This window comes from Brassica napus, chromosome C4 (genome assembly GCF_020379485.1).
Source record: "Brassica napus cultivar Da-Ae chromosome C4, Da-Ae, whole genome shotgun sequence".
Classification (NCBI taxonomy): domain Eukaryota; kingdom Viridiplantae; phylum Streptophyta; class Magnoliopsida; order Brassicales; family Brassicaceae; genus Brassica; species Brassica napus.
Window position 1 is genome coordinate 32,353,361 of NC_063447.1, and position 71,342 is coordinate 32,424,702.

General features: G+C 37.2%; 5 protein-coding genes, 1 long non-coding RNA gene and 2 other non-coding genes across 10 annotated transcripts; 6 read left to right on the forward strand and 2 right to left on the reverse strand.

Annotated features, from left to right (window-relative positions):
- The first annotated feature begins 10,311 nt into the window (after window positions 1–10,311).
- LOC106395907 (MATH domain and coiled-coil domain-containing protein At3g58360-like) lies at window positions 10,312–12,002 on the forward strand. Its single transcript, XM_013836230.3, has 4 exons — window positions 10,312–10,423; window positions 10,497–10,654; window positions 11,088–11,314; window positions 11,497–12,002. The coding sequence occupies exons 1-4, from the start codon at window positions 10,317–10,319 to the stop codon at window positions 11,899–11,901; spliced, it is 897 nt and encodes a 298-aa protein (XP_013691684.1). The 5' UTR covers window positions 10,312–10,316; the 3' UTR covers window positions 11,902–12,002.
- A 244-nt stretch (window positions 12,003–12,246) lies between these two features.
- LOC106395783 (MATH domain and coiled-coil domain-containing protein At3g58360) lies at window positions 12,247–14,138 on the forward strand. Its single transcript, XM_013836145.3, has 4 exons — window positions 12,247–12,579; window positions 12,674–12,831; window positions 13,308–13,534; window positions 13,607–14,138. The coding sequence occupies exons 1-4, from the start codon at window positions 12,473–12,475 to the stop codon at window positions 14,009–14,011; spliced, it is 897 nt and encodes a 298-aa protein (XP_013691599.1). The 5' UTR covers window positions 12,247–12,472; the 3' UTR covers window positions 14,012–14,138.
- A 6,986-nt stretch (window positions 14,139–21,124) lies between these two features.
- On the forward strand, window positions 21,125–23,374 carry LOC111205902 (MATH domain and coiled-coil domain-containing protein At3g58280-like). Its single transcript, XM_022702305.2, has 2 exons — window positions 21,125–22,444; window positions 22,560–23,374. Exons 1-2 carry the CDS (start codon window positions 22,304–22,306, stop codon window positions 22,962–22,964), a joined length of 546 nt encoding a protein of 181 aa, XP_022558026.1. The 5' UTR covers window positions 21,125–22,303; the 3' UTR covers window positions 22,965–23,374.
- A 3,311-nt stretch (window positions 23,375–26,685) lies between these two features.
- LOC106394953 lies at window positions 26,686–30,880 on the forward strand. Of its 2 annotated transcripts, XR_002657450.2 has the most exons (7): window positions 26,690–29,127; window positions 29,206–29,326; window positions 29,419–29,461; window positions 29,815–29,879; window positions 30,006–30,090; window positions 30,191–30,452; window positions 30,534–30,880. It is a non-coding gene; the product is annotated as an uncharacterized LOC106394953 (long non-coding RNA). The 2 variants fall into 2 exon arrangements; XR_002657449.2 differs by having other exon boundaries at window positions 26,686–29,127; window positions 30,191–30,880.
- Window positions 30,881–39,450: 8,570 nt separating this feature from the next.
- On the forward strand, window positions 39,451–41,673 carry LOC106395485 (MATH domain and coiled-coil domain-containing protein At3g58260-like). 2 transcript variants are annotated; one of them, XM_013835930.3, is made up of 4 exons: window positions 39,451–40,549; window positions 40,634–40,785; window positions 40,952–41,106; window positions 41,189–41,673. In XM_013835930.3, the coding sequence occupies exons 1-4, from the start codon at window positions 40,443–40,445 to the stop codon at window positions 41,600–41,602; spliced, it is 828 nt and encodes a 275-aa protein (XP_013691384.1). In that variant the 5' UTR covers window positions 39,451–40,442; the 3' UTR covers window positions 41,603–41,673. The 2 variants fall into 2 exon arrangements, with proteins under 2 accessions (XP_013691384.1, XP_048609683.1); XM_048753726.1 differs by having other exon boundaries at window positions 39,451–40,785.
- Window positions 41,674–42,083: 410 nt separating this feature from the next.
- LOC106395484 (MATH domain and coiled-coil domain-containing protein At2g42465-like) lies at window positions 42,084–43,410 on the forward strand. Its single transcript, XM_013835929.3, has 2 exons — window positions 42,084–42,204; window positions 42,275–43,410. The coding sequence occupies exons 1-2, from the start codon at window positions 42,148–42,150 to the stop codon at window positions 42,677–42,679; spliced, it is 462 nt and encodes a 153-aa protein (XP_013691383.1). The 5' UTR covers window positions 42,084–42,147; the 3' UTR covers window positions 42,680–43,410.
- A 582-nt stretch (window positions 43,411–43,992) lies between these two features.
- Window positions 43,993–44,081, reverse strand: LOC125586784. The gene has a single exon (XR_007323313.1). It is a non-coding gene; the product is annotated as a small nucleolar RNA Z102/R77 (small nucleolar RNA).
- Window positions 44,082–44,140: 59 nt separating this feature from the next.
- Window positions 44,141–44,231, reverse strand: LOC125586783. The gene has a single exon (XR_007323312.1). It is a non-coding gene; the product is annotated as a small nucleolar RNA Z102/R77 (small nucleolar RNA).
- Window positions 44,232–71,342: the final 27,111 nt, after the last annotated feature.

The following is a 71,342-nucleotide window of genomic DNA, read 5'->3' on the forward strand; positions in this document are numbered from 1 at the left end:
ATGTTGTTAATGTGGTGGAGAATGATAATGCCATGGAGTTATGGCATAAGAGACTCGGTCACATGAGTGAGAAGGGAATGGATGTGTTGTCTAAGAATGAGGTGATTCCAGGAATCTCTGGTTTGCACCTACAGAAGTGTTCGCATTGCTTTGCGGAAAAACAACACAGGGTATCTTTCAAGTCTTCCGCACCTTCTAGGAAACCCGAGGTACTGGATTTGGTACACTCAGATGTGTGTGGTCCAATGAAGACAAGATCTCTTGGCGGCGCATCATATTTTGTAACTTTCATTGATGATCATTCAAGGAAGTCGTGGGTATTTCCTATGAGGACGAAGGATCAGGTGCTGGGATATTTCAAGCATTTTGTGGCATTGGTTGAGAGACAAACGGGAAAGAAGCTGAAGTGTATCCGCAGTGATAATGGTGGAGAGTATCTTGGACCATTTGATGCTTATTGCAAAGAGCATGGAATAAGGCATCAGTTCACGCCACCTCATACTCCACAATTGAATGGGTTGGCTGAAAGGATGAATCAGACGATTGTCGAGAGGATGAGATGTTTGATCTCACAGTCAGGCTTATCGATGACTTTCTGGGCAGAAGCTTTGAACACGGTGGTTCATGTGCTGAATTTGTCACCAAGTGCTCCATTGGATGGTGATGTTCCAGAGAGGGTTTGGACTGGTAAGGATGTTTCTTACAGTCATTTGAGGGTCTTTGGGTGTAAGGCATTTGTTCATATTCCGAAGGTTGATAGATCGAAGCTTGAGATGAAGTCGCGGCAGTGTGTGTTCATCGGTTATGGTCATGATGAGTTCGGGTACAGATTTTATGATCCCGTTGAGAGGAAGCTCGTAAGGAGCAGAGATGTTGTGTTTATGGAAGATCAAACGATTAAGGACATTGACAAGTCCAAAAAGCCAACTCAGATTTTTGAGGGTTTGATCGATACAGAGGCTACTCCTTCTACATCAGTTCACGGTGAGGTTGAGGTTGAAGTTCAGGATAATACACCCAGTACAGATGCTCCCACACATGAAGATGGTAGTGGTGATCATGGTGACGATCATGGTGACGATCATGGTGAGACACCAGCTGTTGAGAACCAACCTACTATTGTTAGAAGATCCGAGAGAGGTCTTAAACCGTCGATAAGGTATGATCCTAGTGAGTATGTATTACTTACTGATGGGGGAGAGCCTGAAAGCTATGATGAAGCTTTGGAGGATGAACACAAGGATAAGTGGTTTGGAGCCATGGATGAGGAGATGGATTCTTTTGAGGAGAACCATACTTTTGAGTTGGTGGAATTGCCTAAGGGCAAGAAGGCTCTGCTTAATAAGTGGGTGTACAGAATTAAGCATGAGGATGATAATTTGCCACCTCGACACAAGGCTAGATTGGTTGTGAAAGGCTACAGCCAAAAGAAGGGAATTGATTATGATGAAATCTTTTCTCCTGTTGTGAAGATGTCATCCATTCGGGTTGTACTTGGATTGGCAGCGAGCCTTGATCTAGAGGTTGAGCAAATGGACGTGAAGACTGCTTTCCTTCATGGTAATTTGGAGGAAGAGATCTACATGGAACAACCGGAAGGCTATGTGCAAAAGGGCAAAGAAAATTTGGTTTGCCGCTTGAAGAAAAGCCTTTATGGATTGAAGCAAGCACCAAGGCAGTGGTACATGAAGTTCAAGTCTGTTATGGGGGAGCATGGTTATGCAGAGACTGATTCAGACCATTGTGTATTTGTGAAGGTGTTCGGTGAGGATGATTTTATCATCTTGTTGCTGTATGTCGATGATATGTTGATTGTGGGCAGGAACATGGACAGAATTAAGGAGTTGAAAGAGCAGCTCAGTGAGTCTTTTGCCATGAAAGATATGGGTCCAGCGAAACAGATTCTTGGTATGAGAATTATTCGGGATAGAGGTGAGAAGCTGATTCACTTATCTCAGGAGAAGTACATTGAAAAAGTACTTAAGCGGTTTCACATGGACAAGTCTAAAGTGTTGAGTACTCCTCTTGCTCCACACTTAAGACTGAGCAGTCAACAAAGTCCGAAGACATATGCGGAGAAGGAAGATATGGCGAAGGTTCCGTATGCTTCTGCAGTGGGTAGTTTGATGTATGCCATGGTCTGTACAAGACCGGATTTAGCCTACGCCGTTGGAGTTGTCAGCAGGTTTCTCTCCAATCCGGGAAGAGAACATTGGAATGCTGTGAAGTGGATTTTGAGATATCTCAGAGGGACTTCTAATTTGAAGATTACATTTGGAGGTAAAAATTCATTGCTTGTCAGTTACACTGATTCTGACATGTCGGGAGATGCTGATTCTAGCAAATCTACTTCGGGTTACTTGGTAACATTTACGGGTGGAGCTGTGGCATGGCAGTCAAGGTTGCAAAAGTGTGTTGCACTATCTACCACTGAGGCAGAGTTCATTGCTGCAGTTGAAGCTTGTAAAGAGCTGTTGTGGATGAAGAACTTCTGTGAAGAGATCGGTTTCAAGCAAGAAAAGTATGTGTTGCTTTGTGATAGTCAAAGCACTATTTGTCTCGGGAAGAATTCTACATTTCATTCGAAGTCAAAACACATTCAGAGGAGGTATCATTGGATACGTGATGTGGTTGCTTTTAAGGAAGTGGAACTTGAGAAAGTTCATACGGATGATAATGGAGCTGATATGATGACAAAGTCATTACCGAGGGGGAAGCTTGAGGTATGCCGAGAGATAGCCGGAATGGCTGTTTCTTCCATCTAGTCGGAGGGGGAGTTTGTTGGGTCCCTCCTAGATGGAGAGAGCCAAGTGGGCATGAGACATAATAATTCTCATGACCTTAAGTAATTAGTGATGTTCCCCTTTGCACTGTAGACTCACAATAATAGAGTTTAGAGAGAGAGACAAAAGAGAGAAAGAAGAGAGAAGGAGGAGAAAACTCGTCAGGCTAATTTAAGATTTGTTTTGGAGGATCAAACGGAACTTGATCGGGCTGATATTTTGTGAGAAGTGTTTTCAGTCAGTGGGTTAGATATTTACTGAAGGGATTTGGATTTCAACGGTTGGATCTTCTGTTGTCTGGTTTTTAGTGAAGCTGGTCGTCACAGTTCTTCAGCGGGACATTCTTGGGTGTTTGGTAAATCCGACGGTGAGATCTTCTCTTCTTGAGCTGAAATTTGGCGGAGGTATTGTTGACTTGTTTATCTTGGACTTGTACGGTTAGATTAGTCTCTGGATTCCGGAATCCTTGTGAGCTGAGGTCGTTTGGTTGCTGCCGGTTTTAAAGCTTTGTGTTGCTCTCTTGTTGTTGTTGTTTGTGTTGGAGATAGCTCTTTGAAGCTAGTGTCTCTGTTCTGTTCTGGTTGTTGAACAGGGAGGACGTGGTTGTACTCACAAACATTTATATAGTAGATTGTTGAGTGGACTACGGTCCCGTGGTTTTTCCTTCTCACATCGAGGAGGTTTTTCACGTAAAAAGTGATTGTCTCATTTACGTTTCCGCTTATACTATATTATGCCATCGTCGAAGTATTTTCTTCACAGGTTCACACAAGGTCAGGGGAACACGACCATTAGTATTTCCGCTGCGCCGTGTGCCTTTCCCCAACAGTACAGTTATTAGCATGAAGCTGGTGGTCTTAGTTCTTAAATTTTTGCTGAGGAATGAAAAAGGCTTTCGCCGCTAGAGTTCCTCTCTCGTTTAGCGATGTTATCAGCTGATTAATATGAGACTGAATATGGAGAAGAACTGGTCTGACTAAGACTAACAGAATGTTCTGCTTTCGTTAGTGTTTAAACTATGCTCTCTTCTTTGTTTTTGTCTTATTAAAATGACAATCAAATTCCAAGGCTCTATCTCATATCTCGGGATGTATAAAAACTTTTCAACTTGTTTGATTACAATCACGAGTACTCCATTCACCAAGAACCCACCATCCTCTGCATGAAGTTCAGTAAGGGGTATCATGGATTCAAAGAGTAGAAATCCCTTCAAACCAGTGGCTGGTTTCTGTAACATCACGAAACGAAATTCATACAATTACTTCATGTACACTAGGTGAAGCACTTCATGAACTATGCACCTAAAGATTAAATCCAACCTAAAACACCCTTTACAAAACAAAGAGTTGAATAACTTTTGCAATCATTCAATATAATGAATCAAGCATTGATCAGATGGATAAACATTTACCTTCACTTACTGAGAGTTTTTTAGAAAGTTGATTTACTATTCTTATGTTGAAATAAGTGTATCTTTTCCATAGATGAGGCAATGATTCAAAATCAGCAAGATCCTCCAGAAACAAAGGACAAGTACTCACCGTCATTTTTTTTTTTTTTTTGAATATAATGTTAAATTTATTCAAAGAAAAAGCTTTTGTACATCATGTGTAAGTTTGTGTTCTAAACTGATATAGATAAACTTTTCCTAAAACATGTTATCCTTGAGAAACAAACCAGAGCTGTAGAAGAGCTTCGAGTCTGTTGTTTCCCATAGCGTCCATGGATAGACATTTGTTCTTTATTTAGCGATCAACAAATCTGACCAGCAGTGCAGTAGGCATGGGGTTTGAACCATGATGTCTTTCATTCCTTTCCCTCCAGAGAGAGTGAATGGTTGCTTGAAAAACAAAACGCGCCAGAAATCTGACCCTGCAATCGAGAGTGTTGCTGACTAGCAAAAGAATCAAACTATCCCAATCAGCACTGAAGTGTGATCCAAGAAGTCCGTGTGTTAGCTTGGTCCAATTGCTGCCATAGTATATGCGTACTCACCGTCATTTCCCTTGGGATAAGCTACAAGTTTCCTGCAAGAAGAAAACAAAGTAAAGAAGCCGAATAGTGTTAGGAAATACGCGGTCAAATTTTGCGGAAAACCAGAATTTGCGGAATTTATGGGAGCGGGAAAACACACACAAAATTGTTAACGGAGTTCGGCCAACTTTTGCCTACGTCTCCGGACCTGCTACAGATCTTTTTATTATCACCCCGGGAAATTTTACAAACTCTCAACTCACACCCGATCCCAAATACACTCAAGAAATTATTCGTAATTTCTTAAAGAGAAAGATATTCTCACAAGAAAGTTTTTTTTTTCTCTCTTGCACTCTCTCTTCTTCTCTTCTCTTGTTCTCTCTTACTTTGTTTTTCTTGTTTGGGATGAATTTCCCCTTCTCCTTCATGCATGTATTTATAGGAGGGGGATTTGTGAGTTGGTGGTGAGTTGGTGTAACAACCAAACTTACCAACCAAAAACCAAAAAAACGTGTTCTTTTTTGATCAACAAGCTCCCACTTGAAGACTGATTTCAATCTGTCTTCACACTTTGATCGATGTAGCAGGTCTTCTCAGCTTGCTACTCTGACAAGCCAACTGAGGTTACACACAACCTCAGCTTATCATACGGTACGACCTTCGTTAGCATGTCTGCCGGATTCTTGCTTCCTGGGATCTTCTCAAGCACCAACATTTCATCTTCCAACGCTGATCTGATGAAATGATATCGACGATGTATGTGCTTCGTCCGAGCATGGTAAACTGGATTCTTTGCCAAGTCGATGGCACTCTTACTATCACAGTACAACACACTTTTCTCTTGGCCATGGCCTAGCTCCTCTAGAAAAGACTGTAGCCATATCATCTCTTTTGTTGCCTCCGTTACCGCAACATACTCAGCTTCACAGCTTGATAGAGATACAATTTTCTGCAACTTTGAAACCCAACAAATTGCAGTACCGCCAAAGGTGTAGACATACCCGGTTGTGCTCTTCGTGCTGTCAATGTCACCTCCATTGTCAGCATCAACATATCCCTGCAATCCCGTCTTAGACTTCGTGAAACGTAGCGATAAACTTGGATTTCCTTTTAGATATCTGAAAATCCACTTAACGGCTTCCCAATGTTCCTTCCCTGGATTGCTCATAAATCTGCTAACGACTCCCACTGCATGTGCAATGTCTGGCCTTGTACATATCATCGCGTACATCAGGCTTCCTATAGCAGAAGCATATGGAACTTTATCCATACATGCCATCTCATCTTCCGTCTTTGGAGACTGTTCTCTGGATAACCGAAAGTGACTTGCCAGGGGAGTACTAACTGGCTTCGCGTCATCCATGTTAAACCTCTTGAGGACTTTCTTCACATACTCCTCTTGTGATAGCTTAAGACCTTCCTTGCTCCTACTGATTCTCATCCCTAGAATCTGTCTTGCTTCTCCAAGGTCTTTCATCGCAAACTCTTCTGAGAGTTTCGTCTTCAAGCTATTGATCTCGTGCAAGTCTGCTCCTACTATCAGCATGTCATCGACATATAGGAGCAATATCAAGTAGGACTCTTCAAGCGTCTTGAAGTAACAACAGTGGTCAGCTTCACACCTCAAGAAACCAACGCCTTTAATAAAGTTGTCGAACCGTTTATACCACTGTCTTGGAGCTTGTTTTAAGCCGTACAAACTCCTTTTCAGCTTGCAAACAAGGCTTTCCTTCCCTTTGATCTCAAAGCCTTCGGGTTGCTTCATATAAATTTCCTCATCCAAATCACCGTGAAGAAATGCCGTCTTCACATCCATCTGTTGAAGATGCAGATCTTCTTGTGCTACCAGCCCAAGAACCGTTCTAATGGTCACCATCTTGACTACAGGAGAGAAGATTTCGGTGTAGTCAACGCCTTCTTTTTGTTGGAATCCCTTCACAACAAGCCTCGCTTTATAGCGCTTATTCCCATCAGGTTCTTCTTTTATTCGGTAGACCCACTTGTTATGCAATGCCTTTTTCTCCTTAGGCAAATCTGCTAACTCCCACGTGTGATTGGATAACAACGAGTCCATCTCGTCGTTCATTGCAAGCTCCCACTTGATCGACTCATCAACTTGCATAGCTTCCTCATAACATTCAGGCTCGCCTCTGTCTGTGAGCAGAATGTAGTTGAGCGATGGAGAGAATTTTACTGGCTTTCTAATGATTCTGCTTGACCGTCGTAACTCTGTGACTGGTGTATATGGGACCACTTCAGAATCATCTTCTTCGTTGAACACAACATTCTTGCTGCGGATGATCTTCCGATTTTCATCATCCCAAAACCGGTAACCAAACTCCGCGTTACCATAACCGATAAAGTAACACTTCTTAGACTTCGAGTCAAGTTTACTTCTTGCAACATCATCAATATGAACATAAGCTAAGCATCCGAACACCTTTAGATAAGAAAGATTTACTTTCTTTCCGCTCCAAACTTCTTCAGGGATCTTAAATCCCAACGGTACAGACGGTCCTCTGTTTTTTAAGAAGGCTGCGGTATTGATTGCATCTGCCCAAAACGTCTTTGGCAATCCACAGTGCAATCTCATGCTCCTTGCACGCTCATTCAAGGTTCGGTTCATCCTTTCCGCTATTCCATTCTGTTGAGGCGTTCCAGGAATAGTCTTCTCCATCTTGATCCCATTATCAGCGCAATATCTCTTGAACTCGCCGCTGATGTACTCACCACCATTATCAGACCTTAGACACTTCAACTTGAGATTCGTCTCAATCTCAACCATGGCTTTCCAAATTTTGAAAACCGAAAACACTTCATGCTTGTTCTTCATGAAGTAAACCCACACTTTTCTTGTGGAGTCATCAATAAAGGTCACATAGTAGTATGAACCTCCCAGCGATGCAACAGGAGCGGGTCCCCACACGTCAGTGTGCACCAGCTCTAACTTCTCAGATTTTGGCTCTCTTCCTCCTTTAGAGAAACTAACTCGTTTCTGTTTCCCAAGGATGCAACTTTCACACATCTGATGATCCACCGTCTTCAGATCCGGAAGAGCACCATTTTCCACCATGAGTTTCATCCCTTTCTCACTCATGTGTCCCAACCTACAATGCCACAACTTGGTATGTTTGGCATTCTCGACAACAGCAACAGTGTCTTGATAACTCGTCGTCATATAAAGAGTGCCTCTTTTATGACCTCTAGCCACCACCATGGAACCTTTCTTGACTCTCCAGGCTCCACCACCAAAATTAACATCGTGCCCCATATCATCAAGTTGACCTACTGAAATCAGATTTCGCATCAACTTTGGCACATGTCTGACCTTGGTAATCTTCCACACACGTCCGTCTGACATTTTCAGGTTGATATCTCCAATACCAACTATGTCCAAAGGTAATCCATCAGCAAGATATACCTTTCCGTAATTTCCCGCAACATAATTTTCCATGATGTTATGGTGCGGTGTGGTGTGGAACGACGCTCCTGAGTCAAGCACCCATGAATCAACTGGGCTATCGACATAGGAGATTGACGCTTTGGTGGTATTTGCAGTTGCATCACGAGCTTCAATTTTCCTCGGGGAATCAACAGACACTACCAATGCATCATCGATTTCACGTGTCACTGCATTGGCTCCGCCTCTAGTGTTGTCTTCCTTCTTCGGTGGTGCTCGGCAATTCTTCTTGATGTGACCTGTCTTTCCACAATTCCAGCACTCTGCAGGCTGTCTGAATTTGGACTGGCCCCATCCATTCCTTGACTTCGATCTGCCATTACTCCGGTTATTTCTATCTGGGTTTCTCCCTCTGTTTTCCACGTTGAAAGCAGAGCTCGTTGATGCCTCTCCAGAGTCTTTCCTTCGAACTTCCTCACCAAGGATACGATCTCTAACATCATTGAATTTGAGCTTTTGAATACCCACAGAATTACTAACCGCTGCCCTCATCGGCTCCCAACTATTTGGCAGAGATGCCAACAAAATCAGTGCTCGCACTTCATCATCAAACTCGATTTCAACCGATGACAGTTGGTTGACAATCGTGTTGAACTCGTTCACATGTGCGGCAACCAGGTCACCTTCTTCCATCTTCAAATGAAAGAGTTTCTTCATGAGAAATACCTTATTGTTTGCCGAAGGTTTCTCATACATATCAGAGAGAACTTTCATGAGCCCTTCTGTGGTCTTCTCCTTCGCAACGTTGTGAGCAACGTTTTTCGACAGTGTTAACCTTATAGCACCCAGAACTTGTCTGTCAAGGAGCTCCCACTCATCCTGATCCATCTTCTCAGGCTTCTTGCTCAGCGGTTGATGAAGCTTCTTTCCGTACAGATAATCTTCAATTTGCATTCTCCAAAATGCATAATCTGTACTGTCAAATTTCCCGATACTGTGCGTCAAACCGTCTTCGCCTCCCATCGTTTCTGGAACCACCGTGTATTAGAACACCTTCATCGACAAACCGATGTTACCGAGAAAAATCACTATTCACGAAGTACTGTTCACGTGAATAGTAACCCCGCAAAAAATTTGACCGATCACCGTAACTCAGGCTCTGATACCAGTTGTTAGGAAATACGCGGTCAAATTTTGCGGAAAACCAGAATTTGCGGAATTTATGGGAGCGGGAAAACACACACAAAATTGTTAACGGAGTTCGGCCAACTTTTGCCTACGTCTCCGGACCTGCTACAGATCTTTTTATTATCAACCCGGGAAATTTTACAAACTCTCAACTCACACTCGATCCCAAATACACTCAAGAAATTATTCGTAATTTCTTAAAGAGAAAGATATTCTCACAAGAAAGTTTTTTTTTTTTTTTCTCTCTTGCACTCTCTCTTCTTCTCTTTTCTTGTTCTCTCTTACTTTGTTTTTCTTGTTTGGGATGAATTTCCCCTTCTCCTTCATGCATGTATTTATAGGAGGGGGATTTGTGAGTTGGTGGTGAGTTGGTGTAACAACCAAACTTACCAACCAAAAACCAAAAAAACTTGTTCTTTTTTGATCAACAAATAGTTACTTTCAAATTCCGCCATGGTCCGACTCATCTTCTATGCTCTCTACGTCATGTTCTCTGTTCAGCTAATTAATAAATTTAAAGTGTTAAGAAGGTTGTTGATTAAATCTATTTAATTTTTTTAACAAAATCCAAAACTATGTTTGATTTGTAATCGTAACCTAAATATTTTATGAAATATTTTACAAATATTGGTTTCCGCTTTTTTAGAACGAAATCAACTTTTTAAATATCTTAAATCAGAGAGGTTACCCAGGACCTCGTAGTCCAGTGGTATCCTCCTTGGGGAGGGGAGGTGACCGGTTCGACTCGCGGGGAGGGGGAGGCGTGTCCAGGGCCCGTAAAAAGGTACAGACAAAGGCTGGCGCCGGGCCTAGGTGGTGGGCCGCAAGGTCAACAAAAAAAAAAAATCAGAGAGGCACATGCACCAAGACTGTACGTAAGCCCTAAGATTAAAAACTGTTGACTGCTTGTTACTCTAGAGTTTAGGGTTTTTCTAACACTTATGTTCTGCTAGTTTGATTGCAGACCAATCATGGGGGAGCACTCAATGAAGAAGATCACTTGGACGATCAAGAACTTTTCATCTTTGCAACGTGAGAAACTTTGTTCTGATCCATTCGTGGTCGGTCGTTGCGAATGGTAACGCTTTCAAGTGCTTTTGTCCATAAAGATTCAGGTGATATCGCCCACACAGTAGACTTGTTTGCTGCAGGCGTCTTTGTGCATATCCCAAGGGAAACAACGTTGACTACTTGTTTCTATTTCTTGAAGTCGCCGATCATGAATCACTGCCTTGTGGATGGAGAAGAAACGTTCGATTTTCCCTAAGTATAGTAAACCAAAACACCATAAAACGTTCCAGACAAAATGGTGATTATTTCTTCACCACTGCTCGCTTTTGCAAGAGTTCCTTATCTAAATTGTTTTCATTGACAGTATCATAATCACATAGAGAGGATTATTCTTATGTTTGGTTTGCGAGTTCTTATATAGGCTGGTCTTGGTACTAGCATGCTCGGTCCTGTGCATAGGCAAAGTAATCGGTTGCTTAGTGCATACAGTAGTGTTCTATGTTTATCAAGGGTGTTTTTGTGTTAGGGTGGTTTAGATTAGTTTTGAAGCTTTGTGCCACGTTGTGAACATTGTTTTTCATTCCACATGATAGTATTTCTTGCAATGTTTTATTCTTTTTCTTTTTTGCTCAATACCAGGCCGTAATCCCACAGACCCGAAACCACAACATGTAAGCTTTACTCAATGTCACTAGACTGATTATGTGACTTCTGATTTGTGTATTTTATAGATGAGCAAAAGTGGTTTGGTGAGGAGTCTCCTCGTTGGGGTCGTGTATCCATGTTTCCCCTGAATGAGATCCATGCCAAAGAGAGTGGATATTTGGTAAACGGAGAATTCAAGATTGTTGCTGAGATTGCGGTCATTGCAGCAATTGGCAAGTTAGATATAGCAGAGGAAACTTCAACAATAATAGAAACCATGGATGTTAATGGCTTTCAACTTTTTCCTTCACAGGTTAGAAATCTCTAAGAACATGTTACGTGTTCTATTAATATGGTGCCTTGCCTTTTGTATTGTCCCCTAAAACTGCTCTCTGAAAAATGTTATGTCTTCTATAGTATGGTGCCTTTTGTGTTGTCTCCTGAAACTGCTCTCTGAATATGGATTCTACATGATGTTTTCTTTTTCATTCTCAGATGGAACTTGTGAGCCGTTTGTTAGAAAGACACCCAGAGATTGCATCGGATATCCGTACTAAGAACCCAAATCTTAGGATGGGTTACATGAGCTTGCTACTTAGTCTGATTGAGACTCTGCGTCAGTCACCTCACAAGCTCTCCAAGACTGATCTGGCCGAGGCAGATGCTGCTTTGGGATCCTTGACCAATGCTGAATTTAAATTGGATTGGTTGGAGAAGAAACTCGATGAGATGGCCGAGAAGAAGGAGAAAGAGGAGGCAGGTGAGGCTCGAGTGCGGGAAATCGAGGAAGACTTGAAGGATTTAAACCAGAAGTGCTCAGACCTGGAAGCTCAGCTGGAGAAGCAAAAACTAGAGTTGTCGGCTGCAAAAGCTCCTATCTCATTTGATGATGTTTTTTAATGTTCTTGAATTCTTAGGCTGGAGGTTCTTGTTTTAGGTGAACATGGTTTCTAGTACTACATAACGGAGTACATTGGTTTTAAGTGAAGAAATGGTTTTAAGCCATTTTACTTGAGGACAAAGTAATAACTCTAGGTCTGAACATAGTATGTTGAATTTGACATCCCTTTATTTAGAATCCTGGAAGTGGAGAATGTTATTTGACTTCACATCGTAGTGTACGTTGCTTTCAATGTTTTTTCCTAAGTCAATTTTTTTTCTGTAAGAAAACATTCATATAAAACTTAAAAGTTAAAACAATATTTTATTTGTTTTGTTCCAAATCCTGTATACAATTATCAATAAATAGAAATCTCAACAACCTTATCTATCAGAAATATTTGTTAGCAAAATCTTAAATTATATTTGCTTTTTAAATCGTAAATTATTTTGCTATAAACACTTTTTACAAAGAGAGGCACATGTACCAAGAGTGTAAACCCTAATATTAAAACTGTTGGATGTGTGTTATTCTGAATTTAGGGTTTTTTTTTATATATTTATGTTCTGCTAGTTAGATCGCAGAACAATTATGGAGAAGCAATCAAGAAAGAAGATCACTTGGACGATTAAGAACTTCTCATCTTTACAATGCCAGAAACTTTGTTCTGATCCCTTCGTTGTCGCTCGTTGTAAATGGTAAAGGCTTTCAAGTTATTTCGTCCATGTAGATTTAGGTCACATCCTCGCACACACTAGTGTTTTTTTATTCTTTGTTTCGTTTTTGATGCAGGCGCCTTTGTACCTATCCCAAGGGAAAGAACGTTGATTACTTGTTTCTGTTTCTTGAAGTCGCCGATCATGATTCACTGCCTTGTGGATGGAGAAGAAACGTCCGATATTCCCTAAGTATAATCAATCAAAACTCCGTAAAACGCTCCAGGCAAAACGGTGATTATTTATTTCTTCACCACTGCTCACTTTTTCAAGAGTTACTTTGTGCAAATTGTTTACATTGACAGTATCATAATCACTCAGAGGATCACTTCTTATGTTTGGTTTTCAAGTTCTTATATAGGCTTGTCCTGGTACTAACAGATTCGGTCCAGAGCATAGACAAATAAACGGCAACACAATTTTATACTACAATTTTAGTTGTATGTATGACATTATGAAAAAAATATATATATGAAAAATAAGGAAATAAACTTTTACTTGAGTAGGACATTATGAAAAAGTTTAAAATGTCAGACTGTAGTGTTCTATTTTCTCAAGTGTGTTTTTATATTAGGATGGTTTTAGATTTAGTTTTGAAGTTTTGTGCAAGTTGTGAACATTGTTATTCAACCACATGAGAGAGTATATCTTGCAATGCTTTATTCAATGTAAATTGACTGATTATGTGAACTTCTGATATGTATTTACAGATGAACAAAAGTGGTTTGATGAGAAAACTCCCCGTAGGGGTCGTGTATCCATGTTTCCCCTTAATGAAATCCATGCCAAAGAGAGTGGATATTTGGTAAACGGAGAACTCAAGATTGTTGCTGAGATTGAGGTTATTGAAGTTCTTGGCAAGTTTGATGTAACAGAGGAAACTTCAACAATAACAGAAACCATGGATGTTAATGGCTTTCAACTTCTTCCTTCACAGGTTAGAAACTAAAACTATGTGTTCTGAATAAGAATTCTTCTTTATGTTTTTGTTTTTTGATTTCATCCTCAGATGGAACTTGTGAGCCGTTTGTTAGAAAGACACCCAGATATTGCATCTGAGTTTAGTACAAAGAACCCAAATCTTAGGACGGGTTACATGAGCTTGCTACTTAGTATTATTGAAACTCTGCGTCACTCGCCTCACGAGCTCTCCAACACTGATCTGGCCGAGGCAGATGCTGCTTTGGGATCCATGGCAAACGCTGGATTTAAATTGGATTGGTTGGAGAATAAACTTGATGAGATGGCTGAGAAGAAGGAGAAAGAGGAGGGTGGTGAGATTCGAGTGCGAGAAATCGAGGAAGAGCTGAAGGATTTGAAGCAGAAGTGCTTAGACTTGGAAGTTCAGCTGGAGAAGGAAAAACTAGAGTTGTCGGCTGCAAAAGCTCCTATCTCATTCGATGATGTTATGTAATGTTTTTGAGTTATTAGGTACTTGGAGGTTTTTATTTGGTGTTCTTATTCATTTTCAATCTTGGTTCTGTGATATTGTTTGGATAATGAAGTCATCAGTGACTTAAGTCAAAGCTCTGCTTCTTACATCTGCTGCGTTTTATCCCATAGTTTTTGCGAATAAACGGTTTAAGCTAGGTTACTTGATGACAAAGTAATTGCTATGTGTCTAAGCACATGTTGTGACTAGGCCTGGGAATATGAGTTTTTACCCGCGGGGTCCGGCCCGTTTGACCCGCCGCGGGGCGGGTGCGGGTCGAACAATTTAGAAAAATCGATTTGCGGGTGCGGGTGCGGGTTATGAGCATTTTATGCGGGGCGGGTGCGGGTTGGTGGATTTTGAAACGCGGGTACCCGCCAACCCGCAATTTTTTTTTTTTTACATTTAAAAAAAAAAAAAAAATTTTTGTAAAAATGTATATTTTGTAAAGAAAATATGGGAATTTTAAAAAATAATAATCAAAATATTTTAAAATATTTAAAATTTTAATTATAAATATATTATTTATATTATATTTTACAAAAATTAAATTAAATAAATATTTTTTAAAATAAAAATATAACCCGCGGGTCCCGCGGGTTATCCGCAAAATTAAGCGGGGCGGGTGCGGGTACAAATTTATTTGTTCGCGGGTTATGCGGGTCAGATTTTTTGACAAAAAAAAACTTTGTAACCCGCGGGTTGGCGGATCGGCGGGGCGGGTTTGACCCGCAACCCAGCCCTAGTTGTGACTGGCTAGAACCGACACGAAAATCAGGATATCGAACCCGGTCGAATCCTGCCTAAATATCCGAAAAGATCTTTTTTGAAATCCCAAAAACTAAAACGAACCCGATCCGCACCGAGAATCGAAAGAGCATTATCCAACATATCCAAACATATAAATATATATAAGATTATTTATAATTATACTTTTACTAATATTAACACCTAAAATTAAATTATAAAGTGAATATATAGTTATTTTGGTTATTTACAAATATAAATTGATGTTTTGGATACAAAATACTCAAATGAAATTGTATCCATGGTTACTTTCAGACAAAAAATAACCAATTCGAACCATATATATTGAGTATCTTTAAGTTTTTGGTTATTTAAATAGTTTAGATATAAAATACTGAATATAATGGAGGAGTTTGGTTATTTGGGTTAAAACTCAAACCCATTCAGATTCGAGAGGATCCAGCTCGAATCCGATTCAGTCTTTTGTAATATCCGAATGAGACTATTTTTCAAAATTTGAAAAAACTGATACCCGAATACCCAAACGTTGTCGGGTGGGCACATGCAATTACTCCCTACTCGTCGTGTACTCGGTATTTGGTCGGTACTTGATCTATTTAAATTACATTTAAGTATTAAACAAATTGATTGCTACGTGTAACAGTGTGGTGGATAAGAAACGTATATGTTATTGCCTGTTTTATATTTTTCATGCATTCGATTTTCACTATTACCAATTTTGAAAAGAGGAAGGAATGAGAATGATTCAATATATGTTTCATCTTGTATATTTATAGAATATCGTTGGATACATGCAAGAGAATAAACTTGACAGGATTTAGATCATTAATATTACAAAAAGCTCTCAGCCCCGTTTCTCCAGGCAGTTAAACTACCACCACCGCTAGACTCCCACGGTTTCACCTTTCTTGTTTTTTTACCTTTTTTAGCTTTCTCTCTATACATTGACCTAACCTGCAAGTCTCACCTACCCGGTTCTTTACCTTATTTAGTAAGTTTTTTCAAAATTCAAAACCGCTTGAAGAAAATCTCCCCGGGTTCAGCCCCCGACTCCTTGTCGGCGGTCCGTCTGCATCACCGGAACATCACCGACAACTGGCGCCTCCATCATGACTCAACGGACCACATCTTCAACACCAAGAACAACTACCTCTGTAACAGAAGTGCCATAAGTTCAAGCTCTGCCCCCCCCCCCCCCCCAACGACGAAAAATAACCTCTTCAATTCGCCTACTTTCAAAGAAGAACTCACCTTTCACTCACAACAATGAAGCGACGTTTCTCATACGAGGAGAAAGGGAAGAGCATCGACACAGAACCAACCAAGGCCCCTCTGCTTCGTATCAGAGCCCCAGAGATAGACACCACCCAGGCCATCCGAGACAATGAACTGACGCTCATTGGTAGACTCACCAACTCAAAGGAACAAAAAATCTGGAGGCTCAGTCCGTTCTTATCCAGAAGGTGGAGCGCCAAAGGAGCAGTAACGTGTTCTGACATAGGCCAGGACTGCTTCCAAGTTCGATTTGAAAGTAAGGAGGACATGGACTATGTTTTAGCCCACAGACCCTACCTCAATGGATGGTCATTATCCAACAGTGGGAGCCAGTCATAGCCCCTGACTACCCTTCTCAGATACCTTTTTTGATAAACTTGAAGGGGCTTCCTCGTCACTACTGGAATAAAGATATGCTAGAAAGGATTGGAAGAGGACTCGGCAGATTTGATGGTATGGAACTGACTCGTACCGCAGTACGCATCAGAGTCACAATCGATGGTCTGAAACCACTGATAAAAGAGACTATTGTTGAATTTGATCGGGCAAAGAAACGATAGTCACTTTAGAGTATGAGAAGCCGGCAAACCACTGTCAACTCTGCTACAGTCTCCTACATGATGAAAACCAATGCCAGAATCAGAGCGACCAAGAATCACACCACCAAGACCCAGCGATCACACACAAATACCAGAGAGGAACTCACCAACAACAACTCCCCCCGCTGAATCCAGTAGAACATCGTCAACCTGGAAACCGCCACTAACAATCAGAGTTGATCCAGCACAAGGAATCAAGGTATCAAAGACAATTCGGTCAATGCTTTGACAGATATGGAAGACCGTTTGGAATCAGAGGTGACAACAGCCCCAATTTATCGGAGGAAGTCCCCTATAGCTACAAGAGACTACAAAGCAAAGGAACCGCTCCAACTTGAGAAAGCGAGATCTCCAAATGACTCCCACTCATACCGAAGAGGTGATACGACATTCTCTCTAAGACAGAAGAGCATAAATGTCAATGAGCAGCAGACAACCCAACTCCGTGATGAATCACGTCGACGCTCTTTGTCCTTCAGAGCTTAAACAGAAGGCACTAACCTGAACAAGAAAGACAAGAAGTGCTCAAGCGAAGAGGAACAAGTCAACACAACTTTCACTACCCCAATCCAAAGGACAGAAATTGCACCAAAGGAAGTTCAACGACTCCACGAGAACATCATGATTGAACTACCTGAGGACACTCTCAATTATATTAACGTATTAGACCCGGTGGAAAGCGCAGCAAGAAGACAAAGGGTTCTTGAAGGAGAGACTTGTGGACTAATGGCGGAGACAGCAGCTAAGCTACTAGCTAGTGCTCTCAACAAGGACAACCTAGCAGCGAGCAACCAAGCAGCGAGCAACCGAGTTAATTTCTATGAAGCTTTGGAGGCAAATAAAGAGCCCACACCAACCAAAGAGGTACAAGAAACTGCCCCGGTGCAACTGGAGCCATCCCAGTCGAGCCAACCAAAGAAAGGAGGAATGCCTCCAGGGAAACGCACTACCACGGCCAAACAAAATGTATTACAAGGTGCTGGCTCAAAGAAGAGGAACGTGCAACAAATCCAAAACTCTCCTCGGGTCAGGAAATCATACTCATCACAAAGCATCTCAAAGCGACATAAAGGTGGTAACCAGACTACTCAAAGGAGGAAACCAAACATTCCAAAACCGCAAGTCCCAACATGCCCTGCAATAGGAGACACGACAGGAACCCCCAAACAAGGGAAGCGGGGGTTGGAAAGAGGCCAATCTTCAGCTGCACCAGTAAAACCGGCGGATTTTCACGAACCGCCCCACTCTCTTCCTTAAAGATACTGAGCTGGAACTGTTGTGGGTTGGGGAACCCCATGACAGTCCAAAGACTGCGGGAACTCGAGAGAGATTTTGATCCCGACATCTTATTTCTTATGGAGACGAAAAAATCCCCCGGAGTTTGTGAATGATAAGTTAGCTGTTTTAAACTTTGAATCACACATTCATGTACCACCTAACAGTCCCGGTGGAGGTGGTTTAACTCTGTATTGGAATTTATCTATAAAACTTCATGTTCTCTACTCTTGTGATAACTATATCGATACTGAGATCGAGTACAAGAACAAGAATTTTTTCTCAACCTTCACTTACGGAGCACTGGAGAAAGCACAAAGAAGACAAGTCTTACAGCGATTATCGGAGCTATCTCTTAACCGAACCGGACCCTGGTTCCTAACCGGCGACCTCAATGACATTTTAGACAACTCTGAGAAAGAAGGGGGACCTACAAGAGCGGAAGTAACGTTCATGGAATTCAAAACTTTTATGTCCCAAAATGACCTTTACGATCTCCGGCATTCTGGCAATTCACTCTCTTGGAGAGGCGTCCGTCATACACACACCGTCCACTGTAGACTCGACAGAGCTCTATTAAACAGTCTATGGGCAGAGATATTCCCATCGGAAAGATGCTCTTATCTCAACTACGGAGGATCAGACCACAGGCCTATTATCACCTTCCTAGAACCTGACACAAGAAAGAAGAAGGGTTTTTTCCGATATGATAGGAAATTGTGCAAGAACGAGGAGGTAAGAAAGCTAATTGCAAAAGCCTGGCTCGAGAATGGAGACTCGGTGTAGAGAAAAATTACGCCTTGTAGAACTGCCATATCAAGATGGAATCGAGCTCACCACATCAAAAGCCAACTGCAAATTAACCAGGAGAAACTGCGCCTTGAGGAAGCTATGGCGAGTTCTGAACCTAACGAAAGGTTAATTTGTGAAATCAACGTTTGCCTGAAGAAAGTTTATAGAGAAGAAGATGAATATTGGAGGCAAAGGAGTCGAACTCTCTGGCTGGCTTTGGGAGATAGGAACTCCGGGTTTTTTCATGCCACAACAAGACAGCGGCGTGCTATCAACAAGTTTTCGGTAATTGAAAACAATGAAGGAACGGCGGTCTCGAAGAGATGGAGATCATGCAAGTAATCACGAAGTACTTTGATAACTTATTCCTATCAAACAACTCGGTGGAGACAACAGTAGTTGAAGAGGCGATATCACCTTCAATAACCGAGGAAATAAATCAAGGAATGTCGGCAGTACCTACTGACGCTGAGATAAAAGTAGCCATCTTCTCGATCCATCCGGATAAGGCCCCGGGCCCGAACGGGTTTTCCGCAGGTTTCTTCAGAACCAATTGGAGCACAGTAAGACCGGCAGTCTCGCAAGAGATCAAGCACTTCTTCAACTCAGGAGTACTCCCTAACAACATCAACCATACCCACCTACGGCTAATACCGAAGATTCGATCTCCTCGAGTGGTGGCGGACTACCGTCCGATCGCATTAACGAGTGTGTATTACAAAATCATATTGAAGATCATCACCAAGCGCCTTCAGCAAGTCTTGGACTCCATTATCTCAGAAAACCAGTCCGCATTTGTACCGGGACGAGCAATAGCTGATAACATGATGATTACACACGAGACACTCCACTACTTAAAAAGGTCTGGAGCAGTCAAACATTGCTCAATGGCGGTGAAAACGGACATGAGCAAGGCTTACGACCGGCTTGAGTGGAGCTTTATCGAAGCAGTGCTGCGACGATTTGGTTTCAACGAAACATTCTGCCAAAGGATCATGAGCTGCATCACTTATGTCACTTATTCCATTCTGTTCAATGGTGAAGCTCAAGGCCTTATTACTCAAACAAAGGAATAAGACAAGGCGATCCGCTTTCCCCGTATATATTCATCATGTGCAGTCAAGTTCTGTCCGGTCTATGCACAGCAGCTCAAGTACGAGGCACACTAGCGGGAGTTAAAGTGGCGCGCGGCAGCCCTCGAATCAACCATCTTATATTCGCTGACGACACGATGTTTTTCGTTAAAACATCACAGAGAAGTGTGGACGCTCTCAAAGAAATTTTGGGGAAGTACGAAGTGGCTTCAGGCCAGATGATCAGTACCCCAAAGTCATCCATCACATTTTCAAAGAAGACAACACCGGAAGTGAAACGGCGAGTTCAGACCAGTCTTGGAATCACAAAAGAAGGGGGATTCGGTAAGTATTTAGGGCTCCAGAAACACTTCGGAAGGAGAAAGAAGGACATCTTTACTTCTATTGTTGATAACATCAAACAGAGAGCGGAGAATTGGAGCACAAAGAAGCTGTCAAGTGCCGGTAAACTGGTCATGCTCAAGTCGGTCCTGTCGGTTAAACCGTCATACGACATGACCTGTTTCAAACTACCCCTTAGTCTCGTCAAGCGTATCCAGTCGGCCTTAACACGCTTCTGGTGGGACGCAAACCCAGATCAACGGAAGATCTGTTGGGTAGCCTGGTCTGAGTTAGCTAAAGCAATGGGAGACGGTGGGTTAGGTCTTCGTGACATCGAAGGTTTCAACATAGCGCTGTTAGCCAAACAGAGCTGGAGAACTGCTACCAAGCCTGACTGTCTACTTGCAAGAGTCTTGCTTGGAAAGTATTGCAAAGATAAACCGTTCCTCCATGTTTCAGCCTCAAATTCAATATCCCACGGCTGGAGAAGTATTTTATGTGGGCGTGACTTACTTCTGGAGAACAGTGGTAAGGCGATAGGTAATGGTAGAGATACCATGCTATGGGATGAACCTTGGCTTTCCTCTGAAACCCCATTGCGACCAATGGGTCCAGCTCCAGCGGACTCAAAAGACTGGCGAGTTGCGGACCTGATTTAGGAGTCTACAGGTGAATGGAACAGAGAGCTTCTTCACAGGACACTGCCTACTATGATGACAGAGATACTCGCGATTAAACCAAGCAAACAAGGAAAATCTGACTCTCTGATATGGCTCCCAACAGCAAACGGTGAGTACAGCACAAAAACAGGATACTACACATATATAGCTAGGAAGGACGCACACCTTGATCAGCATGTTCATTCCTATCTGTGTGATTGGAATAAAGACATTTGGCGAGGCCAGTTCTCCCCAAAAGTGCTTGTATTCCTCTGGAAGATCGTCAAAGGAGCTCTACCGCTGGGCGAGAACTTGGAAAAGAGAGGCTTTGGAACTAATGTGAAGTGTATCCATTGCGGCTCACGCGAAACTGCATCCCATCTCTTTCTACACTGTCGTTTTGCAAAGAGTATGCGGGAGCTAGCACCAGTAACCCCTCCAGAAATAATTTCATCTGCGTTGAGCTTCGAGGCAGGCCTGAAAGCGTCAACAAAGTTAACAAACCTTCCACCATCAGGCCTAGCTAACGGCCCTCTGTTTCCTTGGATTTGCTGGACCATTTGGACTACAAGGAACCAGCAAATATTTGAAAACAGAGTGATCACGGTGGAGGAAACATTGTCTAAAGCCATATGCCTAGCAAAAGAATGACAAGAAGCTCAGGTACCACTACAACAGCAGGATCAAGCCAGCTCAGCACGTGAGAGAGTCACTCCACCCAGATCAGTGACGACAAAAAACCCTGAAGGGATCGTTATTCATACCGATGCGGTTTGGAAGGCGGAAACAAAACATGCAGGACTAGGCTGGATTTACTCCGACGCCACCGGTGAAACTACATACATGAACAGCAAAACTGAAGAATTCGTATCTTCTGCATTAGTGGCTGAAGGACTGACCATCCGTGAAGCTATGCTACAAGCCAGACAGATGGGCTTCTCCACCTTTACAATCTACTCAGACGTTAGTCAGAGCTATCAACGACAGATCTACTCTTAAAGAACTGTTTGGGATCATCCATGACATCCTTAACTTGTCTCTTGAGTTCTCTGTAACTTCCTTTAGTTATATCACTCGCTTAAAGAATTCAGCTGCTGATGGCCTTGCTAAAGGCGCTCTGCTTTCTGCTACTTGTGTATCGTGAACTCCCCCTTTTTAAATTTAATAAAATGTCGTTCAAAAAAAAAAATCGTTGGATACATGCATGCATCATAGTAATACACGGCAAAAAGTAGCTCAAAAGTCAAAAAGAAGAAGAAAACGTAGCTCAATTATATGGACACCATTAATATCACATTGCTTGCTTAACTATACCATTTATTAATTTTGTTATTATGATGCATGCATTTTGTTTAAATCTCTTTCTTATCTCCCCAAATATATATATATATATATATATCCTCTATGGTCTCTATTCCTTTCTGCAAATTAAACTGAAGGGTGATCATCCTTAACTAAGCATTCCTAGTAAAAGTGAGCGATTTTGTTCCAATGGTGAACAATACAGCTGAGAGTAGTGAGTCTAGCGATGACGAACAGAGTTACTCATCCTCATCTGAAGAATGGTCCAAGTCATCGGACGATGCTGATGAAATTGTGGAAGTCAATGGGTTTCAGGTTCTTGATTCACAGGTGATGATAAACCAAGAAACTATTTTTTTAAAAATCTATAAATCAAGAAACTATAAGTATCAATATTAATAGTGTAAAACAAATAAACAACGATTGGACATTGCTTGTTTCACAGGTAAACCAAGTGATGGCAATCTTTGAGAAATATCCAGACATGGCATCAGATTTCAGTTTAAAGAATCAACAGCTTAGAAATGCTTACATGGGTGTTCTTCTCAACGTAATTATGACACTATGCCAATCGCCTGATGAGCTCACAATGGACGATTTAAACAAAGCAGACCGCACAGTTTTGGATCTAACAAAAGCAGGCTTTAAGTTGCATTGGTTGCGTCAGAAAGTAGACGAGGCTTTCCTTAAAAAGGAGAAAAAACGGGAGATTAGGGCACAGATTAGATTACTTGAGGAAAAAGTCAAGAAGCGAAAGCTGTCTTTGTCAGATTTAGAATCTGCTTTGAAGAAGCAGAAAGCTTCAGCTTTGGCTATTGAAACACCATTTGATTTCAGTGATATTGTTTGATAAAAGGAAGTCACTGGTTGAGAGTTTTAGTTGAACCTCTCTGCTTATTTCCTCAACTTTTCTTATTTCAATACAGTCTGTCTTCTTTGAAGAAAAAGAGTTTACGTATGGATCAAGTATCGTATACACCATTTCTTACAGAATAAATATGAAACAGAGCATCTGCGTCCCAAGTTTTCATGTATACACACCGAAGAGTGAACCTTAGCTTAGGCCTTGGCATTTTAACCTGGACCCGAAGACACGAACCGGAACCGTCCCAAAAATACCCGATCCGGAACCGGACCGAAAATTTACAAGTACCTTTTGGGTCTAAATTTTTTTTACCCGAAAGAACCGGAACCGAAAAAGAACCGATCCGAATAGACTCGGACCCGAAAAGAACCGACCCGAATAGACCCGATCCGATAAGAACCGATTTATACCCGACTTAAAAACATGTATATCTAAAACTATGATGTTTTTGTGTTCTATTTTATATATATTATTTTATGATTTAGTTGAAATATCTTTGGTTAACAACATTTGTTATTATTTTTAATATTTTTAAAGTAATATAAAGCTTTAAAATGTAAAATTTAGAGTTTTAAAATGTTTTATTTTAATTATTAATAGTTTTTGTTTTGTAAAATTTTAGATATATATGACAAATATTCAACTAAAGTTGATGGAATTGGGTATATCATGTCTTTTTCAGATCTTAAATACCCGAACCCGACCCGGACCCGATATGGACCCGAAAAATTACGGATATTTTATGGGTATTTTAATTATAGACCCGAACCGACCCGGACCCGAGAAGAACCGACCCGAACTCGAACCGAAAATTTCTAAATACCTATTGGGTCTAAATATTTAGGACCCGAAAAGACCCGGACCCGAAAGGAACCGGTCCGAATCCGACACGAAGACCCGAACGCCCAGGCCGCTTAGCTATTGAAAGTCAATGAGTGCTTTGACATAAAAAAAAAAAAAAGAATGCTTTGACATAAGTTTCTCCAGTGTGATGACAAAGAAAAACAGTTTCTCGCATGTCCCTTCCACGTTAATTTTTAGAGTAGCGAGTTACGAAGTTAAACTTGATGAATTATAAATTGGGAAACTAAATTTTGATCCGCGGAACCGTCCGGGTGTTTGTTTTCACTTTTCTATACATAAATTATTGTTTTTAAACATTAATGGTATATATTTTTAACGTTAATCATACAATTAAATGTTTATATAACTATTTCAAATACAATAATTTTATAATTTACATGTTATAATTAATCAACTGTTTAAAACCATATGTATTTTCACTTCTTATTATATATTTATCTTATTGTATTTGTATTTAGTTATTAAGCAAATTAATATATTGATGAGAAAACATATTTGAAAATTATTTTATATTTAATTTATGCTAAATTCTAACCTGTGTTTCAAAGCTGTATTTATTTTTACTAATATTTTTTTATGCTTATTCATTTTAAATAATATATTATTGTATATACAAAAGTCTAAGATATGTTAATTTTTAGACATGTATTATATGGTTTGCTAATTTAAGCCGTTCTATCATATATTATATTTTTAAAATAAATGATTTATATTTATGAAAATAAAATTTATAAATTTATCAATTAAATATACTTTTATCATATTTATTTAAGTACAATAATTGTATTTTAACATGATCATGACTATAAAGTAGATAAAATAGGATATAATTTATTTATTTTTCATTTTATAAATGATAACTTAAAATACATTAAATTATTGTTAAATATATTTACACAGATTTATTAGAATTTTTAAAACATAATAATAATATATATTATATTTAAAATGAAAATATATTATGATTAAAGTAGTTACAAAGATTTTATATTATAAGCTTTAAAGAAATACATGTTAATTTTTATACATGTATTATATAGTTTGCTAATGTTAACCCATCTTACCAACATATTAGATTTTATTTTTGAACATAAATATTTTACACTTACGAAAATTAAATTTATAAATTTAATACAATTTTATTATATTTAGCTCAATATAATAATTTTCTTTTAATATGATTGATTATGATTATATAATATATAAAATATTACAGAATTTTTTATTTTTCATTTTATAAACGTTTACTGATTATTAATGTATAATAATACTTCAAACTAATTTCGAAATTAGTGAAAATATTTAAATATAATTTCAAAAATGAAGATCTGGTAAAAATCTTTTAAAACAGATTGGTTAGAATTTTAAAATAAATATATTTATATTTAAAATGAAAAGATATTAAAAGATATTATGATTAAAGTATTTTAAAGATTCTATGTATTATTAGTCTTAATAAAATACATTTAATAAGATTTCAAAGTGATGATTCAAATTAAAAATGAAAGAAGTCATGATTTCTAATTTAATATATAAGATTGTCACAAATACCACATTTATAGTACCACTTTTCATGTTTACACTAATCATTTTTACCTTCACTTTTAATGAAAGGTAAATGACACTTATACCCTTAAGGTTAACTAATATAGATTTAGGGTTTAGAGTTGAGGGGTGGGGTAGGGTTTTTGGAATGTGAAATTTAGGATTCTAATAAATATATAATTAAATACTTAAAAAATATAATTTTTTTTGAAATAATTGCGATTTTCAAAAAGAAATTTTGAAAAAATCAAAAAAAAAAAAAATTCAAAAAAAAAATTTATAAAAAGTTCGAATTTGAAAAAGTATAATTAGAAAACAAGGTAACAAGCTCAAGCCAGAATCAACTTCAATCGAGTGGATTCCGAATCACAGAAAATTATTATGTTAAAACTAAAGTTCGAATTTTAAAATAATATTTTTTAAAAAAATTATTTTTTTATTTATTTAAATAAGAATTTATTATATATATAGATAACAAGATTGTAAGAGTCTTTTGCCACTTAATAAAAAATGTATTTTTGAAAATGTCTCTTTAGTAGTGGTAAAAATGAAAAGTGGTAACATAAAAATAGTAAACATAAAATTTCCCCTTATAAATTAGGCATAATTACTGTATAAACATTTCTTCTTAAAACATTTTTAACTGAGTTTTTAATTTTATTTTCCCTCAAAATCCACATAAAAAAAAAGAAATATCTATAAAACATATAAAATTTATATATATCGAATTTTATTTTTATTTTCTTCACATTTTAATAAAATAACACAAATAAAAATTATCTATAAAAAACTTTAATATTTTGAGTGGTTATTACAAATTTAACCTTAATGAATGGTAAAGTATACATATTGTTATTACTAAAATTATTTTATTTCCCTTTTTCTTAATAATTTTTTGTTTACTTTTTAATGTTTATTTATGTTTATTTTTAATTTTACATAAATAATAAAAAGGAAATATCTATGAAACATATAAAATTATATATAACCCTTTTAATTTTAGTTTTAGTCATATTTTATAAAACAACATCAATAAAAAGTTTATAAGAAATATATATATATATATATATATATATAAAACATAGTCCGAACAAAAAATAATAATAATATAGGTATTTATCTTCAGAAATAACAATATATTTTCATATCTAAAATTTAAAATTATTAATTTATTTCTCCTTAGTTGAGAACAATAAATTAATAGTTTGTGAGCTGTTCGGGACGGTGTTGAGATGCTGCTAGTAAGTTGGGTTGCAGCTTTTTGTCAAAAAAAAAAAGTTGGGTTGCAGCTCCAGTAGCATGTCTTATGTCGGACGGAACTGCCCTCCTTGTTCTCTCATTAGTGTCCGGTGTAGCATTTTCTCGTGCATGTTGATGACGGTAGTATGCATAACGACGCCAAACTTTTCACTATGAGTGTCGTCATGGTATACCTATGGCCGAGCATTTTTCCACTGGTTCTTCAACCGGTGGATTTTAATATTGCTACAGAAGTGGAGAATTGCTCCATGCATATCTTCATGATTTGTAAGTTTCTATCCTTTATGTTAGTCTTGGTTAGTTTTATGCAGTTGTCTACATTTTTAAAGAAACGTCACGAGTGGAACGTACCGCTACACGGTTGGATTCTTTCTCTCTTATCATATCGACCTTACCAGTTTCGTGAAGTTGTACAGATTTGAAAATTTGTTTGGAGCTTCTGATTCAATTTTGGCTGTTATTCGCTCTTTTTCAAATATCCCAGTGAGAAATTGGGTAAGATGAAGTGGCAATACTCGCTCGTATTAGGAGTAGCCTACTTGCTTCTGCTGTTCAATTTTGACTAAATATGTGGTTAAGCGAGAAGATGTTGGTCATTCTAGGCATACTGACATGAAAGGAAAAGGTTGTAGTCTAGATTGATTGTATTCACCCTCTTCTTCTAGCTCTGCTCTCTTCAAACTACCGCGTAACCAAGAAAATGGTAGACCCATAGTGTATTCAAATTCTCTTTTCAATCATTCGTGTCTCATCTATTTTTTGAGCAATCCATATCTCATCCTTTTGCAACAATGATGTGGTAAAAAAATGTCGTAATCATCTAAAAGTAAGATGAAACAAGTATAAAATTTTTATGAAAAGGAAAAGATGATCGCTATAGTAATGAAAGTTGCTTTATTAAAAGGTAAGTAAATTATGAAATTAAATGCAGTAATCGTTGATTTATGTAATCAAAACTAATAAAGTAACATGATTTCATTTTGAGATAATAGGATTGGAGGTCTTGCTGTGTGGTTAATTACTTTCAAAAAAACAGTTATAAAATTCTGTAATCATGTAGATTAATAGATTAAATATAAATTTATTTTACGATTTAAAATTAAATTTTCAAACTAACCAATAAATGAAGATTGAAACTTATATATATGATTCATCAATAATAAGACTTCCAAATTACATTAGTTGGGTATATCTCCGCATATAATCACTTGATTTTCATTTTTACCTTTAGTAAAAGCATTAACATCTTTAGGGCAAAAGTAGTCAACTGATCACAATTCCGTTCCCGAAATCTTGTCATATATTGGAATACAATTTTGATTAAGACGAACAATCAAAGCTCATAATTTACTAGACAAAACTGTTAACATTATACTTATGAACAGCCTTTGTGCAAAGAACATCCTCACCGATTTCACAAAAGCATAACCATACAAGACCAACTTTTTTTGTCTTGCTTCTAGGTATTTCAATTTTCTACACTTCTTCTTGGATATTTTTAGACATTGATTAGTAAGGTCTAATCAATAATTTGATTTTGATAACATCGTTTCATGAACATAAAACCAAAATTTGCATGATGTCTAGCATTATAAAAATGATCCAAATAAAAGGTTGTCCATCGAACCATCTCATGTGATATTTAACAATGATCATATGAACTAAATACCAACTTGAAAAAAATAAGATGAAATTAGAAGTTTAATATGCATTTGAATGAGAATTTATGATAGCCACTTACATTTATGATGTTTCCAAAATAATTTTTAAAATCTTATAACATAATTTTTTTTGATATTTATAAAGAGATAATATCTTCTGTGAGTTCGAATTTTGCTAGCCACTTTATGATACCTTAAGAAGCTACAATTTTTTATATGTTGGAAAGTATGTTTTTTATCCATAAGATACTCTTATATTTTTTTGTAATATTTCATATCTAAGATCAAACAATAAGTAAAAGGGAAATATATATGAGCATCAGCTAGCCTATCCACGCATGCAAATTAAATCAGCCTATCAGAATGCAGTTTAGTGCCACATCATTTATATAAAACAAACAAGACATTCCACGTATGACAATATTAATACAACAAAAGAAACAAACAAAAATATACGCAACACTTCTTACGCAAAAGCCTAAATTCATCCATCTTTTCGTCTTCCACCAACCTGTAACTCTTCCTACGTTAAGATTTTTTTCCTCTTCCAAATCAATCGACACACAAATCTCGAATTCAATCGATAGTCATCGGCGGTTTCGAACACCGACCAATCATAAATCTCCACAACCTTTAACACTCCACCTTCTCCTACTTAAACAGATGCTATATGGGTGTTTCAAAAAAAAAAAAAAAAAGTGTTTCAAAAAAAAAAAAACAGATGCTATATGGAATCTGAAACAACCCTATCATATTAAGAATTCCCCTCACTGTCCTATTTATATCGTCTCCCATCCAAAGAGAACCAGAATAGATTGGTAAGAATTTCAATGTTATTTTGTTTCTGAAAAGCTCAACGTTTTATATGATTTTTTTGAGTATTTTTTTTTTGCAAGATCTACCAATAATCCAAAATCACTCGAAGATCAGGTGTTTATCCTCATCTTCATACTTCCTTATGTATTGTCGTGGTCATCTAAAATTTAATTTATTCAGATACAGTGAGATTTGTGTATGGTGAGCTCCTGGTAATCTAATCTCTTAAGAGTATGTTATTACATATAGTGAACACATTAGATATTTATGCCTCTCTTCTTTTTGTTCTACAGGGCTGCCATGAAGAGAGAATTATTCACCGAAGCTTTTGCAATGGTATGTTTAGACCTTATTTTACTGGTATTGGAGTTTTTTTTTCCCATGGTCCATTTTACTCAAACAAGTAAGTTTGTTGGTTTTATTCTAGAAAACCATCATGAAGATTAATATATGTTATGTTCTCCTATTAGTAGACTAATTGATAAAAAATCCTAGATCATGTTGATTTTTTTGGTTCACCTTGATGCAATGAGTTTGTGATGTTCCAGTTAGCTTTTAGTGTTGCTTCTTTGCCAATTATATTCTTTGTAATGATTGGAAAAGTATCTCCAAGCTCTAGATTGGTAATAAGTTCATAAGTTCTCGCTTACTTGAAGCGTGTTTAATCTTCTTTTTGTTGCGAAAAGCAGCTTTACGGTTGGTATGAGAGCTATACAGAGGCAACTTCAACAATCTCCGTATTGAATGAGATATAGTAAGTCTGTTCCGATAAAGCTAATCTGTTACCCCGTAGAATTCATCACATTATTAAAGTGTACATCTTTCTATTACTGTTTGTTCCTTCAGTGATACATGTTTTTGACACATTGAAATGGTGCAGAAAAATCTCACGGAACAGCACTACTACAACTCATTTGCTTAAAGCAGCACTCAATGCAGTCCATTATGGGCATGGCGGACTTCAGGTAACCTTTTTCAACTACCTTGCTTAGTTGTAGCAACAGTTTCTCTATAGGAAACTCCATCATCTTGGGAGCTACTGAGTTATTCAATTTTGTGTCTCAGCTAATTGTTGTCAGTTCGGTTATGTACATTCTAATCACATCAGAATCAGGCGGTAAGACTGAGCAATTCATGAACATGCTCCCGATCAATCCCTCCGCTAGCGTCAGATGCGATGAAGTCCTGGGCTTTAGCCATCTCTGGTGTCCTTTTAGCCACAGCGGAGATCGCATTCTTCCAAGGATGTCTCGCTTGGCTATCGTTAGGCTATACAATATACATCCCCTTTATCGGTGGACGGACTATGTTTCCTTCTACTCTCGAGGTAACAAAATAAAGATTGGATCTTCAAGAATTTTATGTTGGAGATGTTATAATGTCTTTTTTGGTGTTTGTTTTATTGGAGGGAGGAATAATGGGACTGTTGATAACAACGGTGGTGATTGCGTTGAAGGATCTGTATGCAGAGTTTGTTTTGAATGATCCCAAGAAGACCAATTAGCTGTTGTGGGTTTCTTTAGTCGGAGCTTTCAAGTGCTGCCATGGCTGCTGCTTTGTATTGTGAGAAGGATCATGTAGATCAGTCGAGAAAAATAAATATTATAAATTGTTTATGGTTTTAATTTAGTCTTTTTCTTTGGAATGTTATGTAGTGTACAGCGAGAGATGTGTAGTATGAAATTTCAATTGTTATGTTATATTGTATGTGATCTGAATCTTCGAGGAAAACATGTAAAAGTGTTTGCTGATTAATTGTTTTCAAAGTCGAAAACATTTTCTAAAATGTAGAAATTAAGTTGTATCAAATTACAATAAACCACGTTTTAGTATAAGTGAAGTTGCGAGTCAGAGGGAGCATATGACCAGCTGGTAAAGGATTAGTAGTCTTGGAGTTAGGTAACGATGTAATCAACGTGTCTGCGTAGTTAAGGATTATGCAACAATTGCTTTACGTTGCTCAATGAGAAGAGAGATAAAAACATGGATGCATTCTATTAAAAACGTTTTAAGTATAATTAACCTATAAATGCATAATTTTTGGCTGACAAAAAATACACAATTTTTGATATTATCAGAAACTCCATATTAACATTTTTGAATATTTATTGCTTTCCATCTATTTTATTACTTATACCAAAAATATTTATAAATGTCATATCAATAATAATATTGTTTACTAAGTTAGCATAATTATTGACTCTAAATTTTAGAATAACATGAATAACAAGCCTTTAGTTTTAGTACTGTACAGAAATTAAAATAAATTAAATTTAAAAAATCAGAAATATAAATTATTATTAGATTTAAAATCTTTAATTTCAACATGAAGAGGCATGGAACAGGAAATAAATGAACATGTGAACTTACTATATATTTTATTATTATTGTTCCTAATTCATAAAATTATATATGATTCTCTTTATCTATTGTCAGAAACTTAAATATTCTAATTATAAGTGAATACACTATACAAAAATTAGAATTTAACAAAGTATATAAAATTAGATACCAAAAATTAGGGTAAATTTATAAATCGAAGCAGTCTTCAATAATTTTGACTATATGTGCATTTATACTTTATAAAAATTATTATATTACTTCTTGGAAAATTGTCGTTAATACCACATTCATAGTACAATTTTTCATGTTTACACTAACTATTTTTACCCTCACTTTTAATGAAGGGTGAAAAACATTTATATCTCTAGGGTTAACTAATCTAGACTTAGGGTTTAGAATTGAGGGGTGGGGTAGGGTTTTTGAAATATGAAATTTAGGATTCTAATAACTATATAAACAAATACTTAAAACAAAATTTTTTAAAAATTTAAAAATAGTTTCAAACATAATTTTCGATTTTTAAAAAGAAATTTTGAAAAACTAATTCGGAAAAAAAAATCAAATTTTTTTTATAAAATGGTTCGAATGTGAAAAAGTATAATTCAAAAACATAAAAAAAAATATTTTTATTTTTTTATTTATTTAAATAACTATTTATTTAAATAACTATTTATTTTATATATATAGAGAACAAAGTTGGGAAATTGCCACAAATAAACCATTCATAGTACTACTTTTCATGTATACACTAATTACTTTTACCCTCACTTTTAACGAAGGGTAGAAGACACTTATACCCCTAGGGTTAACTAATCTAGACTTAGGGTTTAAAATTGAGTGGTAGGGTATGGTTTTTGGAATATGAAATTTAGGATTCTAATAAATATATAAATAAATACTTAAAAAATATAAAAAAATATAATTTTTTTTTAAAATAGTTTCAAACATAATTTTTGATTTTCAAAAAGAAAATTTGAAAAAAATTAAAAAAACAATTTCAAAAAAAAAAAATTTATAAAAAGATCGAATTTGAAAAATCGAAAACATAAAAAAAATATTATTTTTTATTATTTTAAAAAAAAAGTTATTTATTTAAATAATGATTTATTATATAGAGAGAGAACAAGGGTATAAGAATTTTTTGCCACTTAGTGAATAATATATTTTTGAAAATGTCCCTTTAGTGGTGGTAAAGATGAAAAGTGGTACCATGAAAGTGGTAAACTTGAAATTTCCTCGACAAAGTTATAAAAGTCTTTTGTCACTTAATAAAGAAAGTATTTTTGAAAATATCATTTAGTGATGGTAAAGATGAATAATGGTACCATGAAAGTGGTAAACATGAAATTCCCTCTTACTTCTTTGAGCAGTTATTTTTGGTTCAATTACAAATAGTTGTAATTTTTAAGTCTGCATTTTTATAACAGTTTATTATAATTATTAGATTACATGATTAGTGAAAAAATATTTATCAAAATTTTTTACTATAAATAATATTAAAATTATTGAAAACAAATCCACACATCAATCCCTAATAATAATAAATAATGATTTTTCAAAATCAATCAAAAACACAAGAAATGTTATACAAAGAAGCATTAAACATGAAAATGTATTTCTCTTATTCAATATGTTGTTTATTAAAAAAATGTATTTTTGTATTACAACCTCTTAAATAATAGTTTATTAATAAATCAGAAAGAAGCATATAAAAAAAAGAACATGGAAAAAATAAGGAATTTAACTTAAATTGAAAATAAAATCATGTCTAACAAACATACGAAAATAGTATAATTATAACAAAAATATTTATAAATTATAATAGAGCTTATACATAGTGTATATACTACATTTATACAAAACGGAAGATAACACAAATTTCAAAATCTTAAAACACAACAAATATTAAAAAATTATATTCAATACAACATGAAAATGAAAGTAACTAATATACCAATATGCAAACTATAATTAAATAAAATATAGTTCATAATCCACGCGTAGCGTGGAAAAATCTCTAGTACTTCTAAAAGTATGGTATGATTCTATAACTTTCATATTCCCAAAAATATGCCCTTTTTGAAATATAGTTTTGTTTGAACCCAGTTTCAAATCTCATTTGAAGACGAAACCAGAATTATAGTTTCGTAAATAATTTTATTTTTTAATAAATGCAACAAAATTAATTGTTTTAACCTATTAGAATAAAAATAGTTATTGTTCATTTTAGATGAATATATACAACTGCACCAAGTGGTCTTGGCCCAGTGGTACCGTCCTGGGTTTGATTCTCTTTGGCCATCCGGGGTGTTTTAAGTAGTAAGAAAATGTGGATCCTGCGGATCTCATAGTGGTTAGTTCTTGGACCTAGAAAGCTTTTGGGATTACACTACGGTTATAAAAAAAAATATATATATACAACTGAATAACTCAAATAATGAGTAAGTAAATTGATCATGATTCTTGTTCTCAAAATTAGCGACATATGTAAGTTAGCAACTTCTTATTATTTAGAATTTTCTTCTACTACAAAATCGTTATTTTAAGTATAAATCTTTATCATTGTGAATTATGAAAATTCAAAAATCTATATATTAAAATATAAAGTTTTTATTTGTAATTATTATGAGACCTAAAACAATTAACAAAATTGATTTTTTTTATCGTAAACTACGAATAAACCTGATTTTTATCCATCCAATCCTGATATGTTTCTGGTCCACGGTTTAACCCGGATCGACCACCGGTTCGGTCCGGGTTTATAAACACTAGAAATAACCCAGTGAGCTATTGCCCGATAGTTTATGTAAGGCGCAATTTGGTTATATGTGACTATCCACAACAATTAATAACCCGATGAGTGTTATAAATTAATGGGAGAAAGAAATTGTCTATATCTCAATTTATGGAGCCCTTTATATATATATAGAGAATTACAATAGACCGTCATAGATAAATGGAAAGTATACAAATCCTAAAGTGATTAGGAAAATGAAATCCTAAGCATACAAAGAAAAGGAAACTGTCTAAGTAGAAAAGAAATATGCCTATTTGGTTATGGCATTCACAAATCGGTTCATAACACTCCCCCTTGAATGTTATAACCATAAGAGCTCGTAATACGCTTTGGATATTGCTTCATTAAAACCTTTCCAGGAAAACCCAGTGGGACAAAACCATGGATAAGGAAAAAGAGTACAACACGTATTACTCCCCCTGATTTGAACCTCACTGAAAGGTTGATGTTGGAAGTAACTTGATGAATAGATCTTCTGAACTGTCACTTGAATGAACATGAAGTACTTGGACCCCTCTCGTCTTCTAGAAGTCGTTGGTGAAGAAAACTTGGGTAGAATATGTTACTTAGCCGTCGATCATCCTATACTCTGATCGAATGGACCTTGACTACACGCGCCTACGGCTTGCCCCATGATAGTTAGTCTTTCTTTACCATCGGCCGCAATCTGATCGAACATATTGAGTTATGGACCTCCAACCCTGCGGCCAAATATACTCACGAATTTCTTGGCTAATGTTGTTGTGATGGTTTGTTTCATAACATGTCTGAGATCTGATAGATAACCTGTATCAACAAAACCAATTAACCCTTCTTTGGGATGGTTAGTATAAAATAAATCAAAATATAGATATGTCTAATCCCGTCCCAGTGCCTTTAGGTCAGATATGAGCTAAGTTTAGATAGTAAATACATGGCAAAACATGTATCTGGCCTAGTGTAGCTTGCCAGATACATCAAAACTCCTATGGCACTGAGATATGGCATTTTGGGACCAAGAACTTCTTCATCCTCTCTCATTGGACCATGCACACGAATTTGTTCTTTATCAAATCTCTTGAGTACCTTTTTTGTATATGCATTTGATGCACAAGGATTTCATTATTAATGTACTCAAACTGTAAATCCAAACAAAATTTCGTTTTGCCTAGGTTTTTCATCTCAAATCTTTTTTAAGATATTCAGCTGTTTGGGACATGTATCCAGAGGTTCAGATTATCAACATACACTGATATTTTCGAATTTCTTTATGCAATGTTGTTCTCGAGAACTTGTTTTATCTTTGAGCTCAAGAACCTCTGGTACTTCTATCTTTTTATCCACTGGACCATCTAATTTCCTTTCTTATATATATAGTCAGACTTATTAGGAATCTAAAAGTATTTGTATCCACCACAGGGGAGTATATTTCCTCATAACATATTCCTAGTCTATTGTGAGAATCCTTGTGTAATAAGTCGTGCTTTATATCTCACGATTTCTCATATTCATTTCTCTTACTCACAAAGACCCATTTATATCCACTGGTTTATATCATATGGCGTCTATATTATATGACCAAATACGTCTCTCTTCTTTAAATAGCCTAACTCCACGTTTCCATTTTATCCAATCTGATCTTACGAGTGCGCACTCTTATATTGACGTGGGTTCGTGATCCTCATTTATATCCATTAGTTCAAGTGCTACCTTGTGTATAGATATATCATCTATGTGTCGACATTCTTATGTGTTCCATTATGTTCCAGACATGATATAATCGATTACAAACTCATTATTATCAGGACCATTAGTACCCTGAAGCTTGGCGTCCCAAGCCTCAGTGTTTGGTACATTAGAACCGGCCGGCTTTGTTTTCATGTCTAGGATGGTTTCCTCGAGCTCGGATTTTTTTATCATTTTCTGCACCTTTCTTTTGTTTCCGAGGATTCTTATCTTTGGAACCTATCGATCTACCACGTTTCAAACGTTGTCTAGACTCTGTAGCAACTTGATTATGTCCTTCTTGGACTTCATTTCGAATTGGTGCATTATAAGCTGGTATATATGACTTAGCCACTCTCTTTCGGGTCAGCAAATAAGTCTGGTAATTGATTAGCTAGCTTTTGTAAATGTATTATCTTTTGGACGTCTAATTCACATTCTTTAGTCCGAGGATCTTGCCAAGACAATAATGGTTGATTAAATGTAATATCTTTTACTCTTTTACCAGCTTATTACTTTCTCCCCCTAATCTGTATACCTGGCCTCAAACTGATCACCCATATTTGGCTCAAGGTACTTAATAATCGTGGGAGAATCATATCCAACATATATCCCCATCCTCCTTTGAGATCCCATCTTAGTTCTCTGTGGTGGAGTAATTTGTATATAGACGGCACATCCAAATGTCTTACGATGGGATATGTCTGGCTCTTGACCCGTTATCTAATCGATGGGGGAATATCTATGCTCACTAAATGGTCTGATGCGTATTAACTTAAATGCATGTAAATTTCATGTGGTCCAAGCTGTGACTGGGAGTTTTGACCTCATAAGTAATGGTCTAGCAATCTGCTGTATGCGTTTAATAAAAGATTTCGGCCAAGCCGTTCTTGGTATGTACATGTATCACGGAATTGTCCACACTTACCCCCATGGACATACCATAATCATTTAAACGCTTGAGACATGTATTCACCAGTATTGTCTAGACATATAGTCTTTATTATGAGAAAGGGGCTCGTAGCCGTTTTACTGGTGATGGCCTAATGAGTTTCCCTTGTGTACATGCTACACACGTGAGATTCTTTGGGATAACTCTTCTTATCTTTTATTGTGTTCCTTTTGAATATCAATTTTCGCATCATGTTTGTACCAGGATGGCCAATCCGGTTATGCCATAAAGTGAATATTTTTCGCAGGCATTTAGCCTCTATCATCCTGATCTTGACATAGTAAAAACCAGTAGAGAATGCAGGTATAATCTCGACCATTTTTCTATGGTCTTGGGCGAATTTTATATATCTAAAAAAAACTTTTTATTTCCTTTGCCCATTGTTTAAATATAGAAACCACTCTTATATCTTTTAAACTCAATGGGCTTCTATGAGTGAATATAAATCATTAGATCTCTTTAGTATTGCCGTAGCCTATCAAGAGAATGGCTATACCCGCAACTATATTTCTTATAAACCTATATATTTGAAAATCATTCATTCCTTTTATTAAGTTCAGAGCAAACAAAGCAATAAAATAAATTCAAAGTGATAAAACAAAGCAAGTATAAAAACCAAACAAACACAGAAGTCGAAATCAACATTATTCTTTTAGGCAATCAGAAGTTTCATATTCCGTAGGATCATCTCTTTCATGATCAAAAATCATCTTTACCATCTTTATATACCAAGTGGGCTTCAAGATTCTTCCCTTTCAGACTCTCTTGATAGAGGTCACAAAGATGTTTGGGAGTCCTACATTTCTTAGCCCATGGTTCCCCATTCCACATCTATGGCACACTGATTTGGTCGAGCTTTGTGGTTTAAAGGATATACCACGGTCTCTGCCTCGACCATGGCTCAAATTAGGTTGACACTCATGGCCTTTGTCATAGTGGTTCCCATGGCCAAATGTATAATAGTGGCCATGGCCACGTCCTTTCTACCCTCCACGGCCATGGCCGTGTGGTCTATCATCCTGGATGTGGTTAGATTCTTTGGATTCTTTTTTTTCCTTTGCGGCCTTATTGGCTTCAGGTAATGAGGTTGATCCAGGAGGTCTCAATTCATTGTTTCTTATTAGCTAGCAATAGACTCATCCACGGACTTGTAGTCCTGGATTCTGAGATTCCTCCATAGCTTTTGGTAATAACACCTTTCTTTGGTGATCATATATATCTCGATTTGAATTCTATCCAAAGGTCTAGAGGATTCTCAATTGTCAAATACTGATCTTTGAGACTCTCAATAAGATGATGGCGAATAATTAATATTGCCTTGAATCAATCTTTCTCATTTGCATTATTGCCTTCTATGATACATTCACCAAGTCTTTTTGACTTTAGGATAATCTTTGTATCCAATGCCCACTGTAAATAATTATCTCCAGAGAGATTTAGGGCAGCAAAATCCAGGCTGATTTTCGACATCTCAAATCATATATCACTCAATATTTAGGTATAATTTTTCATGCGGCCTTATTCTTAAAAACAATCAATTCAGATTTCAATCTTGTGAGGACAATGAAACAATCAATCTTAAAAGCATTTAATCAATCAGTCAATTTCTAGCAAGTCTCAGCAATACTATTTCTATGTGTTCATAATATTATGGTTTATCAAGACTAGCAAAAACGGATTCAATTAATTACTCAATCAGTTTTAAGGCTGATTTTAGCAATACTAGAATATAGATTTCAAGCATGAATTTCAATGAATCAGTTTCAAGGCTGATTGGTATTTAGCATAAACCGTGTGTAAATAATCTATCTAGTATCCGAATTTATTAAACATCAAAAACATATAATCAGATCAATGAATTTAATAGAACTCATAAGCATAATGAATTTAGGGTTTCAAGTTTCAGATATGCGGATTAAGGTTAGGACTACAATTAGGGTTTCATGATTTCTAATCAGATCAATCAATAAAATCGAACCTAGCATACAATCTTAAACCTCAAGACATTAGATTTTATCATGAATCTATCAACCTATCGATTATATAAGCATAGCAAGCTAGCAACCTATCGGATTCGATCAATTCTTCAACAAGCTGGTCGGTTTAATCAATTTTACATCAGATGAACAATTAACCAAGCAGGATGAGAAAATAAATCTATCAATCCTAACTGTGATCAAAACATTAATAAAAACAAGTAGGTCGGATTTAATCAAGACTTAAACAGATCAGAATTATTAAACTAGCAGGATGAGAATAATAAATCTAGCAACTTAATTGTCAAACAATTCTATCAACATAGCATCAGATTCAATCAGATTTAAAACCTCAATGATAAACCGAAAACAATTTTGATTTCAAAAAATTCGATTAGGGTTTTAATATGCGATTTGATAATTATAGTATAATTAATTCTGATACTTATATTATTTAGGGTTTATAGATATAGGATTAGGTTTTATCTGATTTTAATTTGTAAAATCCGATTTGGGGTTTTAATCATGTAGGAACATGATTTAGGGTTTAGGGTATCAAACTTTAGAGCTTCGATTTACTCATTAGGGTTTGATCTATTATCCTATGGCTTTTATCATAAAGATTAGGTTTTATGGTTTCATTCTTTATCAAACAATCCAAATTCGATTAATATGTTCTTAGATTTCGAATTACCTTTTAGCTTAGTTGATTGTTGAAACCGGACCAACAAAGAATGAACCTCGAGCTGGCCTGGACGCAAGCTGACTGCGAACGGATTGAGGCTGGGGTTGCGAGCGGCTGATCGGGGACACGAGCTGTTTGCTGTCGGATCGCGAGCGGTTTGATCGTCTGGTGCGAACGGGACGCTTGCTGTCCGGGAACGCGAGCTGTCCTGGATGGTAGCTGAGGCTGAGTTCGCCTAGGATCAGGCTGGAGCTGATCGGAGACCTGAGCTGGAACAAAAGACGCGATCGGATGATTAGGGTTCGTCGGGTCGCGGCTAGGTTTAGGGTTTTGCGATTTTGGTTTTGGCTCAGGATATTTAGAGTTTCGTGCTGATAACGTGTTATAAATTAATGGGAGAAATAGATTGTATATATCTCAATTTATGGAGTCCTTTATAAATATATAGGGAATTGCAATAGATCATCATAGATAAATGGAAAGTATACAGTAGAAAAGAAATATGCCTATTTGGTTATGGCATTCACAAATTGGTTCATAACAATGAGCTATATAAATATACGAGGAGACGAAGGGATTCATATTTATCTCCAAACCTGTGTCCCTCTCTCTCTCTCTCTCTCAACATTCGAAACCCTGTGGCTGTGAGTATATAGTTCATTATTTTCGTCCTCTTATACACTCTCGTCTATGTTTCTATGTTCCTTTTGTCAGATTGAAACTTGTTAAAATTAACTATTAGAATTTCACAGCGGAATCTTTAATCTCTATGTTTATAGTTTTATTTGTGGTCTGATAATTAGATTTACAAATTCGGGAGAGTACGTGAATCGTGATCAGCCACGGTCGGGTCAAGAATAATGGGGAGTCAAGTTGACAGCAAGTTCACTTGGGTGATTAAGAACTTAGCCCCTTTTGGATCGGAGATAATTTGTTCTGACTCATTCGTAATTAGTGGCTGCAAATGGTACGTGAGACGAAAACTATTCTCTAATGTTAACGTGTACGTATGCATATATGCTCTCGTTGATTTGTTTTTTTTTTCCTACAGGCGTCTTATTGCCTATCCCAAAAGAAAATGGCTTAACTACTTGACTTTGGAAGTGGCTGATTGTGAATCTTTTCCTATTGGATGGAGAAGGCTAGCAAATTTTTCCGTGACTATAGTAAATAAGGCTCTTGAACAAATCTACCGACGACAAGGTGAGCTTGCTACTTTTTGATTCTTCTTGTTCTTGGGGCCAAATCGAATATTTCATTTGCCCAGAACCGGCTTATTTATGAAGTTGGGAACAAAATTGATATTCAATAACTGGTTTATATCCACCATGTAACTTATGATATGAATGCCTGCATTGTGGTGTTATAGTAACACAACAGTGGTTTGATCACAAGACTCCCAGGTTGAGTTTTCCACTCATGAAAACCACCCTTGGGTTTCTGGTGGATGAAGAAGTCAAAATTGTTGCTGAGATAGATGTTGTTGAAGTTATCATTAATGGATTCCAAGTTCTTCCTTCACAGGTAAGAAACAAGAAAGACTCATTAGGTTCTTTGTATATATAGTTTGGTTTTACTTTACACATTTTTCTTTGCTCTCTCCTAGGTCAAATCTGTCAACCGTTTGTTTAAGAGAGAGCCAGACATTGCATCAAAGTTTCCTATAAACAACCCACTTCTGAAGACAGCATACATGAATGTCCTACTCAGCTTGACTAAGACTTTGCACCTGTCACCTCAGAAAATCTCCAACGGTGATCTGTCTGATACAGAAACTACTCTTGCACACATGAAAACTATAGGGTTTAAGTTGGAACTGTTGGAGAAAAAAATTTGTGAGATAAAAGAAAAGAAGGCAAAAGAGAAAGCTGGTAAGATTAAGATCCAAAATACTGAGGAAAAGTTGAAGGATTTGAAGCAGAAGTGCTTAGACCTTGAAGCTCAGCTGGAGACTGAGAAGGCAGAGGTTTTGGCTGCAAGTGCTCCTCTCTTGTTGTCTGATGATGAAGATGTTTTCTGATGGATTGAGTTCTTAGTTACTTGAGTTTAGGTTCTTCTAATGCTAGGGTTGGTAACTAAATGGTTTGTAGTTTGGCCTCTTAAGACTCTTTAGGTTTCTTTAGTTGTAATCAGGACGTGACACTCGGATGAAACATTCGCCTTTAACTCCCAAATGTTAAGTAGTTATAGATCATCCGAATCTCAGACTATCCAAAAAATATATATGTACGGATCATCTAGTTTTTATACCCTAATTGTTTTAGGCTCATAAATATCAAGTGTTTCTTGATGGAAAAGCAACTATCTTCGGGTGTCTGAACAAAGCATTGAGTCATGTACCAAAGAAGTTGATTGACGTGTGATACCATTAATAATCATATGTTATTTAATTATGACAAGGTATTATTAAGTTACAATTAGCTCAAGTTTATTAATGATGCATGCATCTTCTTTGGTATATATATTCAGTTACATGAAAACAATCCTCAAACACACAAAACTGCACGTGCCTAATCTGCAAGTAAAGCTTCTTCTCTGTATCACAAGAAAACTCAGATCGTAGCAATGTGGAGCGGTGATGGAACAGTTGAGATCAATGGCTTTCGTGTTTACTATTCAGAGGTAAGAACACCTATTTTACTTAACAACGATCACTTGTGGTGGTGTCTTTATACATCAAACTTGTTCTCAGGTAGAGTGTGTGAGGAGAATCTTTGAAAGACACCCAGAAACGGCATCAGATCTTCGTCCAAAGAACCAGTTGGTGAAGACTGCGTACTTGAACAACCTCCTTGACCTCATAGACATAGCTTCCTTAGCTCCTCAGGAGCTCACAGAGGAGGAACTAAGAGATGCTGAGAACACGTTTATGGATCTGGAAGGGGTAGGTTTCGAGTTGGATTGGTTGAAGAAGAAGCTGGAAGAGCTTTGCGTGAAGAAGAAGAAAATGGAATCACGTGGTGCTCGCATGAGGGAACTCGATAGAATGATTGTGGAACAGAGACAAGTGTTGCTTGCGCTTGAAGTCGAACTGAAGAATGAAGAGAAGGAGGCTGTTTCCGACAGTGCTCGACTTGGTTTCGAGGATGTTGTTTGAATGGAACTCACTAATAAAGAAGCCTAAATGTTTTTTTGAGGTTTCCTCTTTACGTGCTTGAGAACATGTGTCGTTGTCTTAACTACAAGAATCGTTTGAATAAAAGAAATATATTTTATGCGCAAATAGCAAATTAAAGAGATGAAGTGAAAAAGAAGAATGATTATTTGATAAGTCTATGTTCTCTGTTTTCAAGAACAGAGCATCCACATTAGGGTTTCTTTATTTCACATGTGTGTTTCTTGATGGAAAAGGTAAACAATATATAATGGATGTCCTACTCAGCCTAACTGAGATTTTGCGCAAGTTCCACAAGAAATCTCAAAGATGATCTGTTTGACGCAGATGTTGCACTGGAATCAATTAGAACCAACAAAAGTGATCACTGCTAACGTTAGATGATATTTTCTGATGTCACAGTTAGGTGTTTTGGTCTGTTTGCTTGACTCTAGGTGGATATAAACCAACAAAAGTGATCACATGTGTTTTTCTTGAAGGAGGCTTAGAATTTTGAAAAGCAAACAATTCCAATGGAAAAGCTATGCATCATTTTAAAGATTTGAGTCTTTGTCTCATTCAAACGGCTACTCGAGAATGATTCTTTCAATTATCAGTGCAATGACATAAGCTATCAAGATTTTGCTTATCTTTGGTGAAGAGAGCCTTGGTGAAAAGCTATTAAGACCATCTGAAGCAAGCATATCATGACATCATCAACGTTGGATATCTGATTCGGGAATTGCCTGGTTTGATCTAATGTCCGGTCAGCACATTTCAATCTCTCTTTTCTTTTAGTCCAAAACGTTCAATCTCTATTATGCAAGTTGCACCCATGTCGAAATAGCTAGTCACGCTGTTTACGTTAAATAAACATCGAAATTTAAGCAATAAGCTATCAAATTTTTAATGAGCAAATTTGGATTCAGTTCACGTTCAATTAAGACTTTATATATTGGTCAATTAATTTAAAAATTATCTATTTTGAACTTTCGTCAAGAGTTCATCAATGAGAACAACAATCTTGATAGATTAATAAGCTAAAAAGCCTACAATTACAAGACAAAATTCATCAAAAAATCTCTCCGCTCAGAGAGATGATAGGCCGAAGTTACAAACTCAGATTCAATCCATCGGCAATGACTAAAGACACTAATCAGAGATAAAGAACAGCAAACACAAACACATGACGAACACTAATCCGAGTCTAATAGTTCTTATGGTCGTCTGACAAAACACCTTAGGGAAAAAAAGACAATTCCCAACCTAACAAATAATCAGAAACAAGATATAAAACAGAGAATAGAGAGTGAAGAGAATGGGATCAGATAGAGCTAATACATAAGATGCCATCATTCCGGCAATCAAACCAATAGGGAACAATAAAGTTCAACATTCATCATTCCACATTCTCTTCATTAATAAGAACTCAAGAAAACAAAATACAACTTTTAGAGGAGAAGGGAAAGATCAGATAGAGCTAATACGTAAGATGCCATCATCTCGGCGAATCAAACCAATAGGGAACAAAGAAAGTTCAATCATCATATCTATCTCTTTCTACTCTTTTTAAATTCTCATCAAAAACACAACACATAAAAATCGATACTTTACCAAAAACAAGTCTAAATATTTAGAGCAAAACAGAATTTGAACTCCTTTAAACTCGTTGAGGGATAGAATAAACAGATGGAGCTTTATATATACAGAGATAAACCTAGGGTTTCTTTAGGGCTCCCTTCATCAAAAAGACGTAAATACCCATTTGTTAAAATGGGCTCAACTAAGTCCAGAGTTTATGATGGGCCCAGGTAAGTCTGAGTGTGTAACAGTGAAGATACATTATGGGCCGCAATTGGCCCAATAGTTCTAAGAAGGTTTCATACAAAATCTTTCTTGTTAGTTATTTATTTCTGAAAGTATTATTTCTGAAAGTTTCTGAAAGGATTACATTGTAAGTCACTTTATCAGACTTAAATAACACTCTGAGTCACTTTTGACTCCTAACACACTTTCTCTTTGCTTTTTACACACATATACACAGCTGTCAAAATATTAATTTTTTATACTACCCTTCTTTCGATTGCACATCGTAACTATAATCTAACTAAGTTTCTTCTCTTATTCCTTTAGTTTCCAGATTTTACTCTTTTATATAACTGAAGAGAAAAACCAAAAGTTTCGACAGAGTGAAGCGGAGAGCCACTGCCGCAGCTGGTAGTGGTGTAAAATCATCTTGTGATTCATCTGTTCATGCATCTTCTACAGCTTATGTATATTCCAAATCCTCCACACAACACGAATCGTTGGATTTCATCTTCCCACGTTGCTAGATCTGAATGGATTTCTCGCTGACTTTTTACTTCTGCTGCAGTGAATCACTTAGTTTGACTTTGATTCAGCCGGAGAAAATCGAAAGCTTCAGAGTGTGAAGTTGATTTGCTGTCAAAATTAATATAACTCGACGGCCATGAGCTCAGTCCTCTGCTTGTATCTTCTCTCCTCAGAGATTCTCAGAAGAAAGCTTTGTCTCCCCTGAGAAACCAAGTCAATGGCTGAGGATTGGGATCTCTGCGCCGTCGTCAGAGGCTGCTTTGCCGTCAGCTCATCAGCAACCACCACAACCACCGTCTTCTCCACCAACATTTCATCTCGCACGAACCATGTATTCACCTTCGAACCAAGAAATAATACCGTCCTCTTCGGTGAGATTCGAGATCTGTACACGCCGTTCACACAACATGTACTTATGGATTTTGTTAATCAATGTCCATGTGGATAGTGAAAGAACATGTACATATGAATGCTATTTAGCCTTTACAAATGTTGAAACATCGAAATATGTGTGATAGCGCTAGAATGTTGTACAACTGAGAATTTTTTAAAGAGATTTGTGCATGTCATTCGGTTATTCAGTTATGATATTCATCGTTAGAACAATATACATAGGGGCGTACACGTGGACATCGTTAGAACAATGTACACGGGGATAGCAGCAAAACAATGTACACATGGACATACAACTCTTCTTTTAAAACAGGCACCAACACATGCTCTTACAAATAGTCTCTTAAAAGATGTATGAATACGACGACAATGATATTTTTCTTTATCGATTAACACTTAACAAAGGTGTACACCGTCTAGACATGTCTACATGTACACCGTCTAGACATGTCCACATGTACACTGCCGCGGTTCTTCTATGAACTATCGTGAAACTTCACTATATGAATTTGTGACGAAACGTAACTTCCTTCGACGGCTTTGCTAGCTATGTTACCTTGGAGTTGGTGAATGCAGTGAAATCTTCATGTTTAAGCTGCGGTTGCTGAGTTTGAGAGGGAGACGACCTCAATCGAAGCCTAAGATAACGGAGGTGGGAATAGGTGGAGAATGAAGTTTGTCTTCGGGATGGATGTAGTAATTGATGACCCAACAAACAACTAAGGCTCTCTTTTCCGAGAGGTCAACGGCCACTCAGATTTTACGGCAGCCTCTGATGGTTAGTGTTCGAGAGCTCGACAGAAGTGATGAAGAAACCTCCACCTCACAGAGTCACTAAAATAATTTTTTTTATAAAATATTTAACCGTAAAAAGATGAGGAGAAGTTACGGCAAAAAAAACTATGTTAATATTTAATTCAGTTTGTTGATGCTTTCGGTTCCTCCATTTTAAAATAATTTAAAAATTAAAAATATTCAACTAAAACTAAAGAACAACCAACTACACATCTCGTTCACCTTTAGTTAAGGGCAATAGGGTAAACAACCATTGAAAAACTACCTTAGTAGTAGAATGTGACCCGCTGTATTATAAAAAGTCAAAAAGTGACCTTTTATGTAAAAAACTCATTATTCGGTTTAAACTCTATTTACCCTCCTTCCTTGCGAAAGCTTTTTGCATCTGAGTTTGCTCTTGGTACAATGTTCTTTTGATTTTTCTTTTCGGGAGCTTGTAGAAAGTTGCTTTTAGTTTATAAAATCAGTTGTAAGTTATAGGCCTGGGCTCTGGGGTCTTCGGGTCGGGTTCGGGCCGGTTCCTTTCGGGTCCGGATCTTTTCGGGTCCGGGTTTTTTCGGGTCCTAAATATTTAGACCTAATAGGTACTTAGAAATTTTCGGTTCGGGTTCGGGTCGGTTCTTCTCGGGTCCGGGTCGGTTCGGGTCTATAATTAAAATACCCATAAAATACTTGTAATTTTTCGGGTCCATATCGGGTCCGGATCGGGTTCGGGTATTTAGGATCTGAAAAAGACATGATATACCCAATTCCATCAACTTTAGTTGAATATTTGTCATATATATCTAAAATTTTACAAAACAACTTAAATGAAACTATTAATAATTAAAATAAAACATTTTAAAACTCTAAATTTTACATTTTAAAGCTTAATATTACTTTAAAAATGTTAAAAAATAATAACAAATGTTGTTAACAAAAAATATTTCAACTAAATCATAAAATAATATATATAAGATAGAACACAAAAACATCATAGTTTTAGATATACATGTTTTTAAGTCGGGTACAAATCGGTTCTTATCGGGTCGGGTCTATTTGGGTCGGTTCTTTTTCGGTTTCGGTTTTTCGGGTAAAAAAAATTTAGACCCAAAAGGTACTTGTAAATTTTCGGTCCGGTTCCGGGTCGGATATTTTTGGGTCGGTTCCGGTTCGGATCTTCGGTCCAGGTTAAAATGTCCAGGCCTGGTAAGTTACGCTGACAAATAATTTTACTTTTATTTCTTGTTACTTGATTTGATATCTGTCTGTATGAGCCCACCACTTTTTAGGATGAGATTATACAAAGACTAAATACATAATCTCTTGAAAGATTAAGGAAATGAAATTCAACTGGTGAGTTAGTTTCTAACGTTAATTACTTTGTTGATGTATAGGAATTTCGATTGTGAAAACATTTCTAGACAATTCCGTTTGCATTTTTTTTTTTTGAAGAATCATGTCCTCTAGGAACACCCTTGAGATCAGGTCAGTGGAAGTTACGTTTCTTCTTGGAGCTTAATATTTTTCAGTCAACACTTATGAGTTGTTGATTATTAGAACATCATAAGATTGCCTTAGGATTTTCAAGCCTAATCTCACACCACATACTAATCCAATCATAATTAATTAGTGTTTCTGTAAAGGAGAAGATATAAAAATGTAGAACTATGAGTTTGTCTTGAATATCCCCTATATATTATTTGAGAAGCATCACAACTTATTTTTATAGCCACATGTCGTCACTATAATGATTCTTAGAATCATTAGAGAAATATGTTGGTCCATCTAATTATATAATAAGTTTTTTATTAAACTAACAATAAATTCATCATTAATGTACTTTATTATTTCCTTAAATAAAAATTATGGAATTGCCTAATGTGGCTAAAGTATATATGGCAATTAATGATTTTGAATAATAAAGATTTGATAAAAAATAGTTTATCTTCTATCATATTTGTTTAATTTTAAACTATTAAATAAATTAAACAACCACAATAACCATATAATAAAAATTTAGATTTTTATGTATATGTTATATTTTGAATTTTTACAAACGGCTATAAATTATTAAAACTGTTAAAAGTCTCACATTCAAATTTTATGATCCATGGTTTAAAATTTTTGTTATGACAAAATACAAATGATTACAAAAATTATATAAGTAAAAAGTCTAATTTAATTAATTATTAAGATTAATATATATATCGTTTTAAGTTAAAGTATAAACCATATAAAATACAATATTTTAGTTTCAAAATTTACTTTGAACAATTTTTTTGATAAAAGTTTTCAACGATCATTGTCAAATTTTTTTTTTAAATTATAAATTACTAAAACTATTAATCCCATAATGAAATTTTGTTATCAGTAATTTAAATTTTTTTTCTATAAAAGATACAAATGATAAAAAATACTATATGAGTAGAAATCATCATTTAATAGACATTAATATTAAAAGTATACTAAAATATATTATCTATGTTAGTATGATTTAAATTTAATAACATATTCTATCTATGTTAGTATGATTTAAATTTAATAACATATCCTATCAAATATAAAAAAAAATATTTTTTGGATTAATAAAATTGATTTATATGTTCGCACCAATTTAATTATATATTTAATAGTTATTGACTTTTAATTATTTAATATATATTTATTATTTCATAATATGTAAAAATATTTAATACATAAAATAATTTATATATATAATGTTGATTCCGCGCAAGGCGCGGATCTTAACCTAGGTGATTCTTATTTTAAAGAAATATAAACATGTGGGTCATGTTGATTTGTGTAAACTAAGTGTTATGCATAATGTCCCATATCAATCTATATTTTAAAAGGAATTCAGCAACTTGTGTATGCATCACATTACATAAAGTCTTTTTCTTTCTATCAGACATTATCAAGTGTCTTTGTAATATATATAATATAAAGTTTTTTTTCTTTTTAGCCACATTTCTTCTATTTGTCGGGCTTAATTAATAGTCACACATATTTATTTATGTTATCTCCTTTTCCCCCCACCCAACAAATCCAAAAGTATAGACTTAAATAGTTAAATTTATAGTTCATTGTTTTACATTATGAAATTTGGTAGTATGTCTTTGAAATTATAAACGAAAAAAATTAAACGTGGTTAGGAAGACGTAAATTCACATTTTCCATATTTGTATTTTAATACACTACTACGAGAAAACACAAGCTTAACGAGGAAAGTAAACGAGGAAAAACAGTCCTCGTAAATTTACGTCGATTTTACGAGAAACTTACGTGGAAAAATAATGTCATCGTTATTTCCTCGTAAAGTAACGACAAAAGCGTTTCGTCGTAAAATCGATGTAATTTGACGTGTCTTTTACGAGGAAATACTATTTCCTCGTAAATACGACGTAAACTTCGCGTGTTATTTACGAGGAAATAATTTACGTGTATTTAGCGAGGAAATTTTGAATCCACCAACTTTGTAGGTGTTACACGTTTTTTTTGCCACCTAATTAATTTTCGTCGTAAATTCATAGGAAAATTACAACTACCAGATTCGAAATTTCCTATAAATATGGATGTTTGAACATCATTTTAAACACACCAACAACAAAAAACGTGAAAGAAAAAAAAATGGCTGGCTCCGGGACTACTTACGAGTTGCGGAAGTGAATGTATATGCATAGAGATGCTAACGGGAGAGTGACGAAAGAATACCTTGCGGGTCTGGAGACATTTATGCATCAAGCAGATTCAACACCGCTCGCCCAAGAAAGTGGTAAGATGTTCTGTCCTTGTCGGAAATGCAACAATTCGAAACTGGCAAAAACCGTGAAAATGTTTGGAAGCATTTAATAAATAGAGGTTTCACGCCAAACTACTATATCTAATTTCAACATGGAGAAGGTTTTAATTATGATCAGAATGAAGCTAGTAGTAGTAATAGCAATTTTCAGGAAAAAGAACCGGTTGATCATCATTTGCATAATGAACATAGTTATCATCAGGAGGAGATGGTAGATTATGATAGGGTTCATGATATGGTAGCTGATGCATTCGTAGCTCATGATGAATATGAAGAACCTAATATAGATGCAAAAAAGTTTTACGAAATGTTAAACGCGGCGAATCAACCACTTTACAGTGGTTGTAGAGAAGGTCTCTCTAAATTGTCGTTAGCTGCTAGAATGATGAATATTAAAACTGATCACAATCTACCTGAAAGTTGCATGAACAAATGGGCGGACTTGTTTAAAGAGTATTTCCCGGAAGACAATGTGTCTGCTGATTCTTATTATGAGATTCAGAAACTGGTTTATAGTCTTGGGTTGCCTTCGGAGATGATAGATGTTTGCATCGACAACTGCTTGATCTATTGGGGAGATGATGAGAAGCTAGAAGAATGTCGATTCTGCAAGAAGGCACGATTCAAGCCGCAAGGACGGGGATGTAATAGGGTACCGTACTAAAGGATGTGGTACCTACCAATTACAGACAGATTGAAAAGATTGTATCAATCAGAGCAGACTGCTGGAAAGATGAGATGGCATGCCGAGCATACTCAGACGGATGGTGAGATGACTCATCCATCAGATGCAAGAGCCTGGAAACATTTCAACAAAGTACATCCGGATTTCGCTAGCTAATAGTCGGAATGTGTATCTCGGACTATGCACAGATGGATTTAGTCCGTTCGGAATGTCAGGGAGACAATATTCATTGTGGCCAGTCTTTCTTACACCATACAACCTGCCACCGGAGATGTGCATGCAACGGGAGTTGCTATTCTTGACCATATTAATACCTGGTCCGAACCATCCAAAAAGGTCCCTGGATGTTTTCCTACAACCACTGATAAAAGAGTTGAAGGATTTGTGGTCAACAGGGGTGAGGACGTATGACTGTTCAATGAAGACGAATTTTACGATGCGAGCGATGCTTTTGTGGACCATAAGTGATTTTCCTGCCTATGGGATGTTGTCTGGATGGACTACACATGGAAGATTAGCTTGTCCATATTGTAATGGAACGACAGATGTGTTTCAACTGAAGAATGGTAGGAAGACAAGTTGGTTTGATTGTCACCGTCGATTTCTTCCCATTGGCCATCCTTACCGAAGAAACAAGAATTTGTTTAGGCACAAAAGGGTTGTGAGAGACACTCCTCCTCCATATCTAACTGGAGAACAACTTGAAGCACAAATCGACTACTACGGAGCTAACGAAACAGTTCGTTGGGGTGGTAATTGGCATGTCCCTCGTAATATGCCTGATTCTTACGGTGTTCATCACAACTGGCACAAGAAGAGTATATTTTGGGAGTTGCCATATTGGAAGGATCTTCTTCTGCGCCACAACCTCGATGTGATGCATATAGAGAAGAATTTCTTTGAGAACATCATGAATACAATATTGAATGTCCCAGGGAAGACAAAAGACAACATAAAATCGAGGTTGGACTTGCCGTATATTTGCTCAAGAAGCGAGTTACATATTAAAAGCAATGGACAAGTTCCCGTTCCGATATTCAGATTGTCTTCAGAAAAAAAAGTCGGTGTTGTTCAACTGGGTGGCATCAGAAGTGAAGTTCCCCGATGGGTATGTTTCGAATCTCTCTAGATGTGTTGAAAATGGTCAAAAGTTCTCCGGGATGAAGAGTCATGATTGTCATGTCTTTATGCAACGACTACTGCCCTTTGATTTGGGGGGCTACTTCCAACAAACGTACATGAAGCACTTGCAGGTACGTAGTGTATTATATCATAATAATTTTATAACGGTCTAATTTGCAAAATAATATATGACTAACAATGTGTTTAATTGTTTTTGGAATATAAAAGGCATTGGAGCATTTTTCAGGGATTTGAGCACACACACTCTTAAAGAAGAAGTTGTGGAACAACTTCAGGAGAACATTCCCATCTTGTTGTGCAACTTGGAGAAGATTTCCTCCCGGATTTTTTGACGTCATGGAGCATCTAGCTGTCCACCTCCCATATGAGGCATTGCTTCGTGGACATGTACATTACGGATGGATGTATCAGTATGAGCGAGCCATGAAATATTTGAAGGGAAAAGCAAAGAACCTCGCCAAAGTTGAAGGTTCTATAATTGCTGGAAGTTTGACGGAAGAAGTTTCTCGCTTCACATCGTACTACTTTGCGTCAAAAGTACGTACCCGGAGAAGAGCTCCAAGAAGATATGATGATGGTGGTGTTGCGCCAACATATGCAGTTGCTGGTGTTCCAGACATCTTTAGCCAGATTGGGCGACTCGGTGGGAAGTCTAAAGAGGTTTGGTGGTCGAGTGAACAAGACGCTCATAGTGCACACACCTATATTCTACTCAATAGCGAGGATTCATTGATGCGTTATTTTGAAAGGTAACATATATGGACACTTCGAAACACATATAAGTATAATTAATTATATAATTGCGAGAGATTTATTCCTATAAAATGTGATTTTACAGCCTATTTGTTTCTCAAGTCGAAGAAACATTTCCTGGTATATCCACAAGTGACGTAGACAAAAGGAAAGATCAACACTTCATTAAGTGGTTTCTGAATCAGGTATTAACTCAAACTCTTTTTTTCATACATGATCTGTATTTCAACATTCTCTTTATTTTTGCCGGTTGATTATGACGACGATGCAGATTATCCTAAGTGGTTACACGAAGTAATTCAATCTCCACTTGTAAAGGTCACCACATCACAGATGTATTTCACACGAGACTATACTTTTTAAACATATGAGTATGGTAGACAGCAGGCGACCAGTAACTATGGAATATGTGTGAAAGGGGAAACATATTTCTACGGGATCTTGATGGAGATTATTGAAGTCGAATTTCCAGGGATACTGAAGCTGAAATGCGTCCTCTTCAAATGTGAATGGTTCGACCCCGTCATCAACAGAGGTGTTCGGTCTAATAAATTCGGTGTAGTTGATGTCAATGGTGGATGAAGGTACAACAAATTCGAGCCTTTCATCTTAGCTTCACAAGCAGACCAAGTTAGCTTCCTTCCATACCCTCGGATGAGAGATTCAGGTATAAATTGGTTAGCAGTGATCAAAATTATACCTCGAGAACGAATCATCAGTGGAGAAGAACCACCATTGCAAGAAGAACAGATAAATGAAGTCGAAGAACCTGAACAAGAAATTGATGACATCCTTCTCATTGATCCGCATAATCACGAGTACGAAGATCTTACCGATGATGCCATAGACGAAGCTGTTGAAGACGAGTTTAATGAAAATGATGATGTTTCTAGTGATGACGAGAATGTCGATGTATCCGATTGATGTATTTGATTTTGTGTAGGGTGTTTTATGAATAAGGTAATGTGAGAGTTTGTTTTATGAATAAGCAAATGTGGGAATTGTGGTTTGGAATGGAAATAAAGATGGGGTTTGAAATATATGAAGTAGAAAATAAAGAATATGGGGTTTGGGGTTTGGAGTTTCGGTTTTTTGGGATTTAAACATTACACTCGTTAATTCCTCGTAAAGCGACGTCGAACTTACGACGCAGGCCTCGTTAATTCCACGTAAGACAGAATCGTCGTAAATGACTCGTAAGAAGATGAGGAAATAATGATGAAATAAAAAATAAAGAAAGCGACCCCAGTTAAATCCACGTAGGTCGAAATCGTCGTAAACACCTCGTAAAATAAATAAAGAACACGAGCCTCGTTAATTCCACGTAGGACGAAATCGTCGTAAATACCTCGTAGTGTAAAAACTAGAAAAAAAAAAGAAAAAGAAGAAAAATACCAGATTCACATGTGGCAAGACTTCCAGCAATTATAATACGTAAGTCTCGCCCACATGAATTCTAATATCTTCTACTCTTCCTTTTTTTTTCAAATATTTATAATTTGAATAGGATTTGCTGAGGAGTGTGATTTGGGGGTTTGTGTGTGGTTTGAGAAGGAGAGTTGTGGGTATATTTATAGGAAAGCGCGGCTCGTTAATACCTCGTATATAAAAACGCGGGCCTTTGTAATTCGTCGCTATTTCCTCGTACAATTGCTCGCTATTTCGTCGTTACGTTACGAGGAATTTGCAACAATAATAAAATCGTCGTTAATACCTTGTATATAAAAACGCGGGCCTTTGTAATTCCTCGCTATTTCCTCGTACAATAAAACGCGGGCTTTTGTAATTGCTCGCTATTTCGTCGTAACCTTACGAGGAAATTGCGACGATATGTAATCTTATATATAACCCCGAGCGCTCACTCTTTCTTTCCTCTCTACTTCCTCTCCACTTCATGTCCATTTCGTGGCAATGGTAAGCCTCTCTAATTCCTCTCTAATTTGGTTAGTTTAGGATAGATTAGGTGGTTAGTATAGGGAATTTAGATAGGTTTGCGGATTTTATGTTATTTAGTGTTGATTAGGTGGATAATGTTGGGAAATATACTGTTGATGTTAATTTTAAAAATTAAATTTTTTTCTCAGGTTCGAAAAGGAAAACTTACTGCTCATTGCAGATAGATGTTCGGTGAGCCGGGTAGTCGTTTAGACCCATCTTCTTCAGCTCCCGGTTCTTCGGGTCAGGAGACTGTCCCCGAGACTCAGTACACTCAGAGAGTCTTTGGGTCTACTTCTTCTAGTGCACCATCGGCTCCTCATGTGCCTTCCCCGATGGCTCATCCGACGATGCCTCCTCCTGTGCCTCCTCCGATGCCCGCCGAGATTCATCCCGATTTGGTGGTGCCTCCGAGTGCTCCTTACTCGCAGTACACTGTAGAGAACATTCTCCGTCTGCCAGGCAGAGAAGGTTTACCAGTCATCCGACCCTGACCGACCGGACGGAAATTTGTGGTATGTTGCATTAATTTTTTTTTAATTCGTTTAAAATTCTTTTATAACATTAAAAAATAATTTATACTTTTAATTTGTATTTTCTAGGTGGGGGGTTGACGGATGTCTTGCATCGGACGTAACCGACACGATCAAAGGTTACTTCTTCATGGTACATCCGAACTGGAGTAAGACGCCTCACTACGTCAGAAATTTACGCTGTAAGTTTCTATTAATTAATTATATATACTTTAATTTTTTTCATGATTTATATATATACTTTCTAAAAAACTAATTGTTAATTTATTTTTTCCAACAGCAAAAATATAATTGGGCCTTGGGGATCACTGAGTGGGTGAAGAAGAAGTTTAACGCGAAGGCAAAAGTTTGCTTGTTGGACACGGTCTCCAACTGGAAGGGTGACTGGATCGTGAAGGGGTATGAGCGTGGCAAACCCGCTGAGCTCACCACGGATGTGTGGGTTGGCCTCATCCGTTATTGGCGTCTTCCTGATTCCATTAGAATCGCCCAGTCTTGCTCTAACTCCCATAACACGGTCGATGAGCACGGAAACGGGCCGATGCTTCACACTACGGGCCAAAAACCCCACGCCGGTGTCCGTTTGGAAATGGTAATTAAATATTTTATTAAACAATTTTTTTTAATATATATATTTTTATTCTAACTTTCTTAAATGTTTTTTAGACCAAAGAGACAGGACATCTCCCATCTCTTATGGAACTTTACGAGAGGACCCACAAGAACAAGACGGGCGTATTTGTAGATGGCAAGTCCGAGCAAATCTACAACGACGTGGTTGCTCGGGTTGAAGACTGCCAGACCCAGCTGACCCAGCAGTCTACCGACGGATTACCCGTCACCTTATCCACACTTGAAGTGGATAAGATTTATGAGGAGGTAAATTTTCTAAAATTTTAATTTTTTATTATTCATTTAATTTAACTTTAAATTTTTACTAACAATATTTATTTTTTGTTTTTAAGGTTGTCCCTAAAAAAAAGGGACGGACGTTGGGGATTGGTTCCGTCAACGATATTCCGAGAGCGACATCGTCTTATGGTCAGCGACGGGATGATGAACTCACTGAGCTGCGTAACGAGTTAGCCGCGACAAAAGCTCGTATGGGTGGAGTCGAGGGCTTCTTGGACGTTATAGCGGCCACAAATCCGGAATGGGAGTCCATGTTGAGGAACATGCGACAACAACATTTCATTCCAGGCGAGTCATCCGACACACATAACGAGGCGGATGTTGTGAGGAGGAGTGAGGAATTCTACCAGGCGATGAACGACCCTTAGTTCTTTTTTTTCCGGTTGTTGTATTATAAATTCAAAACTTTTTTATATATAAAATATTTTCGTATTGATTTGATTTTTATTTTAAATTATAATTTTATTAATAAATTAAATAATTTTAATTATATTTTTAAATTCTGTAAAATAAAAAAAAACGAAGTAAATTCGTAGCTAATTTACGACCTATTTACGTGGAAACTTTACGAGGAAATGACGAAAAAAATAAACGAGTATTTTACGAGGAAATGACGAGGAAAGATAAATGAGTATTTTACGAGAAAATACTTTCGTGGTAGTTACGTGTATTTTGCGAGGAAACACTTTCGAGGTATTTACGTGTAGTTTACGAGGAACACGTTTCGAGGTATTTACGAGGAAATATAACGACTTCTTTACGTGGAATATTTACGTGGTCTTTACGACGAAATGATGTACTTCGTCTTTACGACGAAATATTTTCCTCGCTAAGTTACGACGAATTGGCGAGGAAATATGTGTTACGACGGATGAGTAACGAGAAAACGTGTTTTCTCACTAATTCGTCGTAAAGCTTCTTTTACGACGAACTCACGAGGAAAACCGTCCTCGTTAAGCATATGTTTTCTTATAGTGATAGTAAGATGTATACATGTGTTAAGACATTTGCAAATGCTTTAGATGGTAATCAACTCGGATTTTTATGAATATCATCGATAAATCTAAGTTTTGCTTTAGGATGAATTCGGAAAAAATAATAATTAAATGTAAAGAAAAAGAGGTATGGTGTTTTCGTAGAATCATCTTATTGGTTCGATGCAAGCTCTATGCAGGTAGGTCTATTTTTTTCTTAACACAACTTCATGTATGTCTATATAGTTGCTCAATTTTACTAACCAATATATATATAGCTTCTTATCTTTTCTTAGAAGTGTCTAATAATTGTATCTGATAGACCATATATATTAAATATATTTGTCTGTAGCTTCTAGAGCATCAGCACTGATATAGCTCTTTCCATAAGTTTCTCAATAAATTAAAACTAAAATTTCAAAATAAATAAAAATTAAAATCAATCACAATATGGCACCCGCTTGGTTTACATCTCTCGAAGAAGAGATATTTTTGTTCTCTTTTTTCACTTTTTTCACTTTTTCTGTTTTTTCAATTATTTTTTATTTTATTTATGGGAAGAACTTTGGTGAGGGACTAATGCTCATGCTCTTATCTCTTTTTAGCAGTATCTAATATATGTTTTCTAGACCAAATATAAATATATAAATACTCCTGCATAAAGTTGAATTTGTTCTACTTCTACCCTAGCTTTGTTTGGTTGTCTTCTCCACTTGAGGTTAATTTAATGGTAAAAAGGAAAAAAGAAATTTGTTTTGTCTATATGTATACAAGGTGAATTAAAAGGTGAGATTAATGATCTGATGAAAAGTTGTTTAAAATCACTGATTGCTAGCTAAATGCCTAGTGGAGTGGGGTTATAGCTCGCAGTCGCAAGAAAATTAGGGTTTTATGATATCACCCAGATGGTAAAAATAGAAGGCATGCAATTATACATATGGACCCATAGGACAGCAACCTCTTTAATTTAAGTTCCAGATATACATTTTTGACCAGAAACAAATATATACATTATAGTTTTCTCATCGATTATAGTTGATTACAATTCATCAGATTATTCTTCATATTTTACTAAAGGGAATTTCAGACTTGTAAATAATTCTTAACATGTTTTACAACGCACATTATGAATGATTTAAGCATGCAGCACAAATCATAATGATTTGTGATAATATCGTTGTTATGCTACTATTTAAATTGAAACCTGATACAATATTATATATGGTTGGAAACAACTTAGGCTATCGTAGCACATTTCGCATACTTAAGCCTCAACGAACAATTACGTACTCGTAAGGAACACTGATATCGCTTACAAATTGCAATATGCAAAATAATTAATATTTAATATGTAATATTTTAGGTGTGTTAGACGGGTGAAGCTGATCCATCTGATTCTGATCTAAATTTTCATTTGTATCGAACTTATTTTGGTTCGCTTGTGGAGCGAAAGTGTTTAGAGTTGGTTCAAGTCTTGTCCAATTAGGGTCGGAAATTTTACAAAAAAACCCTGCAGAAAATTTTGTTTTTATGAACAACACAAAATCAATACTCCTAGTTTCTCAAACTACTACACTATCAATTTTTGATTTGCTTCTAATTAACCCCTCATTAACATTTAGCATGATATTAAATCTGGAATCAGACAAACTTTTAATAATCAGACAAAAATGTAGCATATATATATATATATATATATATATAAGGCCAGGAAAGACAACTATGTAAGTTTGTAACTAGAAGATGAATATATATATTGCTTTTCCATTTTCCACACTTTTAATAATCATAGTTGTTTTTTTTTTCCAAATTCGGCCTATATATAGACCAACTGACCAACATCCCTTATATATTAATGGGTTTTTTGCAGAATTGACCTACAACTTAAAGTCAAACACAAAACTAACTTCTCATTTTTTGGAAATTGGTTTTGCCCTGTTCACCCCACAAGTTCATATAATTCACGAAAATGTCCTCAATTTTTTTTCTTTCGAAAATGACATTTTTACTCTCTCACCCTCATCATCTTCAAGTAATTACAAGATTGCCATTGTCATCAATACCCCAACCACCATGAACAACCAATTTGAAGCTCTTAATGCTCCCAAAATCGAGGTACCCTTCTTCCTTTTCCATTCTTGTGAACTAAACACAACATATCTCTCACTTTCTCTCCACAATGAGCTAAAAAAACCCAAGATTTTGATTCTACATTTTTTTTATGGTTCATAGAGTCCTAGAAGCTAACGATTCTGGGTGGGTCACTTTCGTTTGAGATTCTGTGTGCTTGGAGAAGCCTTATGTGTGCTAAGGAAGTTATCTCACCAATTTAAGGTATGAAATCGAGTTTTTTTCCAGATCTGTTCGTCAGACGACTTACATGGGAAGTCGTCTGGCTGTAGACGACTTACCTGGAAGTCGTCTGGTCAACGCAGAAGTTATTTTTGCAATTGACTTTGAAATTGGTTTTCTGAGGCGACTGAAAGTTAAGTCGTCTGATTTTGTTTGGTTACAAAAAAATCTCCAAAGAACCTAGACTACTTACATTTCAGTCGTCATAGGTTAGTTTTGCATTTGACTGGATTATTTTAGAAATTTGACTTTCCCGGACGACTTACATTTCAGTCGTCTGGTGAAAATTAAAATATCAATATTTTATTAACACTAGACGACTTACAATTAAGTCATCATAGGTTAGTTTTGCAATTGAAAAAAAAAACTTCAATATTTAATCATACTCAGACGACTTACAATTCAGTCATCCGCCCGACGACTTACATGTAAGTCGTCCATGATTTTATTCCAAGATTCTGGTCAAACCTCGTAAATCCTGGACGACTTACATGTAAGTCGTCTGACGGACGACTAAATTGTAAGCCATCTATATATAATTAAATATTGAAGTTTTTTTTTCAATTGCAAAACTAACCTATGACGACTTAATTGTAAGTCGTCTAGTTTTAAAAAAATATTATTATTTTAATTTTCACGAGACGACTGAAATGTAAGTCGTCCAGGAAAGTCAAACTTCTGAAATAATCCAGTCAAATGCAAAACTAACCTATGACGACTGAAATGTAAGTCGTCTAGCTTTTTTGGAGTTTTTTTTTTTAACCAAACAAAAGTAGATGACTTATTTTTCAGTCGTCTGAAATAACATAATTCAAAGTCAATTGCAAAAATAACCTCTGCGTTGACCAGACGACGTATAGTTTAGTCGTCAGGAGTACTTAGATTGAAGTTGTCCGCTTCGATCTTTAATAAACTTTCATTTTCTTTGTTCTAAGTTTGCTAATGTGTTTTATTTTGACTTTTCAGATGATGCGTCAGTTACATGCAGTGTATGCAGAATGGTTGTTGAAAGATGGATGTTGGAATTTTGTGGTTGATCATTTCAAAGGAGCGAGAATGTTATTTTTGAGTGAAGGTTTGAACACATGCTGATCTTGTTGCAATGGCTCAAGAAGATTATAACCTGGACATGAACACAGAGTCTGTGGAGTTAACCTATTCATTACAACAAATGACTCCAAACCTTCCCCCTATTCATGTTACAAGTGATAGACATGTTTGGCATGACACTTGATTACACCACTTCATACAGAGCATTGTTATATGCGCAAAAAATGGTGAGAGGATCAGCGGAAGACGGGCTACTGAAGTTTATTATTTCATTGATTTGTTTATTATTGATAAAAAAAGGCTACTGAAGTTTATTATTTCATTGATTTGTAAATGTGTAAACACATTGTTAGCACATGTATTACATCTTGGGAAACATTATTACTGATTTTACAAAAAATTCACAACTAAAAGAGTAGACATGCAATTCACAAAACAGACCATAAACAAAACTATTATAGATCATTCCTATACAAATACAAGCTTGGACTCCACTTGATATGGAAGAAGACTTTGTCAGAAGACTTCCAGGAAGACTTCCTGGAAGTCGTCTGGAAGACTTCCTGGAAGTCGTCTGGAAGACTTCCTGGAAGTCGTCTGGAAGACTTCCTGGAAGTCGTCTGGAAGACTTCCTGGAAGTCGTCTAGTGCATTATATTTTAGACGACTAACAGGTAAGTCGTCCCAGAAGTCTTCCAGATCTGAAAAACCTGCATATCAAATCCAGATCTGAAAAACCTGCATATCCAAAAACGTTCAAATGACTTAAAAACAGAAAAAATGAGTGGAAGATTAGATAAATCTACCTTTATAGAACACACAAAAATACATATCTAAAATTAATAGATCTACCTTTAAATGAGTGGAAGGAAGATGAGTACCATCTGATTAAAAACCTGCAAAAAAGATAGATTAGTAAGAAAAACATGAGACAAAACTGAAAAATTCATATAAAGTTTGGTGTTTTCAAGTCAAAGAGATTATAGTGGGTTTGGAGAGTTTTAGTTTGAGAAAAAAGTAAGAACTTTATACAACAAGAAGTTAGCAAATGAAGAAAAATCAGACATAAAAACTTACCAAAACGCTCATATCTATTATGAAAGGGAGACTTCGTCAGAAGACTTCCATGAAGTCCAGACGACTTCCAACAAGTCCAGACGACTTCCAGGAAGTCCAGACGACTTCCAGGAAGTCCAGACGACTGAAATGGAAGTCGTCTGGAAGACTTCCTGGAAGTCGTCTAGTGCAATATATTTTAGACGACTAACATGTAAGTCGTCCCAGTAGTCTTCCAGATCTGAAAATCCTGTATATCAAATCCAGATCTGAAAAACCTGCATATCCAAAAACGTTCAAATGACTTAAAAATAGAGAAAATGAGTGGAAGATTAGATAAATCTACCTTTATAGAACACACAAAAATACATATCTAAAATAAATAGATCTACCTTTAAATGAGTGGAAGATGAGTACCATCTGATTAAAAACCTGCAAAAAAAGATAGATTAGTAAGAAAGACATGAGACAAAAATTCATATAAAGTTTGGTGTTTTCAAGTCAAAGAGATTAGAGAGAGGTTGAAGAGTTTTAGAGTGATGAACATTACATTTTTGTTGCAGCCATTTGAGAGAAAGAGAGAGAATGTGTAAATTTTTCTTTATATAGGGAGACAAAAAAATTTAATTAGGTTAAATATTTTTGATTCAGACGACTTCCTAGACGACTTACTTGTAAGTCGTCCAGAACACTTTAATATTTTTAGCGGGAAATTAAAATATTTTTAGTGAGAAACTAAAATAGAAGACTTCCCAGACGACTTACAAGTAAGTCGTCTTGTTTAAATTATTTAAGCGGAAAAATATTTTTTTTAAAAATTTTAGGCGGGAATATTTGGACGACTTACATGTAAGTCGTCTGTTTTAATTTCTTCACCAAACGACTGAAATGTAAGTCGTCTAGACCCTAAACATAACCCCTAAACTTAATTAACTAACTAAACACTTCATAAAATCAAATTAAACTTCAAAAGTGTTTACTATACACAAAAATAAACATGTTTAGGTAAAAAATTAATTTTTCAAAAAAACATTCAAGCTTTCCAAAATCTAACCCTAAGTATACATACAATACTACAACATATGTTGCCAAACCCTAGACCAAAGAATACCATGATTCACTACCTACACTCATCTATGTTGAAAACAATTCAATTTTGTTATGTTTTAATTTATATCACTTAAAGTTGTTTATAATTACATGATTTTAATTTTTCGCTTATCAAAATATTTTTTTTTTTTTAATTTATAAATTATTTTTAAGATCAGCTACATTAGAAGACTTACTTTGAAGTCGTCCAGACGACTTCCAACATCTCAGACGACTAAGACGACTTACTAGGGCTATATTCGTAAAAATGGCTTCTGTTTTTTTGTTTGGTCACAAGGAGTTGGACTGTAATTTCGTAAGGCTTTTAGGTTAGTTTTGCATTTGATTCAAGTTTGAGTATAGGTTTGAGGTTAAAATCAAGTTGTGGGTTAGTTTTGGCAAATTCTCCTATATTAATTGAGGAGGATTACTTACGATGATTCTCAGAATCCTTATAAAAATAGTTTGGTCATCTAAATATATATATATATTATACCTTTTATTAAATTGAAGTCCACAAAATAATATTCTACATTCTTTACTTAAATAAAAGCAACGAAATTACTTAATATGATTAACAAATATATGACAATTAATGATTTTGAATAATAAATATTTGATAAGATCTAGAAAGGAAAAGTCTCAAGAATGTATGCGATCTCTAGAGAATCTCTCTAGCTCATTCCGGTAACGGATGGTCCGGCACTCCTTTTTCAAAACTCTGGCCGTAACGGTCAGCTCTTTTCAAAATCAAAGCCGTAACGCCCGTCCTTACGCTCAACCCACAAATAAATCGAACAATGATGTTCGTCAAATCTCAACTCAAATCAAGGAGATCGAGAGTTTCAGATGCATATCAAATCTTCTCCGCCAAAATTCAAAACCTTTTGGATTAAGCTTGGATATGGAAAGGCTCGTGGAATGGAACCTTCTGATTTCAACTATCAAATCAGCTACGAATCTGGATATGGAAGGTTTGACTAAAACCAGAGGATTTCTAGGAAAACAGAGAATCTACGATTGGAAAGAAACACAATCTTCGAATCCACCGACTGCGATGCTTTGTATTAATCAAAGATTCCTGATGGAAAGAAACGCAATCACGCTCCATATTCTGTCAACACAGTTTACGCCTTCTTATCATTATCATCATAAACCGACGGAGATTTTCACTCAATCTCAGAGATCTGGAGATTTATTGATGAATAGGTACCTCCGCTCTATAAATTGGAGCACAAAGGAGACTCAATCTCACCATTCTCTCTCTCGCAGCAAACTGTTCATCTTTCAGCAAAAATGTCTCGTCCTTTTGAACGTGCGGTACCAAAGAGGAACTTTGCTCTGAACCTCGAGCCCATTGTCATTGACCCTTTTGACAACTCCGATCTCCTTGCTGCTTACAACCTAACTCTGGCAGGGCGTGTTTTGAACACCAACTTGCAGGCACACAGAGTCAAGGCGCTTCTTGCCCTTATGCCCCAAGCTTGGTAACTCGAAGGGCGTGTCCAAGGAGCTGAAGTGGGAAGAGGAATGTTTCACTTCCGCTTCAACACATAAGAAGATCTCCACGCAGTGTTGGAGAAAAGACCATATTTCTTTGATCAATGGATGTTCCCACTGGAGCGCTGGGTTCCAAGTGTCAGATCAGACTTTCCATCGACGATGGTCTTCACGGTCTTCATCGACGGGATCCCTTACCACTACCTCAAGGAACAGACAGTGAAAGGCATTGGTGGTAAGATCGGCGAACTCATTTCATGGAAGGTGAAACCAGCCAAAGTCAGAGTCTCGGTGGAGTGCGACAAACCTCTGCAATTCGAGAGAAGTGTGCAATTCTCGGCTACTGGAGACGAAGTAGCAGTATCGTTCACTTACGACAAACTGCAGAAATGGTGCTTCATCTGCAGCAGGATGTCTCATGATGGGAAGTGGGGCCCTGAGCTGGAGAAAGAAAGAGCTCACGCTGCCAAACATGGTTATAAGGACAGGAATTTGAGACAACAAGATGTGCTGAGAGGCAAACTAAGCCCATACAACTGAAATGGGAAAGTGCCAATGCATCAGCATACCGCGAAGCCCCAGTCAGTCGCAGGCTCTTCGCTGAGAAAGAAGCTTCCCCAAAGACCAAATAGGGTAGATCCTACGACAAGCCAGCTGCAGAGTCGACGAAGGCGTGGGTGGTGAAATCGTTTGGTGAGAAGCCGGCGGAGCTTGATAGGGAAACAGAACGTAGAAACCCCAAAGGAGCTAAAGAAGATAACCCCAAGAAGAGTAACTTTAAAACGGCTTCTTGGTATCGTGATCCCAGCGTGGAGGTTAAGAAAGCGGCATCAGATCCAGGGAAAACTACATCCAGGAAATCGCTCTCTAATGATAAGCGTACATCGAAACTTGCGGCGCAAGGGAAGGAAACTTCGTCTGTTAGCAGTCAGGCTCTGATGAATCCCACAGATGTGGAGGAGGTTATATCACCACTAAAAGATTTAATGAAGAACAAGAGAGATGAGACCATTGGAGACGATCGTGGTGGAAGAAGAGGTAAGCCGGTCAAGAGCTGTCTCGGCCCCCGTACGGAAGCAATGAAGAAGACGACCAGGAGCCCTTTCCGCACTTCCAACCCAAGGAAGAGACAAGCTCTGTCTTATGATGAGTCGCCAAAGAAGCGAGTGTATGACAATCGTGACCATGAATCACGCCCACTTCCTCCAGTGGTGGGTCCGGCTAACAGAAAGAAGAAGGAGGAACCAAAAAAGCTGGTGGTTGATGAGATCCCACCGGCCAACCTAATATGATCCTAAGCTGGAATTGCTGGGGGAACCAAAATTCGCACTGTCGATTTACGTTTAAATTAGGAAACTAGAAAACCCTAATTTCCCAGAGGTCCCGGATCTCTGCGAGAGCCAACAGCAAGTGACCAAATAAATGCGAAAATCATGAAAAGATAACAAACGATTTTAGAGAAAACAATAGATCTTATTTCGAGTCCGCGTGAGAGCGTTTCGATCATTACAAGAGATCATAAAAGCTTTGGCCACAAAGGCTGTCAGCGAGTTACCTAGTTCTAGCGGCCTAAAAGCTCAAACCTAGTTGACTCGCAGCTCGATAACTAAAGACAAAGAAAATACAGAAAAGGTTATTGATTGATTTCGGACTGAACCTTATGAAAGGCTGCCTACGTACCCCTTTCGAGGATCAAGCCGAACGTATTTCAAGAGTGAACCAAGAGATCGAACTGCTTGTGCACGTTCGTCTGGTAATCGGGTGCCAGTCATGGAAACAGAGCATGTCGAGAATAATGCCTCAGATTTTCTAAGTGTCGAGAGTTCTGAGTCTAAAAAGTTATCCCCCGTGCCTCTCGCCTAGGACTCCTTATATACTCGCTCATAGGTCGGTTTACGGTTTTTCCTCTTCTGCCCTTAAGCCGTCATAACTTAAAAATGGAGATATTCCGTTTTTCCCGATCTTTCTAATTATCTTCGAATACTTCGTATTTATCCGCGGAAACTTGACATTTATCTTTCCTTGCGAACCAAGCATAAACCATCCTACGGTTTATGGGCTTTTGGTTAAGAAATCGTAAGTCGGTTTCGAGTCACGTCTTAGGTCTCTTTGGGCCGTTGTTTGACTCGAAACGTTTATTACGGCTTCTTTCGATAAAAATGAACTTTCCGCGGTTTTTATCGTAAAGTTCGATTGATGACTTCAAATGACGAGAAACATGAAATGGGTTGGCTACGGTCTTCAGAAGATAGCATTAAAGAGTAGACGAGAATGCATGGATTCATGTCGTATCGATTTTTAAGAAAGCACGGTCGCTACGTAACGACCGAGTCGTGTGCGTGCTCGGTCGCTACGTAGCGACCGAGCCATGTACGTAGCGACCGAGCTTCGGGGAGAGCTCCATCGCTACGTAGCGACCAGCTTTTGCGCTGGTTGCTACGTGGCAACCTTGTTCGCGTCTTTCTCCGATTTTTCGTGAATGTGTTTTCTCCGCAAGATTCTTCGTAAAAATAAATCTTTTTTTAAGATTTATTTTTCGTAAAAACATTCATGCTAATTTTTATGGACTTTCAGACATTGATTCCGTCGTGACCGATTTTGACCCCAACAGTTAGCCCCCCAGCTCGTTAGAACCATGAGGTTCTAACGTGAGGTTTTAGCGAGTGGCTTGGCAAGTTAGGTGAGTTAGGCGGAATTATTGGTCGAAAAGGTCCGTGGTAAGTGGTCTTCTCGCTCTTATAAAAGTAGAACGCGATAAGATTGGGGCTGCGCCTTATTACGGCTACCTACGTACCCTTGTTGAAGGGATCAAGCCTTTCGTAGTTCTTCTTGGAGTTAAGGTTTGTATGACTAGTTTTCCAGCGAGACCTTTACGGTCTGGTTTTTATGTAGAGGTTATCAGGAGTGTTGCTGCCGATGACATTTTATATGGGTGTAGAAGGAAGACTACGAGTTGTCATCTCGTAATCTAACTCTGTGTGAACTGCTATATCCGTGATCTGTTTTGAGAGTTTTCCGCAGTGTGTAAACTTGCGGGATTTCTGAAGACGCTCGAATATTGGCAAAGAGACAAATTTTGGGATCTCGTATCAAGGTTTTTGATACTATGCCTAGAGATGTTAGAGACCAGTGCGCTGTGTTTAAGGCAAGACCTAGGTTTACTCCTGGTTTTAGAGGGTACGATGACTAATTCGACTTACGTATCCCGTTTCAATTTCATCCTGATTCCATACCAATTTAAAGTCCGCGATAGGTTCTCGGCTTATACGACTTGTATGGTTGGAACCGAGCATCTCTCCAAGGACAATTTTTAAGCCTCCTGGAAGTGCTGACCAAAAATTTTGGGTTTCTTTTATAGCGCTATTATCTTTGTGTCGGATGTACGAGAGTCATCTCTACGAGATGGCTAAGTCTGTTTAGGACGTTAAGAGTTTGTTGTGATCAGCAACAAACTTAATGGTTAAATTTACCGTTTCGAGTCTTCGCGAAGGATATGTTTTGAGAAGATGTTAGTGCGTATGACTGTCTGGTCTTCCAAGAAAGTGTTTTTATCGAGGAAGGAAATTTCGTCGAAGAACGAATCTTCAGGCGTATGCGACGTCTCGCGATGCTGAAGATTTGTTATTCTTTCGTATGCCGCGTTTCGTGCTTGAAATGTTCGCGGGCTTGAAGATGTTTCGCGATGTTGCAAGGGATTAGTCTTAGCCCTGCGTTTGGGAAACATTCTGGTTTGACTACGGATGTTTGCAGCCAGAATTGTTGTTCCTGTTTGGATTTGATTTGCGATCGAGGAGTTAGGACCAAGGGGTCGCGTAAATTTGTCCCCGGAAAGAGGCATCCTCCTGTACCGTGCTTTGTGTGGTGTTGGCCTTCCGAGATTTCTTTCGTGTCTATTTGAGGATGTTCCGTATAGCTATAGGAGTTCTGTTACGAGTTTTCCTTACATGCCGCATTTTACGAGTAAAACACATCGGGCTTAAAGTGAATCCTAGTATATGGAACTTGGTCAATTTTTGACAAGTGGAACCTTTCCGTTAACTGTTTGGTTGTTAGGACTGAGTTATGTTATGACGAATTTACCGTATGACTCCCATTTTTGGGTGGTACGATAATTGTTTGTGTAATCGTTACTTGGCGTTTCAAGACAAATTCTGGATTACCGTTTAGCCGTCAAGTTATTGGAGCGGTGGTAGCTCAATTGTTTTGGCTTTGCATGAAGGCTGTGCTCAGCTTTATAGCCAAGGACGTTGTTGCCAAAGGATTAGACCATGACACTTTCGTGCTGTCAATAAGGTCAAGTCGGTTAGAATCGTCCTTAAAGGGGATGCTGTAACCTAGTTCGGCTTCGAAGGAAAGACGTAATTGGGCGAGTGACGAATGGCGTTTATCGAGATTGATAGGCCGAGTATGCCCATGGTGGTAGAAAACGTTTTTCCACTTTAGGGTTAATTTATACGATGAAAGTTTCGTATAATGTTTCCTTTATTCGTATGGAAGTTGTTTCCTTTGTTTCCGAGGGAGAAAAATTCTAAGAAGCTCGATACAGGGCCCGTGCGGAGTCAGTTGCGGGGTGATTTTTCGGACGTGATCAAGCGGAATGATAGCGGATGCCAGTGAGTCGCGGGGCTAAAGAATGAGATCTTTTAGTTCGTGGTGCGAGGAAGTAAAGTTTATATTGGTCGTCCAATGTCGGATCATACAGCTTGTTTTTTTGCTATAAGGAAAGTACTTTTTCGTAAAACCTGTTACGTTTACTTTCGAAAGTTACTTCGTATGACATGATCTGATTATACGAAGGATTTTTTTGCGTAAGTAACGGGCGACCGGTTTTTTACGAATTTATTAAATTGACGCGACATATGGAGATGTCAAAATAACGATGTTTCCGCAGATTTTTGAGAAACGTTTTTGCTTTTGTTTTTATTCTTCGGTGAAAGTTTCTCTGAGTCACTCATGGAGTTTTACCAAAGGTTATTTCACCGAGATCTAGCCGCGAAACATTTTTGCAGGTTACTTGAATGAATCAGTTAAACATTGATAGACTTAGTCGACGAGCGGGGAGGATATGTTCTCTTTGTCGTATTTTCTGTTACTTTTGTTCTTGATTTTGCTTTGTCGCAAATGTTTTTGATGTTTTTCCGTGAGTCGGTTGGTTCAACGGAAAATGAGAGTGATGCTTTGATGCCTGAAGATTTCTCGTATAATGATTCTTATACAAAACTCATTTTATCAAATCGGAAAAGATCTTTATGACTTCAACAAATCATCGACTTTCATTATGAAGTTTGGCAGAGGTTTTCTAAACGAATGATTGCGATGATAGATGCTGTATAGTCTTTGAGAATTTTTCCAACATGGTTTGGATCAGTTCCTAGCGTTTAGACGAATCTCAGATTGTCGTTTTCTTTTAGGATGATCTTGACGAGACATCGCATTGTATGAATATTTTTCTGCATATTTCTACGAGAGTTTGCTTTGTCGAAAGCGTTTTCTTGATCTTGACGAGACATCGCATTGTTTGAATATGTTTTTGAAGTATGGGAGTATACGAGTATAGTATACGCACCTACTCCGTCCCTTTTTTCTCGGGGAATAGAATGATTCGACAGTCCGAGTCGGCTTGAAGACGACGCTTGGACTGTGATTTGGTTGTTTCCAGGTTGAAGACTTGGAATATGTCGGTTCCAAGAGAATTACCAGAAACGAATCGGTTTTAAGATGACGTTCATGTCTCTAGTTTTTTTCTCTCCTTAGGAAGCGAGCTTGATATGTGTGGCGATCGTTTCTCGATTTTTGGAGAATTTAGATCGGTTTGCAAGATCTGGACAAACAGTTATGGGACAATATATCGAGACAGGAAAAATCACCTAAGACTTAGTTCGCTAGACTATCCACCTAGGTTTTACGTTCCCTAAAGTTCTATGGCAGTCTCAAAGGCGTTTTTATTTCTTAGTAATTTCCTACGAAAACTCCAAGTCTGATTTCAAAAATTTCAAGTCGCAAATACCTTAGTTCTCTCGAAGATGCAGTTTTGCCTCTTCTGAGTTTTGCTTGCTCATTTTCCCTTCCTCTTCTTGTGTGTGTTCGCCTTTTTCGATATTGGTGTTTATCCTTTGAAACTTGAAATTTATATTCCGAACTTGACTGATACGAAGTCAATAAAAAGGTTCAACGTAATCGTATAGTTGAGGCGGCTAAGGTGTTAAGTTAACCGTTGCCGTATTATACGATTAATTTGAATCCACGCGAGAAAACTAGTCTTTGCGGGTTTTTTTTTATCGTAAAGTTTCAATGGTAACTCCAATCGAGACGAAACAAGAGACGTTTCGATAGAGATTTGAAGGAGAACACAAAGATGGAGGTAAGGGCGAGTAGGAGCAAGCAAAGGAGTTTAGACGAGTCTTACTTGTTTTCGTCGTACAATCTCAACGGAAACTCTGATTGAGACGAAACGAAAAGCGTTTCGATCGGGATTCAAAAGAGAACACAAGGGAGGAGCTTTTTGAGGCCTGACAGGTCGCTATGTAGCGAGCTGGAGGTCTGACAGGTCGCTATGTAGTGAGTAGAAGTAAGCCAAGAAGAGTCCTACTTGTTTTCGACGTAAAATCTCAACGGAAACTCCGATTGAGACGAAACGAAAAGCGTTTCAATGAGGATTCAAAAGAGAACGCAGAGGAGGACTTTTCTGAGGCCTGACAGGTCACTATGTAGCGAGTGGAGGTCTGACAGGTCGCTACGTAGCGAGTGGAAGCAAACCAAGAAGAGTCCTTGTTTTCATCGTAAAATCTCAACGGAAACTCCGATTGAGACGAAACGAAAAGTGTTTCGATGAGGATTCAAAAGAGAACGCAAAGGAGGAACCTTTTTAGGCCTGACAGGTCGCTACATAGCGAGTGGAGAGTTGGCTTGAGCTCGGTCGCTACGTAGTAACCGAGCTGTGTGCGTGCTCGGTCGCTACGTAGCGACCGAGCTGTGTGCGTGCTCCGTCGCTACGCAGCAACCGAGCTGTGTGCATTCTCAATAGCTACGCAGCAACCGAGCTGTGTGCATGCTCGGTCGCAACGTCGCGACTGAGCTGTGTGTGTGCTCGTAGCGACCGAGCTGTGTGCGTTCTCGGTCGCTACGTCGCGACCGAGCTGTGTGCATGCTCGGTCGCTACGTAGCGACCGAGCTTGGCTTGAGCTTCGTCGCTACGTAGCAACCGAGCCATGTTCTTGCTCGGTCGCTACGTAGCTACCGAGCTGTGTAATCGATTTGTTGCGCTTCCTTTTTCCGCGATTAACCTAGGGGTTTTCTGCGGTTTTTGGGAGAACAAGTTTTACCCTTCCGAAATATTTTCGGAAAACATGTTTTGGTAAAACCCTTACGCATTGAGATTTCTT

What these genes read in the sequence shown, in the direction of transcription:
- LOC106395484 (XM_013835929.3), top strand. Translation starts at nt 42,148, where the DNA reads ATGTGGAGCGGTGATGGAACAGTTGAGATCAATGGCTTTCGTGTTTAC. An exon ending in TTCGTGTTTACTATTCAGAG is followed by an intron (nt 42,205 to 42,274) that starts GTAAGAACACCT and finishes ACTTGTTCTCAG; the next exon opens with GTAGAGTGTGTGAGGAGAAT.
- LOC106395485 (XM_048753726.1), top strand. Translation starts at nt 40,443, where the DNA reads ATGGGGAGTCAAGTTGACAGCAAGTTCACTTGGGTGATTAAGAACTTA. An exon ending in ACAAATCTACCGACGACAAG is followed by an intron (nt 40,786 to 40,951) that starts GTGAGCTTGCTA and finishes GTGGTGTTATAG; the next exon opens with TAACACAACAGTGGTTTGAT. An exon ending in TCCAAGTTCTTCCTTCACAG is followed by an intron (nt 41,107 to 41,188) that starts GTAAGAAACAAG and finishes GCTCTCTCCTAG; the next exon opens with GTCAAATCTGTCAACCGTTT.
- LOC106395783 (XM_013836145.3), top strand. Translation starts at nt 12,473, where the DNA reads ATGGAGAAGCAATCAAGAAAGAAGATCACTTGGACGATTAAGAACTTC. An exon ending in GTTGTCGCTCGTTGTAAATG is followed by an intron (nt 12,580 to 12,673) that starts GTAAAGGCTTTC and finishes TTTTTGATGCAG; the next exon opens with GCGCCTTTGTACCTATCCCA. An exon ending in AAAACGCTCCAGGCAAAACG is followed by an intron (nt 12,832 to 13,307) that starts GTGATTATTTAT and finishes ATGTATTTACAG; the next exon opens with ATGAACAAAAGTGGTTTGAT.
- LOC111205902 (XM_022702305.2), top strand. Translation starts at nt 22,304, where the DNA reads ATGGTGAACAATACAGCTGAGAGTAGTGAGTCTAGCGATGACGAACAG. An exon ending in TTCAGGTTCTTGATTCACAG is followed by an intron (nt 22,445 to 22,559) that starts GTGATGATAAAC and finishes CTTGTTTCACAG; the next exon opens with GTAAACCAAGTGATGGCAAT.
- LOC106395907 (XM_013836230.3), top strand. Translation starts at nt 10,317, where the DNA reads ATGGGGGAGCACTCAATGAAGAAGATCACTTGGACGATCAAGAACTTT. An exon ending in GTGGTCGGTCGTTGCGAATG is followed by an intron (nt 10,424 to 10,496) that starts GTAACGCTTTCA and finishes TGTTTGCTGCAG; the next exon opens with GCGTCTTTGTGCATATCCCA. An exon ending in TTCAACTTTTTCCTTCACAG is followed by an intron (nt 11,315 to 11,496) that starts GTTAGAAATCTC and finishes TTTCATTCTCAG; the next exon opens with ATGGAACTTGTGAGCCGTTT.